Source organism: Pseudophryne corroboree, unplaced genomic scaffold (assembly GCF_028390025.1).
Source record: "Pseudophryne corroboree isolate aPseCor3 unplaced genomic scaffold, aPseCor3.hap2 scaffold_1381, whole genome shotgun sequence".
NCBI lineage: Eukaryota > Metazoa > Chordata > Amphibia > Anura > Myobatrachidae > Pseudophryne > Pseudophryne corroboree.
In genome coordinates, this window is record NW_026968008.1 from 64,633 (window position 1) to 135,681 (window position 71,049).

A 71,049-nucleotide genomic window follows, 5' to 3' on the forward strand; every position below is an offset into this window, starting at 1 on the left:
TTTCTGCCAGCATATTTTTTTTCTCTGCAACCCACTGCTAAATTGTGCTTCCTAGCTGTTTTTATAAAATCACTGAATCAAATCTAACTCTGATTACATCAGAGAAGGCCAGGTACCCTACACCATAACAGGGAGTTTGAAATTTTGACTTGTCTACTTAAAGATCACCAAAATCTGATAACAAGGTCAATTAGGTCCCTGGGTGGGATTGAACCACCAACCTTTTGGTTAATAGCCGTACATACTAACTGATTGCGCCACAGAGACACTTTGCAAAAGTCCATACTGACAAAGGCTAATAAGCATTCATCTAAAACGTTTCCTAGAAAAACTTTAAAAAGTCAATAATCTGGAGAGTTTTTGTAAGATGTTTCTTCCATCTACCAACGAAGAAACACATTGGTACTTTCCCATGATGAGTGAGTGCTTCAGGATCTCTTGCACTTACATGTGCAGTAGAGTACTGCAATGGAAGCATGCTGGGCCCATAACCCAGAGGTAGGCAGATTGAAACTATCCTCTGCTATATGCATTTTTTTTTGTTAATTAAAGTAATCCAAAACTGGGATTGATATTTTGTCTCTTTTATTTTTACTTAAAGTACAATAACTTTTACCATTTTAATTTGTTTTAATAGTATATTGACAGTATTGTTTTCTTTCAAAAATCCACTTCATTTTCTTTACCCTATTATTAAAATGGTAATTGACAAAAACAAACTACATTGTCACCAGAAGAGCAATACAAAATGTACAAGTGATATATTAAAATCATCTTTCCAGCTTGAATTTCAATGATGCATTGGGTCAACAAATTTGTGAGAAACATCTTCACCCTTAAATAAAGATTTTCTTAATTCCTTACCTGTGTGCTAATTAGATATCACCTTGTTTTCACATTAAACAGACTTCCACATGAGAAAGCAGCAAGGAAGCAGTGGCGTTAATGTTTCCTGGTGTCAACTTGTATTATTTCAGTAGACATTGAAATGAGGATGCATCTTGCTGCCTTTCCAATGAAGCAAGTTTAATTTAGTAATAGGTGAAAAAACATCCTTACAAAGGTGTTAATCAGAGACTTGGCTTTGTGGACACTTTTCAGAGAACAAATTTGTTAGCATAAAAATAAAGCCAGAAAATGAAGAGCTGTTTAATCACTCGATTGGATTTTTCTGCCAGCATATTTTTTTTCTCTGCAACCCACTGCTAAATTGTGCTTCCTAGCTGTTTTTTATAAAATCACTGAATCAAATCTAACTCTGATTACATCAGAGAAGGCCATGTACCCTACACCCTAAGAGGGGGTTTGAAATTTTGACTTGTCTACTTAAATATCACCAAAATCTGACCACAAGTTTAATTACGTCCCTGGGTGGGATTGAACCACCAACCTTTTGGTTAATAACCGAACACACTAACCGATTGCGCCACAGAGACACTTTGCAAAAAGTGCATACTGACAAAGGCTAATAAGCATACATCTAGAACGTTTCCTAGAAAAACATTAAAAAATCAATAATCTGGAGAGTTTTTGTAAGATGTTTCTTCCATCAACCAACGAATAAACACATTGGTACTTTCCCATGATGAGTGAGTGCTTCAGGATCTCTTGCACTTACATGTGCAGCAGAGTACTGCAATGGAAGCATGCTGGACCCATAACCCAGAGGTAGGCAGATTGAAACTATCCTTTGCTATATGCATTTTTTTTGTTAATTTAAGTAATCAAAACTGGGATTGATATTTTTGCTCTTTTATTTTTACTTAAAGTACAATAACTTTTACCATTTTAATTTGTTTTAATAGTATATTGACAGTATAGTTTTCTTTCAAAAATCCACTTAATTTTCTTTACCCTGTTATTAAAATGGTAATTGACAAAAAAAACTACATTGTCACCAGAAGAGCAATACAAAATGTACAAGTGATATATTAAAATCATCTTTCCAGCTTGAATTTCAATGATGCATTGGGGCAACAATTTTGTGAGAAACATCTTCACCCTTAAATAAAGATTTTTGTAATTCCTTACCTGTGTGCTAATTAGATATCACCTTGTTTTCACATTAAACAGACTTCCACATGAGAAAGCAGCAAGGATGCAGTGGCGTTAATGTTTCCTGGTGTCAACCTGTATTATTTCAGTAGACATTGAAATGAGGATGCATCTTGCTGCCTTTCCAATGAAGCAAGTTTAATTTAGTAATAGGTGAAAAACCATCCCTACAAAGGTGTTAATCAGAGACTTGGCTTTGTGGACACTTTTCAGAGAACAAATTTGTTAGCATAAAAATAAAGCAAGAAAATTAAGAGCTGTTAAATCACACAATTTGATTTTTTTGCCAGCATATTTCTTTTTCTCTGCAACCCACTGCTAAATTGTGCTTCCTAGACGTTTTTATAAAATCACTGAATCAAATCTAACTCTGATTACATCAGAGAAGGCCAGGTACCCTACACCATAACAGGGGGTATGAAATTTGACTTGTCTACTTAAAGATCACCAAAATCTGATAACAAGGTCAATTACGTCCCTGGGTGGGATTGAACCACCAACCTTTTGGTTAATAGCCGTACACACTAACTGATTGCGCCACAGAGACACTTTGCAAAAGTACATACTGACAAAGGCTAATAAGCATTCATCTAAAACGTTTCCTAGAAAAACTTAATAAAGTCAATAATCTGGAGAGTTTTTGTAAGATGTTTCTTCTATCAACCAACGAAGAAACACATTGGTACTTTCCCATGATGAGTGAGTGCTTCAGGATCTCTTGCACTTACATGTGCAGCAGAGTACAGCAATGGAAGCATGCTGGGCCCATAACCCAGAGGTAGGCAGATTGAAACTATCCTCTGCTATATGCATTTTTTTGTTTGTTAATTAAAGTAATCCAAAACTGGGATTGATATTTTGGCTCTTTTATTTTTACTTAAAGTACAATAACTTTTACCATTTTAATTTGTTTTAATAGTATATTGACAGTATTGTTTTCTTTCAAAAATCCACTTAATTTTCTTTACCCTATTATTAAAATGGTAATTGACAAAAACAAACTACATTGTCACCAGAAGAGCAATACAAAATGTACAAGTGATATATTAAAATCATCTTTCCAGCTTGAATTTCAATGATGCATTGGGGCAACGATTTTGTGAGAAACATCTTCACCCTTAAATAAAGATTTTCTTAATTCCTTACCTGTGTGCTAATTAGATATCACCTTGTTTTCGCATTAAACAGACTTCCACATGAGAAAGCAGCAAGGATGCAGTGGCGTTAATGTTTCCTGGTGTCAACCTGTATTATTTCAGTAGACATTGAAATGAGGATACATCTTGCTGCCTTTCCAATGAAGCAAGTTTAATTTAGTAATAGGTGAAAAACCATCCCTACAAAGGTGTTAATCAGAGACTTGGCTTTGTGGACACTTTTCAGAGAACAAATTTGTTAGCATAAAAATAAATCCAGAAAATGAAGAGCTGTTTAATCACGCAATTTGATTTTTTTGCCAGCATATTTCTTTTTCTCTGCAACCCACTGCTAAATTGTGCTTCCTAGATGTTTTTATAAAATCACTGAATCAAATCTAACTCTGATTACATCAGAGAAGGCCAGGTACCCTACAACATAACAGGGGGTATGAAATTTGACTTGTCTACTTAAAGATCACCAAAATCTGATAACAAGGTCAATTACGTCCCTGGGTGGGATTGAACCACCAACCTTTTGGTTAATAGCCGTACACACTAACTGATTGCGCCACAGAGACACTTTGCAAAAGTACATACTGACAAATGCTAATAAGCATTCATCTAAAACGTTTCCTAGAAAAACTTAAAAAAGTCAATAATCTGGAGCGTTTTTGTAAGATGTTTCTTCTATCAACCAACGAAGAAACACATTGGTACTTTCCCATGATGAGTGAGTGCTTCAGGATCTCTTGCACTTACATGTGCAGCAGAGTACAGCAATGGAAGCATGCTGGGCCCATAACCCAGAGGTAGGCAGATTGAAACTATCCTCTGCTATATGCATTTTTTTGTTTGTTAATTAAAGTAATCCAAAACTGGGATTGATATTTTGGCTCTTTTATTTTTACTTAAAGTACAATAACTTTTACCATTTTAATTTGTTTTAATAGTATATTGACAGTATTGTTTTCTTTCAAAAATCCACTTCATTTTCTTTACCCTATTATTAAAATGGTAATTGACAAAAACAAACTACATTGTCACCAGAAGAGCAATACAAAATGTACAAGTGATATATTAAAATCATCTTTCCAGCTTGAATTTCAATGATGCATTGGGGCAACGATTTTGTGAGAAACATCTTCACCCTTAAATAAAGATTTTCTTAATTCCTTACCTGTGTGCTAATTAGATATCACCTTGTTTTCACATTAAACAGACTTCCACATGAGAAAGCAGCAAGGATGCAGTGGCGTTAATGTTTCCTGGTGTCAACCTGTATTATTTCAGTAGACATTGAAATGAGGATGCATCTTGCTGCCTTTCCAATGAAGCAAGTTTAATTTAGTAATAGGTGAAAAACCATCCTTACAAAGGTGTTAATCAGAGACTTGGCTTTGTGGACACTTTTCAGAGAACAAATTTGTTAGCATAAAAATAAAGCCAGAAAATGAAGAGCTGTTTAATCACTCAATTGGATTTTTTTTGCCAGCATATTTTTTTTCTCTGCAACCCACTGCTAAATTGTGCTTCCTAGCTGTTTTTTTATAAAATCACTGAATCAAATCTAACTCTGATTACATCAGAGAAGGCCAGGTACCCTACACAATAAGAGGGGGTTTGAAATTTTGACTTGTCTACTTAAATATCACCAAAATCTGATCACAAGGTCAAATACGTTCCTGGGTGGGATTGAACCACCAACCTTTTGGTTAATAGCCTTACACACTAACCAATTGCACCACAGAGACACTTTGCAAAAAGTACATACTGACAAAGGCTAATAAGCATTCATCAAGAACGTTTCCTAGAAAAACTTTAAAAAGTCAATAATCTGGAGAGTTTTTGTAAGATGTTTCTTCCATCAACCAACGAAGAAACACATTGGTACTTTCCCATGATGAGTGAGTGCTTCAGGATCTCTTGCACTTACATGTGCAGCAGAGTACTGCAATGGAAGCATGCTGGGCCCATAACCCAGAGGTAGGCAGATTGAAACTATCCTCTGCTATATGCATTTTTTTTTGTTAATTAAAGTAATCCAAAACTGGGATTGATATTTTGTCTCTTTTATTTTTACTTAAAGTACAATAACTTTTACCATTTTAATTTGTTTTAATAGTATATTGACAGTATTGTTTTCTTTCAAAAATCCACTTCATTTTCTTTACCCTATTATTAAAATGGTAATTGACAAAAACAAACTACATTGTCACCAGAAGAGCAATACAAAATGTACAAGTGATATATTAAAATCATCTTTCCAGCTTGAATTTCAATGATGCATTGGGTCAACAAATTTGTGAGAAACATCTTCACCCTTAAATAAAGATTTTCTTAATTCCTTACCTGTGTGCTAATTAGATATCACCTTGTTTTCACATTAAACAGACTTCCACATGAGAAAGCAGCAAGGATGCAGTGGCGTTAATGTTTCCTGGTGTCAACCTGTATTATTTCAGTAGACATTGAAATGAGGATGCATCTTGCTGCCTTTCCAATGAAGCAAGTTTAATTTAGTAATAGGTGAAAAACCATCCCTACAAAGGTGTTAATCAGAGACTTGGCTTTGTGGACACTTTTCAGAGAACAAATTTGTTAGCATAAAAATAAAGCAAGAAAATTAAGAGCTGTTAAATCACACAATTTGATTTTTTTGCCAGCATATTTCTTTTTCTCTGCAACCCACTGCTAAATTGTGCTTCCTAGACGTTTTTATAAAATCACTGAATCAAATCTAACTCTGATTACATCAGAGAAGGCCAGGTACCCTACACCATAACAGGGGGTATGAAATTTGACTTGTCTACTTAAAGATCACCAAAATCTGATAACAAGGTCAATTACGTCCCTGGGTGGGATTGAACCACCAACCTTTTGGTTAATAGCCGTACACACTAACTGATTGCGCCACAGAGACACTTTGCAAAAGTACATACTGACAAAGGCTAATAAGCATTCATCTAAAACGTTTCCAAGAAAAACTTAATAAAGTCAATAATCTGGAGAGTTTTTGTAAGATGTTTCTTCTATCAACCAACGAAGAAACACATTGGTACTTTCCCATGATGAGTGAGTGCTTCAGGATCTCTTGCACTTACATGTGCAGCAGAGTACAGCAATGGAAGCATGCTGGGCCCATAACCCAGAGGTAGGCAGATTGAAACTATCCTCTGCTATATGCATTTTTTTGTTTGTTAATTAAAGTAATCCAAAACTGGGATTGATATTTTGTCTCTTTTATTTTTACTTAAAGTACAATAACTTTTACCATTTTAATTTGTTTTAATAGTATATTGACAGTATTGTTTTCTTTCAAAAATCCACTTCATTTTCTTTACCCTATTATTAAAATGGTAATTGACAAAAACAAACTACATTGTCACCAGAAGAGCAATACAAAATGTACAAGTGATATATTAAAATCATCTTTCCAGCTTGAATTTCAATGATGCATTGGGGCAACGATTTTGTGAGAAACATCTTCACCCTTAAATAAAGATTTTCTTAATTCCTTACCTGTGTGCTAATTAGATATCACCTTGTTTTCACATTAAACAGACTTCCACATGAGAAAGCAGCAAGGATGCAGTGGCGTTAATGTTTCCTGGTGTCAACCTGTATAATTTCAGTAGACATTGAAATGAGGATGCATCTTGCTGCCTTTCCAATGAAGCAAGTTTAATTTAGTAATAGGTGAAAAACCATCCTTACAAAGGTGTTAATCAGAGACTTGGCTTTGTGGACACCTTTCAGAGAACAAATTTGTTAGCATAAAAATAAAGCCAGAAAATAAAGAGCTGTTTAATCACTCAATTGGATTTTTCTGCCAGCATATTTTTTTTCTCTGCAACCCACTGCTAAATTGTGCTTCCTAGCTGTTTTTATAAAATCACTGAATCAAATCTAACTCTGATTACATCAGAGAAGGCCAGGTACCCTACACCATAACAGGGGGTTTGAAATTTTGACTTGTCTACTTAAAGATCACCAAAATCTGATAACAAGGTCAATTAGGTCCCTGGGTGGGATTGAACCACCAACCTTTTGGTTAATAGCCGTACATACTAACTGATTGCGCCACAGAGACACTTTGCAAAAGTACATACTGACAAAGGCTAATAAGCATTCATCTAAAACGTTTCCTAGAAAAAATTAATAAAGTCAATAATCTGGAGAGTTTTTGTAAGATGTTTCTTCTATCAACCAACGAAGAAACACATTGGTACTTTCCCATGATGAGTGAGTGCTTCAGGATCTCTTGCACTTACATGTGCAGCAGAGTACAGCAATGGAAGCATGCTGGGCCCATAACCCAGAGGTAGGCAGATTGAAACTATCCTCTGCTATATGCATTTTTTTGTTTGTTAATTAAAGTAATCCAAAACTGGGATTGATATTTTGTCTCTTTTATTTTTACTTAAAGTACAATAACTTTTACCATTTTAATTTGTTTTAATAGTATATTGACAGTATTGTTTTCTTTCAAAAATCCACTTCATTTTCTTTACCCTATTATTAAAATGGTAATTGACAAAAACAAACTACATTGTCACCAGAAGAGCAATACAAAATGTACAAGTGATATATTAAATTCATCTTTCCAGCTTGAATTTCAATGATGCATTGGGTCAACAATTTTGTGAGAAACATCTTCACCCTTAAATAAAGATTTTCTTAATTCCTTACCTGTGTGCTAATTAGATATCACCTTGTTTTCACATTAAACAGACTTCCACATGAGAAAGCAGCAAGGATGCAGTGGCGTTAATGTTTCCTGGTGTCAACTTGTATTATTTCAGTAGACATTGAAATGAGGATGCATCTTGCTGCCTTTCCAATGAAGCAAGTTTAATTTAGTAATAGGTGAAAAACCATCCTTACAAAGGTGTTAATCAGAGACTTGGCTTTGTGGACACTTTTCAGAGAACAAATTTGTTAGCATAAAAATAAAGCCAGAAAATGAAGAGCTGTTTAATCACTCAATTGGATTTTTCTGCCAGCATATTTTTTTTCTCTGCAACCCACTGCTAAATTGTGCTTCCTAGCTGTTTTTAATAAAATCACTGAATCAAATCTAACTCTGATTACATCAGAGAAGGCCAGGTACCCTACACAATAAGAGGGGGCTTGAAATTTTGACTTGTCTACTTAAATATCACCAAAATCTGATCACAAGGTCAATTACGTCCCTGGGTGGGATTGAACCACCAACCTTTTGGTTAATAGCCGAACACACTAACCGATTGCGCCACAGAGACACTTTGCAAAAAGTACATACTGACAAAGGCTAATAAGCATACATCTAGAACATTTCCAAGAAAAACATTAAAAAATCAATAATCTGGAGAGTTTTTGTAAGATGTTTCTTCCATCAACCAACGAATAAACACATTGGTACTTTCCCATGATGAGTGAGTGCTTCAGGATCTCTTGCACTTACATGTGCAGCAGAGTACTGCAATGGAAGCATGCTGGACCCATAACCCAGAGGTAGGCAGATTGAAACTATCCTTTGCTATATGCATTTTTTTTTGTTAATTTAAGTAATCAAAACTGGGATTGATATTTTTGCTCTTTTATTTTTACTTAAAGTACAATAACTTTTACCATTTTAATTTGTTTTAATAGTATATTGACAGTATAGTTTTCTTTCAAAAATCCACTTAATTTTCTTTACCCTATTATTAAAATGGTAATTGACAAAAAAAACTACATTGTCACCAGAAGAGCAATACAAAATGTACAAGTGATATATTAAAATCATCTTTCCAGCTTGAATTTCAATGATGCATTGGGGCAACAATTTTGTGAGAAACATCTTCACCCTTAAATAAAGATTTTCGTAATTCCTTACCTGTGTGCTAATTAGATATCACCTTGTTTTCACATTAAACAGACTTCCACATGAGAAAGCAGCAAGGATGCAGTGGCGTTAATGTTTCCTGGTTTCAACCTGTATTATTTCAGTAGACATTGAAATGAGGATGCATCTTGCTGCCTTTCCAATGAAGCAAGTTTAATTTAGTAATAGGTGAAAAATCATCCCTACAAAGGTGTTAATCAGAGACTTGGCTTTGTGGACACTTTTCAGAGAACAAATTTGTTAGCATAAAAATAAAGCCAGAAAATGAAGAGCTGTTTAATCACGCAATTTGATTTTTTTGCCAGCATATTTCTTTTTCTCTGCAACCCACTGCTAAATTGTGCTTCCTAGATGTTTTTAGAAAATCATTGAATCAAATCTAACTCTGATTACATCAGAGAAGGCCAGGTACCCTACACAATAAGAGGGGGTATGACATTTGACTTGTCTACTTAAAGATCACCAAAATCTGATAACAAGGTCAATTACGTCCCTGGGTGGGATTGAACCACCAACCTTTTGGTTAATAGCCGTACACACTAACTGATTGCGCCACAGAGACACTTTGCAAAAGTACATACTGACAAATGCTAATAAGCATTCATCTAAAACGTTTCCTAGAAAAACTTAAAAAAGTCAATAATCTGGAGAGTTTTTGTAAGATGTTTCTTCTATCAACCAACGAAGAAACACATTGATACTTTCCCATGATGAGTGAGTGCTTCAGGATCTCTTGCACTTACATGTGCAGCAGAGTACAGCAATGGAAGCATGCTGGGCCCATAACCCAGAGGTAGGCAGATTGAAACTATCCTCTGCTATATGCATTTTTTTTTGTTAATTAAAGTAATCCAAAACTGGGATTGATATTTTGGCTCTTTTATTTTTACTTAAAGTACAATAACTTTTACCATTTTAATTTGTTTTAATAGTATATTGACAGTATTGTTTTCTTTCAAAAATCCACTTCATTTTCTTTACCCTATTATTAAAATGGTAATTGACAAAAACAAACTACATTGTCACCAGAAGAGCAATACAAAATGTACAAGTGATATATTAAAATCATCTTTCCAGCTTGAATTTCAATGATGCATTGGGGCAACGATTTTGTGAGAAACATCTTCACCCTTAAATAAAGATTTTCTTAATTCCTTACCTGTGTGCTAATTAGATATCACCTTGTTTTCACATTAAACAGACTTCCACATGAGAAAGCAGCAAGGATGCAGTGGCGTTAATGTTTCCTGGTGTCAACCTGTATTATTTCAGTAGACATTGAAATGAGGATGCATCTTGCTGCCTTTCCAATGAAGCAAGTTTAATTTAGTAATAGGTGAAAAACCATCCCTACAAAGGTGTTAATCAGAGACTTTGCTTTGTGGACACTTTTCAGAGAACAAATTTGTTAGCATAAAAATAAAGCCAGAAAATGAAGAGCTGTTTAATCACTCAATTGGATTTTTCTGCCAGCATATTTCTTTTTCTCTGCAACCCACTGCTAAATTGTGCTTCCTAGCTGTTTTTATAAAATCACTGAATCAAATCTAACTCTGATTACATCAGAGAAGGCCAGGTACCCTACACCATAACAGGGGGTTTGAAATTTTGACTTGTCTACTTAAAGATCACCAAAATCTGATAACAATGTCAATTACGTACCTGGGTGGGATTGAACCACCAACCTTTTGGTTAATAGCCGTACACACTAACTGATTGCGCCACAGAGACACATTGCAAAAGTATATACTGACAAGGGCTAATAAGCATTCATCTAAAACGTTTCCTAGAAAAACTTTAAAAAGTCAATAATCTGGAGAGTTTTTGTAAGATGTTTCTTCCATCAACCAACGAAGAAACACATTGGTACTTTCCCATGATGAGTGAGTGCTTCAGGATCTCTTACACTTACATGTGCAGCAGAGTACTGCAATGGAAGCATGCTGGGCCCATAACCCAGAGGTAGGCAGATTGAAACTATCCTCTGCTATATGCATTTTTTTTTTGTTAATTAAAGTAATCCAAAACTGGGATTGATATTTTGTCTCTTTTATTTTTACTTAAAGTACAATAACTTTTACCATTTTAATTTGTTTTAATAGTATATTGACAGTATTGTTTTCTTTCAAAAATCCACTTAATTTTCTTTACCCTATTATTAAAATGGTAATTGACAAAAACAAACTACATTGTCACCAGAAGAGCAATACAAAATGTACAAGTGATATATTAAAATCATCTTTCCAGCTTGAATTTCAATGATGCATTGGGGCAACGATTTTGTGAGAAACATCTTCACCCTTAAATAAAGATTTTCTTAATTCCTTACCTGTGTGCTAATTAGATATCACCTTGTTTTCGCATTAAACAGACTTCCACATGAGAAAGCAGCAAGGATGCAGTGGCGTTAATGTTTCCTGGTGTCAACCTGTATTATTTCAGTAGACATTGAAATGAGGATACATCTTGCTGCCTTTCCAATGAAGCAAGTTTAATTTAGTAATAGGTGAAAAACCATCCCTACAAAGGTGTTAATCAGAGACTTGGCTTTGTGGACACTTTTCAGAGAACAAATTTGTTAGCATAAAAATAAAGCCAGAAAATGAAGAGCTGTTTAATCACGCAATTTGATTTTTTTGCCAGCATATTTCTTTTTCTCTGCAACCCACTGCTAAATTGTGCTTCCTAGATGTTTTTATAAAATCACTGAATCAAATCTAACTCTGATTACATCAGAGAAGGCCAGGTACCCTACAACATAACAGGGGGTATGAAATTTGACTTGTCTACTTAAAGATCACCAAAATCTGATAACAAGGTCAATTACGTCCCTGGGTGGGATTGAACCACCAACCTTTTGGTTAATAGCCGTACACACTAACTGATTGCGCCACAGAGACACTTTGCAAAAGTACATACTGACAAATGCTAATAAGCATTCATCTAAAACGTTTCCTAGAAAAACTTAAAAAAGTCAATAATCTGGAGCGTTTTTGTAAGATGTTTCTTCTATCAACCAACGAAGAAACACATTGGTACTTTCCCATGATGAGTGAGTGCTTCAGGATCTCTTGCACTTACATGTGCAGCAGAGTACAGCAATGGAAGCATGCTGGGCCCATAACCCAGAGGTAGGCAGATTGAAACTATCCTCTGCTATATGCATTTTTTTGTTTGTTAATTAAAGTAATCCAAAACTGGGATTGATATTTTGGCTCTTTTATTTTTACTTAAAGTACAATAACTTTTACCATTTTAATTTGTTTTAATAGTATATTGACAGTATTGTTTTCTTTCAAAAATCCACTTCATTTTCTTTACCCTATTATTAAAATGGTAATTGACAAAAACAAACTACATTGTCACCAGAAGAGCAATACAAAATGTACAAGTGATATATTAAAATCATCTTTCCAGCTTGAATTTCAATGATGCATTGGGGCAACGATTTTGTGAGAAACATCTTCACCCTTAAATAAAGATTTTCTTAATTCCTTACCTGTGTGCTAATTAGATATCACCTTGTTTTCACATTAAACAGACTTCCACATGAGAAAGCAGCAAGGATGCAGTGGCGTTAATGTTTCCTGGTGTCAACCTGTATAATTTCAGTAGATATTGAAATGAGGATGCATCTTGCTGCCTTTCCAATGAAGCAAGTTTAATTTAGTAATAGGTGAAAAACCATCCTTACAAAGGTGTTAATCAGAGACTTGGCTTTGTGGACACCTTTCAGAGAACAAATTTGTTAGCATAAAAATAAAGCCAGAAAATAAAGAGCTGTTTAATCACTCAATTGGATTTTTCTGCCAGCATATTTTTTTTCTCTGCAACCCACTGCTAAATTGTGCTTCCTAGCTGTTTTTATAAAATCACTGAATCAAATCTAACTCTGATTACATCAGAGAAGGCCAGGTACCCTACACCATAACAGGGGGTTTGAAATTTTGACTTGTCTACTTAAAGATCACCAAAATCTGATAACAAGGTCAATTAGGTCCCTGGGTGGGATTGAACCACCAACCTTTTGGTTAATAGCCGTACATACTAACTGATTGCGCCACAGACACACTTTGCAAAAGTACATACTGACAAAGGCTAATAAGCATTCATCTAAAACGTTTCCTAGAAAAAATTAATAAAGTCAATAATCTGGAGAGTTTTTGTAAGATGTTTCTTCTATCAACCAACGAAGAAACACATTGGTACTTTCCCATGATGAGTGAGTGCTTCAGGATCTCTTACACTTACATGTGCAGCAGAGTACTGCAATGGAAGCATGCTGGGCCCATAACCCAGAGGTAGGCAGATTGAAACTATCCTCTGCTATATGCATTTTTTTTTTGTTAATTAAAGTAATCCAAAACTGGGATTGATATTTTGTCTCTTTTATTTTTACTTAAAGTACAATAACTTTTACCATTTTAATTTGTTTTAATAGTATATTGACAGTATTGTTTTCTTTCAAAAATCCACTTAATTTTCTTTACCCTATTATTAAAATGGTAATTGACAAAAACAAACTACATTGTCACCAGAAGAGCAATACAAAATGTACAAGTGATATATTAAAATCATCTTTCCAGCTTGAATTTCAATGATGCATTGGGGCAACGATTTTGTGAGAAACATCTTCACCCTTAAATAAAGATTTTCTTAATTCCTTACCTGTGTGCTAATTAGATATCACCTTGTTTTCGCATTAAACAGACTTCCACATGAGAAAGCAGCAAGGATGCAGTGGCGTTAATGTTTCCTGGTGTCAACCTGTATTATTTCAGTAGACATTGAAATGAGGATACATCTTGCTGCCTTTCCAATGAAGCAAGTTTAATTTAGTAATAGGTGAAAAACCATCCCTACAAAGGTGTTAATCAGAGACTTGGCTTTGTGGACACTTTTCAGAGAACAAATTTGTTAGCATAAAAATAAAGCCAGAAAATGAAGAGCTGTTTAATCACGCAATTTGATTTTTTTGCCAGCATATTTCTTTTTCTCTGCAACCCACTGCTAAATTGTGCTTCCTAGATGTTTTTATAAAATCACTGAATCAAATCTAACTCTGATTACATCAGAGAAGGCCAGGTACCCTACAACATAACAGGGGGTATGAAATTTGACTTGTCTACTTAAAGATCACCAAAATCTGATAACAAGGTCAATTACGTCCCTGGGTGGGATTGAACCACCAACCTTTTGGTTAACAGCCGTACACACTAACTGATTGCGCCACAGAGACACTTTGCAAAAGTACATACTGACAAATGCTAATAAGCATTCATCTAAAACGTTTCCTAGAAAAACTTAAAAAAGTCAATAATCTGGAGCGTTTTTGTAAGATGTTTCTTCTATCAACCAACGAAGAAACACATTGGTACTTTCCCATGATGAGTGAGTGCTTCAGGATCTCTTGCACTTACATGTGCAGCAGAGTACAGCAATGGAAGCATGCTGGGCCCATAACCCAGAGGTAGGCAGATTGAAACTATCCTCTGCTATATGCATTTTTTTGTTTGTTAATTAAAGTAATCCAAAACTGGGATTGATATTTTGGCTCTTTTATTTTTACTTAAAGTACAATAACTTTTACCATTTTAATTTGTTTTAATAGTATATTGACAGTATTGTTTTCTTTCAAAAATCCACTTCATTTTCTTTACCCTATTATTAAAATGGTAATTGACAAAAACAAACTACATTGTCACCAGAAGAGCAATACAAAATGTACAAGTGATATATTAAAATCATCTTTCCAGCTTGAATTTCAATGATGCATTGGGGCAACGATTTTGTGAGAAACATCTTCACCCTTAAATAAAGATTTTCTTAATTCCTTACCTGTGTGCTAATTAGATATCACCTTGTTTTCACATTAAACAGACTTCCACATGAGAAAGCAGCAAGGATGCAGTGGCGTTAATGTTTCCTGGTGTCAACCTGTATAATTTCAGTAGACATTGAAATGAGGATGCATCTTGCTGCCTTTCCAATGAAGCAAGTTTAATTTAGTAATAGGTGAAAAACCATCCTTACAAAGGTGTTAATCAGAGACTTGGCTTTGTGGACACCTTTCAGAGAACAAATTTGTTAGCATAAAAATAAAGCCAGAAAATAAAGAGCTGTTTAATCACTCAATTGGATTTTTCTGCCAGCATATTTTTTTTCTCTGCAACCCACTGCTAAATTGTGCTTCCTAGCTGTTTTTATAAAATCACTGAATCAAATCTAACTCTGATTACATCAGAGAAGGCCAGGTACCCTACACCATAACAGGGGGTTTGAAATTTTGACTTGTCTACTTAAAGATCACCAAAATCTGATAACAAGGTCAATTAGGTCCCTGGGTGGGATTGAACCACCAACCTTTTGGTTAATAGCCGTACATACTAACTGATTGCGCCACAGAGACACTTTGCAAAAGTACATACTGACAAAGGCTAATAAGCATTCATCTAAAACGTTTCCTAGAAAAAATTAATAAAGTCAATAATCTGGAGAGTTTTTGTAAGATGTTTCTTCTATCAACCAACGAAGAAACACATTGGTACTTTCCCATGATGAGTGAGTGCTTCAGGATCTCTTGCACTTACATGTGCAGCAGAGTACAGCAATGGAAGCATGCTGGGCCCATAACCCAGAGGTAGGCAGATTGAAACTATCCTCTGCTATATGCATTTTTTTGTTTGTTAATTAAAGTAATCCAAAACTGGGATTGATATTTTGTCTCTTTTATTTTTACTTAAAGTACAATAACTTTTACCATTTTAATTTGTTTTAATAGTATATTGACAGTATTGTTTTCTTTCAAAAATCCACTTCATTTTCTTTACCCTATTATTAAAATGGTAATTGACAAAAACAAACTACATTGTCACCAGAAGAGCAATACAAAATGTACAAGTGATATATTAAATTCATCTTTCCAGCTTGAATTTCAATGATGCATTGGGTCAACAATTTTGTGAGAAACATCTTCACCCTTAAATAAAGATTTTCTTAATTCCTTACCTGTGTGCTAATTAGATATCACCTTGTTTTCACATTAAACAGACTTCCACATGAGAAAGCAGCAAGGATGCAGTGGCGTTAATGTTTCCTGGTGTCAACTTGTATTATTTCAGTAGACATTGAAATGAGGATGCATCTTGCTGCCTTTCCAATGAAGCAAGTTTAATTTAGTAATAGGTGAAAAACCATCCTTACAAAGGTGTTAATCAGAGACTTGGCTTTGTGGACACTTTTCAGAGAACAAATTTGTTAGCATAAAAATAAAGCCAGAAAATGAAGAGCTGTTTAATCACTCAATTGGATTTTTCTGCCAGCATATTTTTTTTCTCTGCAACCCACTGCTAAATTGTGCTTCCTAGCTGTTTTTAATAAAATCACTGAATCAAATCTAACTCTGATTACATCAGAGAAGGCCAGTTACCCTACACAATAAGAGGGGGCTTGAAATTTTGACTTGTCTACTTAAATATCACCAAAATCTGATCACAAGGTCAATTACGTCCCTGGGTGGGATTGAACCACCAACCTTTTGGTTAATAGCCGAACACACTAACCGATTGCGCCACAGAGACACTTTGCAAAAAGTACATACTGACAAAGGCTAATAAGCATACATCTAGAACATTTCCAAGAAAAACATTAAAAAATCAATAATCTGGAGAGTTTTTGTAAGATGTTTCTTCCATCAACCAACGAATAAACACATTGGTACTTTCCCATGATGAGTGAGTGCTTCAGGATCTCTTGCACTTACATGTGCAGCAGAGTACTGCAATGGAAGCATGCTGGACCCATAACCCAGAGGTAGGCAGATTGAAACTATCCTTTGCTATATGCATTTTTTTTTTGTTAATTTAAGTAATCAAAACTGGGATTGATATTTTTGCTCTTTTATTTTTACTTAAAGTACAATAACTTTTACCATTTTAATTTGTTTTAATAGTATATTGACAGTATAGTTTTCTTTCAAAAATCCACTTAATTTTCTTTACCCTATTATTAAAATGGTAATTGACAAAAAAAACTACATTGTCACCAGAAGAGCAATACAAAATGTACAAGTGATATATTAAAATCATCTTTCCAGCTTGAATTTCAATGATGCATTGGGGCAACAATTTTGTGAGAAACATCTTCACCCTTAAATAAAGATTTTCGTAATTCCTTACCTGTGTGCTAATTAGATATCACCTTGTTTTCACATTAAACAGACTTCCACATGAGAAAGCAGCAAGGATGCAGTGGCGTTAATGTTTCCTGGTTTCAACCTGTATTATTTCAGTAGACATTGAAATGAGGATGCATCTTGCTGCCTTTCCAATGAAGCAAGTTTAATTTAGTAATAGGTGAAAAATCATCCCTACAAAGGTGTTAATCAGAGACTTGGCTTTGTGGACACTTTTCAGAGAACAAATTTGTTAGCATAAAAATAAAGCCAGAAAATGAAGAGCTGTTTAATCACTCAATTGGATTTTTCTGCCAGCATATTTCTTTTTCTCTGCAACCCACTGCTAAATTGTGCTTCCTAGCTGTTTTTATAAAATCACTGAATCAAATCTAACTCTGATTACATCAGAGAAGGCCAGGTACCCTACACCATAACAGGGGGTTTGAAATTTTGACTTGTCTACTTAAAGATCACCAAAATCTGATAACAATGTCAATTACGTACCTGGGTGGGATTGAACCACCAACCTTTTGGTTAATAGCCGTACACACTAACTGATTGCGCCACAGAGACACATTGCAAAAGTATATACTGACAAGGGCTAATAAGCATTCATCTAAAACGTTTCCTAGAAAAACTTTAAAAAGTCAATAATCTGGAGAGTTTTTGTAAGATGTTTCTTCCATCAACCAACGAAGAAACACATTGGTACTTTCCCATGATGAGTGAGTGCTTCAGGATCTCTTGCACTTACATGTGCAGCAGAGTACTGCAATGGAAGCATGCTGGGCCCATAACCCAGAGGTAGGCAGATTGAAACTATCCTCTGCTATATGCATTTTTTTTTTGTTAATTAAAGTAATCCAAAACTGGGATTGATATTTTGTCTCTTTTATTTTTACTTAAAGTACAATAACTTTTACCATTTTAATTTGTTTTAATAGTATATTGACAGTATTGTTTTCTTTCAAAAATCCACTTAATTTTCTTTACCCTATTATTAAAATGGTAATTGACAAAAACAAACTACATTGTCACCAGAAGAGCAATACAAAATGTACAAGTGATATATTAAAATCATCTTTCCAGCTTGAATTTCAATGATGCATTGGGGCAACGATTTTGTGAGAAACATCTTCACCCTTAAATAAAGATTTTCTTAATTCCTTACCTGTGTGCTAATTAGATATCACCTTGTTTTCGCATTAAACAGACTTCCACATGAGAAAGCAGCAAGGATGCAGTGGCGTTAATGTTTCCTGGTGTCAACTTGTATTATTTCAGTAGACATTGAAATGAGGATGCATCTTGCTGCCTTTCCAATGAAGCAAGTTTAATTTAGTAATAGGTGAAAAACCATCCCTACAAAGGTGTTAATCAGAGACTTGGCTTTGTGGACACTTTTCAGAGAACAAATTTGTTAGCATAAAAATAAAGCCAGAAAATGAAGAGCTGTTTAATCACTCAATTGGATTTTTTTTGCCAGCATATTTTTTTTCTCTGCAACCCACTGCTAAATTGTGCTTCCTAGCTGTTTTTTTATAAAATCACTGAATCAAATCTAACTCTGATTACATCAGAGAAGGCCAGGTACCCTACACAATAAGAGGGGGTTTGAAATTTTGACTTGTCTACTTAAATATCACCAAAATCTGATCACAAGGTCAAATACGTTCCTGGGTGGGATTGAACCACCAACCTTTTGGTTAATAGCCTTACACACTAACCAATTGCACCACAGAGACACTTTGCAAAAAGTACATACTGACAAAGGCTAATAAGCATTCATCAAGAACGTTTCCTAGAAAAACTTTAAAAAGTCAATAATCTGGAGAGTTTTTGTAAGATGTTTTTTCCATCAACCAATGAAGAAACACATTGGTACTTTCCCATGATGAGTGAGTGCTTCAGGATCTCTTGCACTTACATGTGCAGCAGAGTACTGCAATGGAAGCATGCTGGGCCCATAACCCAGAGATAGGCAGATTGAAACTATCCTTTGCTATATGCATTTTTTTTGTTAATTAAAGTAATCCAAAACTGGGATTGATATTTTTGCTCTTTTATTTTTACTTAAAGTACAATAACTTTTACCATTTTAATTTGTTTTAATAGTATATTGACAGTATTGTTTTCTTTCAAAAATCCACTTCATTTTCTTTACCCTATTATTAAAATGGTAATTGACAAAAACAAACTACATTGTCACCAGAAGAGCAATACAAAATGTACAAGTGATATATTAAAATCATCTTTCCAGCTTGAATTTCAATGATGCATTGGGGCAACGATTTTGTGAGAAACATCTTCACCCTTAAATAAAGATTTTCTTAATTCCTTACCTGTGTGCTAATTAGATATCACCTTGTTTTCACATTAAACAGACTTCCACATGAGAAAGCAGCAAGGATGCAGTGGCGTTAATGTTTCCTGGTGTCAACCTGTATTATTTCAGTAGACATTGAAATGAGGATGCATCTTGCTGCCTTTCCAATGAAGCAAGTTTAATTTAGTAATAGGTGAAAAACCATCCCTACAAAGGTGTTAATCAGAGACTTTGCTTTGTGGACACTTTTCAGAGAACAAATTTGTTAGCATAAAAATAAAGCCAGAAAATGAAGAGCTGTTTAATCACTCAATTGGATTTTTCTGCCAGCATATTTCTTTTTCTCTGCAACCCACTGCTAAATAGTGCTTCCTAGATGTTTTTATAAAATCACTGTATCAAATCTAACTCTGATTACATCAGAGAAGGCCAGGTACCCTACACCATAACAGGGGGTATAAAATTTGACTTGTCTACTTAAAGATCACCAAAATCTGATAACAAGGTCAATTACGTCCCTGGGTGGGATTGAACCACCAACCTTTTGGTTAATAGCCGTACACACTAACTGATTGCGCCACAGAGACACTTTGCAAAAGTACATACTGACAAAGGCTAATAAGCATTCATCTAAAACGTTTCCTAGAAAAACTTAATAAAGTCAATAATCTGGAGAGTTTTTGTAAGATGTTTCTTCTATCAACCAACGAAGAAACACATTGGTACTTTCCCATGATGAGTGAGTGCTTCAGGATCTCTTGCACTTACATGTGCAGCAGAGTACAGCAATGGAAGCATGCTGGGCCCATAACCCAGAGGTAGGCAGATTGAAACTATCCTCTGCTATATGCATTTTTTTGTTTGTTAATTAAAGTAATCCAAAACTGGGATTGATATTTTGGCTCTTTTATTTTTACTTAAAGTACAATAACTTTTACCATTTTAATTTGTTTTAATAGTATATTGACAGTATTGTTTTCTTTCAAAAATCCACTTCATTTTCTTTACCCTATTATTAAAATGGTAATTGACAAAAACAAACTACATTGTCACCAGAAGAGCAATACAAAATGTACAAGTGATATATTAAAATCATCTTTCCAGCTTGAATTTCAATGATGCATTGGGGCAACGATTTTGTGAGAAACATCTTCACCCTTAAATAAAGATTTTCTTAATTCCTTACCTGTGTGCTAATTAGATATCACCTTGTTTTCACATTAAACAGACTTCCACATGAGAAAGCAGCAAGGATGCAGTGGCGTTAATGTTTCCTGCTGTCAACCTGTATTATTTCAGTAGACATTGAAATGAGGATGCATCTTGCTGCCTTTCCAATGAAGCAAGTTTAATTTAGTAATAGGTGAAAAACCATCCTTACAAAGGTGTTAATCAGAGACTTGGCTTTGTGGACACCTTTCAGAGAACAAATTTGTTAGCATAAAAATAAAGCCAGAAAATAAAGAGCTGTTTAATCACTCAATTGGATTTTTCTGCCAGCATATTTTTTTTCTCTGCAACCCACTGCTAAATTGTGCTTCCTAGCTGTTTTTATAAAATCACTGAATCAAATCTAACTCTGATTACATCAGAGAAGGCCAGGTACCCTACACCATAACAGGGGGTTTGAAATTTTGACTTGTCTACTTAAAGATCACCAAAATCTGATAACAAGGTCAATTAGGTCCCTGGGTGGGATTGAACCACCAACCTTTTGGTTAATAGCCGTACATACTAACTGATTGCGCCACAGAGACACTTTGCAAAAGTACATACTGACAAAGGCTAATAAGCATTCATCTAAAACGTTTCCTAGAAAAAATTAATAAAGTCAATAATCTGGAGAGTTTTTGTAAGATGTTTCTTCTATCAACCAACGAAGAAACACATTGGTACTTTCCCATGATGAGTGAGTGCTTCAGGATCTCTTGCACTTACATGTGCAGCAGAGTACAGCAATGGAAGCATGCTGGGCCCATAACCCAGAGGTAGGCAGATTGAAACTATCCTCTGCTATATGCATTTTTTTGTTTGTTAATTAAAGTAATCCAAAACTGGGATTGATATTTTGGCTCTTTTATTTTTACTTAAAGTACAATAACTTTTACCATTTTAATTTGTTTTAATTGTATATTGACAGTATTGTTTTCTTTCAAAAATCCACTTCATTTTCTTTACCCTATTATTAAAATGGTAATTGACAAAAACAAACTACATTGTCACCAGAAGAGCAATACAAAATGTACAAGTGATATATTAAATTCATCTTTCCAGCTTGAATTTCAATGATGCATTGGGTCAACAATTTTGTGAGAAACATCTTCACCCTTAAATAAAGATTTTCTTAATTCCTTGCCTGTGTGCTAATTAGATATCACCTTGTTTTTTTTACATTAAACAGACTTCCACATGAGAAAGCAGCAAGGATGCAGTGGCGTTAATGTTTCCTGGTGTCAACTTGTATTATTTCAGTAGACATTGAAATGAGGATGCATCTTGCTGCCTTTCCAATGAAGCAAGTTTAATTTAGTAATAGGTGAAAAACCATCCTTACAAAGGTGTTAATCAGAGACTTGGCTTTGTGGACACTTTTCAGAGAACAAATTTGTTAGCATAAAAATAAAGCCAGAAAATGAAGAGCTGTTTAATCACTCAATTGGATTTTTCTGCCAGCATATTTTTTTTCTCTGCAACCCACTGCTAAATTGTGCTTCCTAGCTGTTTTTTATAAAATCACTGAATCAAATCTAACTCTGATTACATCAGAGAAGGCCAGGTACCCTACACAATAAGAGGGGGTTTGAAATTTTGACTTGTCTACTTAAATATCACCAAAATCTGATCACAAGGTCAATTACGTCCCTGGGTGGGATTGAACCACCAACCTTTTGGTTAATAGCCGAACACACTAACCGATTGCGCCACAGAGACACTTTGCGAAAAGTACATACTGACAAAGGCTAATAAGCATACATCTAGAACATTTCCTAGAAAAACATTAAAAAATCAATAATCTGGAGAGTTTTTGTAAGATGTTTCTTCCATCAACCAACGAATAAACACATTGGTACTTTCCCATGATGAGTGAGTGCTTCAGGATCTCTTGCACTTACATGTGCAGCAGAGTACAGCAATGGAAGCATGCTGGGCCCATAACCCAGAGGTAGGCAGATTGAAACTATCCTCTGCTATATGCATTTTTTTGTTTGTTAATTAAAGTAATCCAAAACTGGGATTGATATTTTGGCTCTTTTATTTTTACTTAAAGTACAATAACTTTTACCATTTTAATTTGTTTTAATAGTATATTGACAGTATTGTTTTCTTTCAAAAATCCACTTAATTTTCTTTACCCTATTATTAAAATGGTAATTGACAAAAACAAACTACATTGTCACCAGAAGAGCAATACAAAATGTACAAGTGATATATTAAAATCATCTTTCCAGCTTGAATTTCAATGATGCATTGGGGCAACGATTTTGTGAGAAACATCTTCACCCTTAAATAAAGATTTTCTTAATTCCTTACCTGTGTGCTAATTAGATATCACCTTGTTTTCACATTAAACAGACTTCCACATGAGAAAGCAGCAAGGATGCAGTGGCGTTAATGTTTCCTGGTGTCAACCTGTATTATTTCAGTAGACATTGAAATGAGGATGCATCTTGCTGCCTTTCCAATGAAGCAAGTTTAATTTAGTAATAGGTGAAAAACCATCCTTACAAAGGTGTTAATCAGAGACTTGGCTTTGTGGACACCTTTCAGAGAACAAATTTGTTAGCATAAAAATAAAGCCAGAAAATAAAGAGCTGTTTAATCACTCAATTGGATTTTTCTGCCAGCATATTTTTTTTCTCTGCAACCCACTGCTAAATTGTGCTTCCTAGCTGTTTTTATAAAATCACTGAATCAAATCTAACTCTGATTACATCAGAGAAGGCCAGGTACCCTACACCATAACAGGGGGTTTGAAATTTTGACTTGTCTACTTAAAGATCACCAAAATCTGATAACAAGGTCAATTAGGTCCCTGGGTGGGATTGAACCACCAACCTTTTGGTTAATAGCCGTACATACTAACTGATTGCGCCACAGAGACACTTTGCAAAAGTACATACTGACAAAGGCTAATAAGCATTCATCTAAAACGTTTCCTAGAAAAAATTAATAAAGTCAATAATCTGGAGAGTTTTTGTAAGATGTTCCTTCTATCAACCAACGAAGAAACACATTGGTACTTTCCCATGATGAGTGAGTGCTTCAGGATCTCTTGCACTTACATGTGCAGCAGAGTACAGCAATGGAAGCATGCTGGGCCCATAACCCAGAGGTAGGCAGATTGAAACTATCCTCTGCTATATGCATTTTTTTGTTTGTTAATTAAAGTAATCCAAAACTGGGATTGATATTTTGTCTCTTTTATTTTTACTTAAAGTACAATAACTTTTACCATTTTAATTTGTTTTAATAGTATATTGACAGTATTGTTTTCTTTCAAAAATCCACTTCATTTTCTTTACCCTATTATTAAAATGGTAATTGACAAAAACAAACTACATTGTCACCAGAAGAGCAATACAAAATGTACAAATGATATATTAAATTCATCTTTCCAGCTTGAATTTCAATGATGCATTGGGTCAACAATTTTGTGAGAAACATCTTCACCCTTAATTAAAGATTTTCTTAATTCCTTACCTGTGTGCTAATTAGATATCACCTTGTTTTCACATTAAACAGACTTCCACATGAGAAAGCAGCAAGGATGCAGTGGCGTTAATGTTTCCTGGTGTCAACTTGTATTATTTCAGTAGACATTGAAATGAGGATGCATCTTGCTGCCTTTCCAATGATGCAAGTTTAATTTAGTAATAGGTGAAAAACCATCCTTACAAAGGTGTTAATCAGAGACTTGGCTTTGTGGACACTTTTCAGAGAACAAATTTGTTAGCATAAAAATAAATCCAGAAAATGAAGAGCTGTTTAATCACTCAATTGGATTTTTCTGCCAGCATATTTTTTTTCTCTGCAACCCACTACTAAATTGTGCTTCCTAGCTGTTTTTTATAAAATCACTGAATCAAATCTAACTCTGATTACATCAGAGAAGGCCAGGTACCCTACACAATAAGAGGGGGTTTGAAATTTTGACTTGTCTACTTAAATATCACCAAAATCTGATCACAAGGTCAATTACGTCCCTGGGTGGGATTGAACCACCAACCTTTTGGTTAATAGCCGAACACACTAACCGATTGCGCCACAGAGACACTTTGCAAAAAGTACATACTGACAAAGGCTAATAAGCATACATCTAGAACATTTCCTAGAAAAACATTAAAAAATCAATAATCTGGAGAGTTTTTGTAAGATGTTTCTTCCATCAACCAACGAATAAACACATTGGTACTTTCCCATGATGAGTGAGTGCTTCAGGATCTCTTGCACTTACATGTGCAGCAGAGTACTGCAATGGAAGCATGCTGGACCCATAACCCAAAGGTAGGCAGATTGAAACTATCCTCTGCTATATGCATTTTTTTTTGTTAATTAAAGTAATCCAAAACTGGGATTGATATTTTGGCTCTTTTATTTTTACTTAAAGTACAATAACTTTTACCATTTTAATTTGTTTTAATAGTATATTGACAGTATTGTTTTCTTTCAAAAATCCACTTCATTTTCTTTACCCTATTATTAAAATGGTAATTGACAAAAACAAACTACATTGTCACCAGAAGAGCAATACAAAATGTACAAGTGATATATTAAAATCATCTTTCCAGCTTGAATTTCAATGATGCATTGGGGCAACGATTTTGTGAGAAACATCTTCACCCTTAAATAAAGATTTTCTTAATTCCTTACCTGTGTGCTAATTAGATATCACCTTGTTTTCACATTAAACAGACTTCCACATGAGAAAGCAGCAAGGATGCAGTGGCGTTAATGTTTCCTGGTGTCAACCTGTATTATTTCAGTAGACATTGAAATGAGGATGCATCTTGCTGCCTTTCCAATGAAGCAAGTTTAATTTAGTAATAGGTGAAAAACCATCCCTACAAAGGTGTTAATCAGAGACTTTGCTTTGTGGACACTTTTCAGAGAACAAATTTGTTAGCATAAAAATAAAGCCAGAAAATGAAGAGCTGTTTAATCACTCAATTGGATTTTTCTGCCAGCATATTTCTTTTTCTCTGCAACCCACTGCTAAATTGTGCTTCCTAGCTGTTTTTATAAAATCACTGAATCAAATCTAACTCTGATTACATCAGAGAAGGCCAGGTACCCTACACCATAACAGGGGGTTTGAAATTTTGACTTGTCTACTTAAAGATCACCAAAATCTGATAACAAGGTCAATTACGTACCTGGGTGGGATTGAACCACCAACCTTTTGGTTAATAGCCGTACACACTAACTAATTGCGCCACAGAGACACATTGCAAAAGTATATACCGACAAGGGCTAATAAGCATTCATCTAAAACGTTTCCTAGAAAAACTTTAAAAAGTCAATAATCTGGAGAGTTTTTGTAAGATGTTTCTTCCATCAACCAACGAAGAAACACATTGGTACTTTCCCATGATGAGTGAGTGCTTCAGGATCTCTTGCACTTACATGTGCAGCAGAGTACTGCAATGGAAGCATGCTGGGCCCATAACCCAGAGGTAGGCAGATTGAAACTATCCTCTGCTATATGCATTTTTTTTTTGTTAATTAAAGTAATCCAAAACTGGGATTGATATTTTGGCTCTTTTATTTTTACTTAAAGTACAATAACTTTTACCATTTTAATTTGTTTTAATAGTATATTGACAGTATTGTTTTCTTTCAAAAATCCACTTCATTTTCTTTACCCTATTATTAAAATGGTAATTGACAAAAACAAACTACATTGTCACCAGAAGAGCAATACAAAATGTACAAGTGATATATTAAAATCATCTTTCCAGCTTGAATTTCAATGATGCATTGGGGCAACGATTTTGTGAGAAACATCTTCACCCTAATATAAAGATTTTCTTAATTCCTTACCTGTGTGCTAATTAGATATCACCTTGTTTTCGCATTAAACAGACTTCCACATGAGAAAGCAGCAAGGATGCAGTGGCGTTAATGTTTCCTGGTGTCAACTTGTATTATTTCAGTAGACATTGAAATGAGGATGCATCTTGCTGCCTTTCCAATGAAGCAAGTTTAATTTAGTAATAGGTGAAAAACCATCCCTACAAAGGTGTTAATCAGAGACTTGGCTTTGTGGACACTTTTCAGAGAACAAATTTGTTAGCATAAAAATAAAGCCAGAAAATGAAGAGCTGTTTAATCACTCAATTGGATTTTTTTTGCCAGCATATTTTTTTTCTCTGCAACCCACTGCTAAATTGTGCTTCCTAGCTGTTTTTTTATAAAATCACTGAATCAAATCTAACTCTGATTACATCAGAGAAGGCCAGGTACCCTACACAATAAGAGGGGGTTTGAAATTTTGACTTGTCTACTTAAATATCACCAAAATCTGATCACAAGGTCAATTACGTTCCTGGGTGGGATTAAACCACCAACCTTTTGGTTAATAGCCTTACACACTAACCAATTGCACCACAGAGACACTTTGCAAAAAGTACATACTGACAAAGGCTAATAAGCATTCATCAAGAACGTTTCCTAGAAAAACTTTAAAAAGTCAATAATCTGGAGAGTTTTTGTAAGATGTTTCTTCCATCAACCAATGAAGAAACACATTGGTACTTTCCCATGATGAGTGAGTGCTTCAGGATCTCTTGCACTTACATGTGCAGCAGAGTACTGCAATGGAAGCATGCTGGGCCCATAACCCAGAGATAGGCAGATTGAAACTATCCTTTGCTATATGCATTTTTTTTGTTAATTAAAGTAATCCAAAACTGGGATTGATATTTTTGCTCTTTTATTTTTACTTAAAGTACAATAACTTTTACCATTTTAATTTGTTTTAATAGTATATTGACAGTATTGTTTTCTTTCAAAAATCCACTTAATTTTCTTTACCCTATTATTAAAATGGTAATTGACAAATACAAACTACATTGTCACCAGAAGAGCAATACAAAATGTACAAGTGATATATTAAAATCATCTTTCCAGCTTGAATTTCAATGATGCATTGGGGCAACGATTTTGTGAGAAACATCTTCACCCTTAAATAAAGATTTTCGTAATTCCTTACCTGTGTGCTAATTAGATATCACCTTGTTTTCACATTAAACAGACTTCCACATGAGAAAGCAGCAAGGATGCAGTGGCGTTAATGTTTCCTGGTGTCAACCTGTATTATTTCAGTAGACATTGAAATGAGGATGCATCTTGCTGCCTTTCCAATGAAGCAAGTTTAATTTAGTAATAGGTGAAAAACCATCCCTACAAAGGTGTTAATCAGAGACTTGGCTTTGTGGACACTTTTCAGAGAACAAATTTGTTAGCATAAAAATAAACCAGAAAATGAAGAGCTGTTTAATCACTCAATTGGATTTTTTTGCCAGCATATTTTTTTTCTCTGCAACCCACTGCTAAATTGTGCTTCCTAGCTGTTTTTTTATAAAATCACTGAATCAAATCTAACTCTGATAACATCAGAGAAGGCCAGGTACCCTACACAATAAGAGGGGGTTTGAAATTTTGACTTGTCTACTTAAATATCACCAAAATCTGATCACAAGGTCAATTACGTCCCTGGGTGGGATTGAACCACCAACCTTTTGGTTAATAGCCTTACACACTAACCAATTGCACCACAGAGACACTTTGCAAAAGTACATACTGACAAAGGCTAATAAGCATTCATCTAGAACGTTTCCTAGAAAAACTTTAAAAAGTCAATAATCTGGAGAGTTTTTGTAAGATGTTTCTTCCATCAACCAATGAAGAAACACATTGGTACTTTCCCATGATGAGTGAGTGCTTCAGGATCTCTTGCACTTACATGTGCAGCAGAGTACTGCAATGGAAGCATGCTGGGCCCATAACCCTGAGGTAGGCAGATTGAAACTATCCTTTGCTATATGCATTTTTTTTGTTAATTAAAGTAATCCAAAACTGGGATTGATATTTTTGCTCTTTTATTTTTACTTAAAGTACAATAACTTTTACCATTTTAATTTGTTTTGATAGTATATTGACAGTATTGTTTTCTTTCAAAAATCCACTTAATTTTCTTTACCCTATTATTAAAATGGTAATTGACAAAAACAAACTACATTGTCACCAGAAGAGCAATACAAAATGTACAAGTGATATATTAAAATCATCTTTCCAGCTTGAATTTCAATGATGCATTGGGGCAACGATTTTGTGAGAAACATCTTCACCCTTAAATAAAGATTTTCTTAATTCCTTACCTGTGTGCTAATTAGATATCACCTTGTTTTCACATTAAACAGACTTCCACATGAGAAAGCAGCAAGGATGCAGTGGCGTTAATGTTTCCTGGTGTCAACCTGTATTATTTCAGTAGACATTGAAATGAGGATGCATCTTGCTGCCTTTCCAATGAAGCAAGTTTAATTTAGTAATAGGTGAAAAACCATCCCTACAAAGGTGTTAATCAGAGACTTGGCTTTGTGGACACTTTTCAGAGAACAAATTTGTTAGCATAAAAATAAAGCCAGAAAATGAAGAGCTGTTTAATCACTCAATTGGATTTTTTTGCCAGCATATTTCTTTTTCTCTGCAACCCACTGCTAAATTGTGCTTCCTAGCTGTTTTTATAAAATCACTGAATCAAATCTAACTCTGATTACATCAGAGAAGGCCAGGTACCCTACACCATAACAGGGGGTTTGAAATTTTGACTTGTCTCCTTAAAGATCACCAAAATCTGATCACAAGGTCAATTACGTCCCTGGGTGTGATTGAATTACCAACCTTTTGGTTAGTAGCCGTACACACTAACTGATTGCGCCACAGAGACACTTTGCAGAAGTAAATACTGACAAAGGCTAATAAGCATTCATCTAAAACGTTTCCTAGAAAAACTTTAAAAAGTCAATAATCTGGAGAGTTTTTGTAAGATGTTTCTTCCATCAACCAACGAAGAAACACATTGGTACTTTCCCATGATGAGTGAGTGCTTCAGGATCTCTTGCACTTACATGTGCAGCAGAGTACAGCAATGGAAGCATGCTGGGCCCATAACCCAGAGGTAGGCAGATTGAAACTATCCTCTGCTATATGCATTTTTTTTTGTTAATTAAAGTAATCCAAAACTGGGATTGATATTTTGCCTCTTTTATTTTTACTTAAAGTACAATAACTTTTACCAATTAATTTGTTTTAATAGTATATTGACAGTATTGTTTTCTTTCAAAAATCCACTTAATTTTCTTTACCCTATTATTAAAATGGTAATTGACAAAAACAAACTACATTGTCACCAGAAGAGCAATACAAAATGTACAAGTGATACATTAAAATCATCTTTCCAGCTTGAATTTCAATGATGCATTGGGGCAACGATTTTGTGAGAAACATCTTCACCCTTACATAAAGATTTTCTTAATTCCTTGCTTGTGTGCTAATTAGATATCACCTTGTTTTCACATTAAACAGACTTCCACATGAGAAAGCAGCAAGGATGCAGTGGCGTTAATGTTTCCTGGTGTCAACTTGTATTATTTCAGTAGACATTGAAATGAGGATGCATCTTGCTGCCTTTCCAATGAAGCAAGTTTAATTTAGTAATATGTGAAAAACCATCCCTACAAAGGTGTTAAACAGAGACTTGGCTTTGTGGACACTTTTCAGAGAACAAATTTGTTAGCATAAAAATAAAGCCAGAAATGAAGAGCTGTTTAATCACTCAATTGGATTTTTTTGCCAGCATATTTCTTTTTCTCTGCAACCCACTGCTAAATTGTGCTTCCTATCTGTTTTTATAAAATCACTGAATCAAATCTAACTCTGATTACATCAGAGAAGGCCAGGTACCCACACCATAACAGGGGGTTTGAAATTTTGACTTGTCTACTTAAATATCACCAAAATCTGATCACAAGGTCAATTACATCCCTGGGTGGGATTGAACCACCTACCTTTTGGTTAATAGCCGAACACACTAACCGATTGCGCCACAGAGACACTTTGCAAAAAGTTCATACTGACAAAGGCTAATAAGCATTCATCTAGAACGTTTCCTAGAAAAACTTTAAAAAGTCAATAATCTGGAGAGTTTTTGTAAGATGTTTCTTCCATCAACCAACGAAGAAACACATTGGTACTTTCCCATGATGAGTGAGTGCTTCAGGATCTCTTGCACTTACATGTGCAGCAGAGTACTGCAATGGAAGCATGCTGGGCCGATAACCCAGAGGTAGGCAGATTGAAACTATCCTCTGCTATATGCATTTTTTTTTAATTAAAGTAATCCAAAATTGGGATTGATATTTTAGCTCTTTTATTTTTACTTAAAGTACAATAACTTTTACCATTTTAATTTGTTTAATAGTATATTGACAGTATTGTTTTCTTTCAAAAATCCACTTAATTTTCTTTACCCTATTATTAAAATGGTAATTGACAAAAACAAACTACATTGTCACCAGAAGAGCAATACAAAATGTACAAGTGATATATTAAAATCATCTTTCCAGCTTGAATTTCAATGATGCATTGGGGCAACGATTTTGTGAGAAACATCTTCACCCTTAAATAATGATTTTCTTAATTCCTTACCTGTGTGCTAATTAGATATCACCTTGTTTTCACATTAAACAGACTTCCACATGAGAAAGCAGCAAGGATGCAGTGGCGTTAATGTTTCCTGGTGTCAACCTGTATTATTTCAGTAGATATTGAAATGACGATGCATCTTGCTGCCTTTCCAATGAAGCAAGTTTAATTTAGTAATAGGTGAAAAACCATCCCTACAAAGGTGTTAAACAGAGACTTGGCTTTGTGGACACTTTTCAGAGAACAAATTTGTTAGCATAAAAATAAAGCCAGAAAATGAAGAGCTGTTTAATCACTCAATTGGATTTTTTTGCCAGCATATTTCTTTTTCTCTGCAACCCACTGCTAAATTGTGCTTCCTATCTATTTTTATAAAATCACTGAATCAAATCTAACTCTGATTACATCAGAGAAGGCCAGGTACCCACACCATAACAGGGGGTTTGAAATTTTGACTTGTCTACTTAAATATCACCAAAATCTGATCACAAGGTCAATTACATCCCTGGGTGGGATTGAACCACCTACCTTTTGGTTAATAGCCGAACACACTAACCGATTGCGCCACAGAGACACTTTGCAAAAAGTTCATACTGACAAAGGCTAATAAGCATTCATCTAGAACGTTTCCTAGAAAAACTTTAAAAAGTCAATAATCTGGAGAGTTTTTGTAAGATGTTTCTTCCATCAACCAACGAAGAAACACATTGGTACTTTCCCATGATGAGTGAGTGCTTCAGGATCTCTTGCACTTACATGTGCAGCAGAGTACTGCAATGGAAGCATGCTGGGCCGATAACCCAGAGGTAGGCAGATTGAAACTATCCTCTGCTATATGCATTTTTTTTTAATTAAAGTAATCCAAAATTGGGATTGATATTTTAGCTCTTTTATTTTTACTTAAAGTACAATAACTTTTACCATTTTAATTTGTTTAATAGTATATTGACAGTATTGTTTTCTTTCAAAAATCCACTTAATTTTCTTTACCCTATTATTAAAATGGTAATTGACAAAAACAAACTACATTGTCACCAGAAGAGCAATACAAAATGTACAAGTGATATATTAAAATCATCTTTCCAGCTTGAATTTCAATGATGCATTGGGGCAACGATTTTGTGAGAAACATCTTCACCCTTAAATAATGATTTTCTTAATTCCTTACCTGTGTGCTAATTAGATATCACCTTGTTTTCACATTAAACAGACTTCCACATGAGAAAGCAGCAAGGATGCAGTGGCGTTAATGTTTCCTGGTGTCAACCTGTATTATTTCAGTAGATATTGAAATGACGATGCATCTTGCTGCCTTTCCAATGAAGCAAGTTTAATTTAGTAATAGGTGAAAAACCATCCCTACAAAGGTGTTAATCAGATACTTGGCTTTGTGGACACTTTTCAGAGAACAAATTTGTTAGCATAAAAATAAAGCCAGAAAATGAAGAGCTGTTTAATCACTCAATTGGATTTTTTTGCCAGCATATTTCTTTTTCTCTGCAACCCACTGCTAAATTGTGCTTCCTAGCTGTTTTTTTTATAAAATCACTTAATCAAATCTAACTCTGATTACATCAGAGAAGGCCAGGTACCCTACACCACTAGAGGGGGTTTGAAATTTTGACTTGTCTACTTAAAGATCACCAAAATCTGATAACAAGGTAAATTACGTCCCTGGGTGGGATTGAACCACCAATCTTTTGGATAATAACCGAACACACTAACTGATTGCGCCACAGTGACACTTTGCAAACGTACATTCTGACAAACGCTAATAAGCATTCATCTAGAACGTTTCCTAGAAAAACTTTAAAAAGTCAATAATCTGGAGAGTTTTTGTAAGATGTTTCTTCCATCAATCAACGAAGAACATTCAAGCTGATTTCTTGCAGCAGCTGGGCACTGTAACAGCTCCAGAGCTGCTCTGTAAGGCAACTAAAAGGGTGTGGGCCCTGCAGCACTACCTGTAGTTCGCATTGTGCGTTGGAAGGCACAAAGTAAGCAGACGGGAGAAGTCAGGATAGTGCGCAAGGGCATAGAAGGGAGCGGCTCAAGAAAAGAGAAGTGGAAACAGACAGCAAACTAGGCTGGAGAAAGACCTGAGACAAAGAGATCTGAATTATACGAGAGCCGACCAGGGGAAACACAAATTATGCAGTCGAGTTTCCCACATTTGGGGAAATCGCTGGAGCAGCACACACAGAGTGCAATGGGTGAGCCTTGCCCTGGGAGAAGCACCTTCATGATCATAGTATCTCACCTGGCAGGTAAGTAGGAGTTGGGCAAGAGCTGAGGAGGGTCGCTGCTCGGGCAAACCCCTGTCAAGTGAAGGAGATCCAACTGAGGCAGCACAAGAGAACTCTCGAAAGAAGAACAAGGCTAGAGGAAGATCTGAGACACAGAAATCTGGCTTTTGCCAGAGCTGACCAGAGGAAAGCACAAACACAGTCCCCCACTACCACAAATAATGCAGTCGAGTTTCCCACATTTGGGGAAATCACAGGGGTCAGCATACCCAGAATGCAATGAATGAACCTCACCCTGGGAGAACAATCTTCATGACCATGGTATCTCCTATGCAAAATAAGTATGATTTGGGATAGGGCTGGGGAGGGCCGCTGCTCAGGCACATCTCTGTCAAGTAAAGGAGATTCAACTGAGGCAGCACAAGGGAACTCTCATCTGGGGACAACAACTGCAGGTAGAACACATATTTTCAGATGAACATGGGAGGGCAGAAGGCTGCCTAATACTGAAGCACCCCCAAACAACAAACCAAATGCAACAACTAGTACAAGCATTCCTGGGGGAAGGCCTGCAGCAGATGGATTTGCATATGGTGATGTCATCCAAGCAGTGGGTCAAAGTTGGCTTCAACCCTCATCTGCATATGAAAAGAAAAAAGGGATGTGCAGGGCATGGCATCCTTTTGTGGCGCTTGGATGACCCTTAATTCGCATTAAACATCTCCACCCTCCTTCGGTGTGGGGCTCATGTTGGCTATGCCCCAGCCCCTGAAGCATTCAAGATGATTTCTTGCAGCAGCTGGGCACTGTAACAGCTCCAGAGCTGTTCTGTAAAGCATGTAAAAGGGTGTGGGCCCTGCAGCACTACCTGTAGTATGCATTGTGCGTTGGAAGGCACAAAGTAAGCAGACGGGAGAGGTCAGGATAGTGCGCAAGGGCATAGAAGGGAGCGGCTCAAGAAAAGAGAAGTGGAAACAGACAGCAAACTAGGCTGGAGAAAGACCTGAGACAAAGAGATCTGAATTATACGAGAGCCGACCAGAGGAAACACAAATTATGCAGTCAAGTTTCCCACATTTGGGGAAATCGCAGGAGCAGCACACCCAGAGTGCAATGGGTGAGCCTTTCCCTGGGAGAAGCACCTTCCTGATCATAGTATCTCACCTGGCAGGTAAGTAGGAGTTGGGCTAGAGCTAGGGAGGGTCGCTGCTCGGGCACCCCCCTGTCAAGTGAAGGAGATCCAACTGAGGCAGCTCAAGGGAACTCTCGAAAGAAGAACAAGGCTAGAGGAAGATCTGAGACAAAGAAATCTGACTTTTACCAGAGCTGAGCAGAGGAAAGCACAAACACAGTCCCCCACTACCACAAATAATGCAGTCGAGTTTCCCACATTTGGGGAAATCACAGGGGTCAGCATACCCAGAATGCAATGAATGAACCTCACCCTGGGAGAACAATCTTCATGACCATGGTATCTCCTATGCAAAATAAGTATGATTTGGGATAGGGCTGGGGAGGGCCGCTGCTCAGGCACATCTCTGTCAAGTAAAGGAGATTCAACTGAGGCAGCACAAGGGAACTCTCATCTGGGGACAACAACTGCAGGGAGAACACATATTTTCAGATGAACATGGGAGGGCAGAAGGCTGCCTAATACTGAAGCACCCCCAAACAACAAACCAAATGCAACAACTAGTGCAAGCATTCCTGGGGGAAGGCCTGCAGCAGATTGATTTGCATATGGTAATGCCATCCAAGCAGTGGGTCAAAGTTGGCTTCAACCCTCGTCTGCATATGAAAAGAGAAAAGGGGCGTGCAGGGCATGGCGGCCTTTTGCGGCGCTTGGGTGACCCTTAGTTCGCATTAAACACCCCCACCCTCCTTCGGTGTGGGGCTCATGTTGGCAATGCCCCAGCCCCTGAAGCATTCAAGCTGATTTCTTGCAGCAGCTGGGCACTGTAACAGCTCCAGAGCTGCTCTGTGAGGCAAGTAAAAGGGTGTGGGCCCTGCAGCACTACCTGTAGTTTGCATTGTGTGTTGGAAGGCACAAAGTAAGCAGACGGGAGAAGTCAGGATAGTGCGCAAGGGCATAGAAGGGAGCGGCTCAAGAAAAGAGAAGTGGAAACAGACAGCAAACTAGGCTGGAGAGAGACCTGAGACAAAGAGATCTGAATTATACGAGAGCCGACCAGAGGAAACACAAATTATGCAGTCAAGTTTCCCACATTTGGGGAAATCACAGGGGCAGCACACCCAGAGTGCAATGGGTGAGCCTTGCCCTGGGAGAAGCACCTACATGATCATAGTATCTCACCTGGCAGGTAAGTAGGAGTTGGGCTAGAGCTGCGAAGGGTCGCTGCTCGGGTACCCCCCTGTCAAGTGAAGGAGATCCAACTGAGGCAGCACAAGGGAACTCTCGAAAGAGGAACAAGGCTAGAGGAAGATCTGAGACAAAGAAATCTGATTTTTACCAGAGTTGACCAGAAGAAAGCACAAACACAGTCCCCCACTACCACAAATAATGCAGTTGAGTTTCCCACATTTGGGGAAATCACAGGGGTCAGCATACCCAGAATGCAATGAATGAACCTCACCCTGGGAGAACAATCTTCATGACCATGGTATCTCCTATGCAAAATAAGTATGATTTGGGATAGGGCTGGGGAGGGCCGCTGCTCAGGCACATCTCTGTCAAGTAAAGGAGATTCAACTGAGGCAGCACAAGGGAACTCTCATCTGGGGACAACAACTGCAGGGAGAACACATATTTTCAGATGAACATGGGAGGGCAGAAGGCTGCCTAATACTGAAGCACCCCCAAACAACAAACCAAATGCAACAACTAGTGCAAGCATTCCTGGGGGAAGGCCTGCAGCAGATGGACTTGCATATGGTGATGTCATCCAAGCAGTGGGTCAAAGTTGGCTTCAACCCTCGTCTGCATATGAAAAGAAAAAAGGGATGTGCAGGGCATGGCGTCCTTTTGTGGCGCTTGGATGACCCCTAATTCGCATTAAACATCTCCACCCTCCTTCGGTGTGGGGCTCATGTTGGCTATGCCCCAGCCCCTGAAGCATTCAAGATGATTTCTTGCAGCAGCTGGGCACTGTAGCAGCTCCAGAGCTTCTCTGTAAAGCATGTAAAAGGGTGTGGGCCCTGCAGCACTACCTGTAGTATGCATTGTGCGTTGGAAGGCACAAAGTAAGCAGACGGGAGAGGTCAGGATAGTGCGCAAGGGCATAGAAGGGAGCGGCTCAAGAAAAGAGAAGTGGAAACAGACAGCAAACTAGGCTGGAGAAAGACCTGAGACAAAGAGATCTGAATTATATGAGAGCCGACCAGAGGAAACACAAATTATGCAGTCAAGTGTCCCACATTTGGGGAAATCGCAGGAGCAGCACACCCAGAGTGCAATGGGTGAGCCTTGCCCTGGGAGAAGCACCTTCCTGATCATAGTATCTCACCTGGCAGGTAAATAGGAGTTGGGCTAGAGCTGGGGAGGGTCGCTGCTCGTGCACCCCACTGTCAAGTGAAGGAGATCCAACTGAGGCAGCACAAGGGAACTCTCGAAAGAAGAACAAGGCTAGAGGAAGATCTGAGACAAAGAAATCTGACTTTTACCAGAGCTGACCAGAGGAAAGCACAAACACAGTCCCCCACTACCACAAATTATGCAGTTGAGTTTCCCACATTTGGGGAAATCACAGGGGTCAGCATACCCAGAATGCAATGAATGAACCTCACCCTGGGAGAACAATCTTCATGACCATGGTATCTCCTATGCAAAATAAGTATGATGTGGGATAGGGCTGGGGAGGGCCGCTGCTCAGACACATCTCTGTCAAGTAAAGGAGATTCAACTGAGGCAGCACAAGGGAACTCTCATCTGGGGACAACAACTGCAGGGAGAACACATATTTTCAGATGAACATGGGAGGGCAGAAGGCTGCCTAATACTGAAGCACCCCCAAACAACAAACCAAATGCAACAACTAGTGCAAGCAATCCTGGGGGAAGGCCTGCAGCAGATTGATTTGCATATGGTAATGCCATCCAAGCAGTGGGTCAAAGTTGGCTTCAACCCTCGTCTGCATATCAAAAAAGAGAAAAGGGGCGTGCAGGGCATGGCGGCCTTTTGCGGCGCTTGGATGACCCCTAGTTTGCATTAAACACCTCCACCCTCCTTCGGTGTGGGGCTCATGTTGGCTATGCCCCAGCCCCTGAAGCATTCAAGCTGATTTCTTGCAGCAGCTGGGCACTGTAACAGCTCAAGAGCTGCTCTGTAAGGCAAGTAAAAGGGTGTGGGCCCTGCAGCACTACCTGTAGTTTGCATTGTGCATTGGAAGGCACAAAGTAAGCAGACGGGAGAAGTCAGGATAGTGCGCAAGGGCATAGAAGGGAGCGGCTCAAGAAAAGAGAAGTGGAAACAGACAGCAAACTAGGCTGGAGAGAGACCTGAGACAAAGAGATCTGAATTATACGAGAGCCGACCAGGGGAAACACAAATTATGCAGTCAAGTGTCCCACATTTGGGGAAATTGCAGGAGCAGCACACCCAGAGTGCAATGGGTGAGCCTTGCCCTGGGAGTAGCACCTTCATGATCATAGTATCTCACCTGGCAGGTAAGTAGGAGTTGGGCTAGAGCTGGGGAGGGTCGCTGCTCGGGCACCCCCCTGTCAAGTGAAGGAGATCCAACTGAGGCAGCACAAGGGAACTCTTGAAAGAGGAACAAGGCTAGAGGAAGATCTGAGACAAAGAAATCTGACTTTTATCAGAGCTGACCAGAGGAAAGCACAAACACAGTCCCCCTCTACCACAAATAATGCAGTCGAGTTTCCCACATTTGGGGAAATCACAGGGGTCAGCATACCCAGAATGCAATGAATGAACCTCACCCTGGGAGAACAATCTTCATGACCATGGTATCTCCTATGCAAAATAAGTATGATTTGGGATAGGGCTGGGGAGGGCCGCTGCTCAGGCACATCTCTGTCAAGTAAAGGAGATTCAACTGAGGCAGCACAAGGGAACTCTCATCTGGGGACAACAACTGCAGGGAGAACACATATTTTCAGATGAACATGGGAGGGCAGAAGGCTGCCTAATACTGAAGCACCCCCAAACAACAAACCAAATGCAACAACTAGTACAAGCATTCCTGGGGGAAGGCCTGCAGCAGATGGATTTGTATAGGGTGATGTCATCCAAGCAGTGGGTCAAAGTTGGCTTCAACCCTCATCTGCATATGAAAAGAGAAAAGGGGCGTGCAGGGCATGGCGGCCTTTTGCGGCGCTTGGATGACCCCTAGTTCGCATTAAACACCTCCACCCTCATTCGGTGTGGGGCTCATGTTGGCTATGCCCCAGCCCCTGAAGCATTCAAGCTGATTTCTTGCAGCAGCTGGGCACTGTAACAGCTCCAGAGCTGCTCTGTAAGGCAAGTAAAAGGGTGTGGGCCCTGCAGCACTACCTGTAGTTCGCATTGTGCGTTGGAAGGCACAAAGTAAGCAGACGGGAGAAGTCAGGATAGTGCGCAAGGGCATAGAAGGGAGCGGCTCAAGAAAAGAGAAGTGGAAACAGACAGCAAACTAGGCTGGAGAGAGACCTGAGACAAAGAGATCTGAATTATATGAGAGCCGACCAAGGGAAACACAAATTATGCAGTCAAGTTTCCCACATTTGGGGAAATCAAAGGGGCAGCACACCCAGAGTGCAATAGGTGAGCCTTGCCCTGGGAGAAGCACCTACATGATCATAGTATCTCACCTGGCAGGTAAGTAGGAGTTGAGCTAGAGCTGGGGAGGGTCGCTGCTCGGGCACCCCCCTGTCAAGTGAAGGAGATCCAACTGAGGCAGCACAAGGGAACTCTCGAAAGAAGAACAAGGCTAGAGGAAGATCTGAGACAAAGAAATCTGACTTTTGCCAGAGCTGACCAGAGGAAAGCACAAACACAGTCCCCCTCTACCACAAATAATGCAGTCGAGTTTCCCACATTTGGGGAAATCACAGGGGTCATCATACCCAGAATGCAATGAATGAACCTCACCCTGGGAGAACAATCTTCATGACCATGATATCTCCTATGCAAAATAAGTATGATTTGGGATAGGGCTGGGGAGGGCCGCTGCTCAGGCACATCTCTGTCAAGTAAAGGCGATTCAACTGAGGCAGCACAAGGGAACTCTCATCTGGGGACAACAACTGCAGGGAGAACACATATTTTCAGATGAACATGGGAGGGCAGAAGGCTGCCTAATACTGAAGCACCCCCAAACAACAAACCAAATGCAACAACTAGTACAAGCATTCCTGGGGGAAGGCCTGCAGCAGATGGATTTGCATATGGTGATGTCATCCAAGCAGTGGGTCAAAGTTGGCTTCAACCCTCGTCTGCATATGAAAAGAAAAAAGGGATGTGCAGGGCATGGCGGCCTTTTGCGGCGCTTGCATGACCCCTAATTCGCATTAAACACCTCCACCCTCCTTCGGTGTGGGGCTCATGTTGGCTATGCCCCAGTACCTGAAGCATTCAAGCTGATTTCTTGCAGCAGCTGGGCACTGTAACAGCTCCAGAGCTGCTCTGTAAGGCATCTAAAAGGGTGTGGGCCCTGCAGCACTACCTGTAGTTCGCATTGTGCGTTGGAAGGCACAAAGTAAGCAGACGGGAGAAGTCAGGATAGTGCGCAAGGGCATAGAAGGGAGCGGTTCAAGAAAAGAGAAGTGGAAACAGACAGCAAACTAGGCTGGAGAGAGACCTGAGACAAAGAGATCTGAATTATACGAGAGCCGACCAGAGGAAACACAAATTATGCAGTCAAGTGTCCCACATTTGGGGAAATCGCAGGAGCAGCACACCCAGAGTGCAATGGGTGAGCCTTGCCCTGGGAGAAGCACCTTCCTGATCATAGTATCTCACCTGGCAGGTAAGTAGGAGTTGAGCTAGAGCTGGGGAGGGTCGCTGCTCGGGCACCCCCCTGTCAAGTGAAGGAGATCCAACTGAGGCAGCACAAGGGAACTCTCGAAAGAAGAACAAGGCTAGAGGAAGATCTGAGACAAAGAAATCTGACTTTTACCAGAGCTGACCAGAGGAAAGCACAAACACAGTCCCCCTCTACCACAAATAATGCAGTCGAGTTTCCCACATTTGGGGAAATCACAGGGGTCATCATACCCAGAATGCAATGAATGAACCTCACCCTGGGAGAACAATCTTCATGACCATGATATCTCCTATGCAAAATAAGTATGATTTGGGATAGGGCTGGGGAGGGCCGCTGCTCAGGCACATCTCTGTCAAGTAAAGGCGATTCAACTGAGGCAGCACAAGGGAACTCTCATCTGGGGACAACAACTGCAGGGAGAACACATATTTTCAGATGAACATGGGAGGGCAGAAGGCTGCCTAATACTGAAGCACCCCCAAACAACAAACCAAATGCAACAACTAGTACAAGCATTCCTGGGGGAAGGCCTGCAGCAGATGGATTTGCATATGGTGATGTCATCCAAGCAGTGGGTCAAAGTTGGCTTCAACCCTCGTCTGCATATGAAAAGAAAAAAGGGATGTGCAGGGCATGGCGTCCTTTTGTGGCGCTTGGATGACCCTTAATTCGCATTAAACATCTCCACCCTCCATCGGTGTGGGGCTCATGTTGGCTATGCCCCAGCCTCTGAAGCATTCAAGATGATTTCTTGCAGCAGCTGGGCACTGTAACAGCTCCAGAGCTGTTCTGTAAAGCATGTAAAAGGGTGTAGGCCCTGCAGCACTACCTGTAGTATGCATTGTGCGTTGGAAGGCACAAAGTAAGCAGACGGGAGAGGTCAGGATAGTGCGCAAGGGCATAGAAGGGAGCGGCTCAAGAAAAGAGAAGTGGAAACAGACAGCAAACTAGGCTGGAGAAAGACCTGAGACAAAGAGATCTGAATTATACGAGAGCCGACCAGAGGAAACACAAATTATGCAGTCAAGTTTCCCACATTTGGGGAAATCGCAGGAGCAGCACACCCAGAGTGCAATGGGTGAGCCTTGCCCTGGGAGAAGCACCTACATGATCATAGTATCTCACCTGGCAGGTAAGTAGGAGTTGGGCTAGAGCTGGGGAGGGTCGCTGCTCGGGCACCCCCCTGTCAAGTGAAGGAGATCCAACTGAGGCAGCACAAGGGAACTCTCGAAAGAAGAACAAGGCTAGAGGAAGATCTGAGACAAAGAAATCTGACTTTTACCAGAGCTGAGCAGAGGAAAGCACAAACACAGTCCCCCACTACCACAAATAATGCAGTCGAGTTTCCCACATTTGGGGAAATCACAGGGGTCAGCATACCCAGAATGCAATGAATGAACCTCACCCTGGGAGAACAATCTTCATGACCATGGTATCTCCTATGCAAAATAAGTATGATTTGGGATAGGGCTGGGGAGGGCCGCTGCTCAGGCACATCTCTGTCAAGTAAAGGAGATTCAACTCAGGCAGCACAAGGGAACTCTCATCTGGGGACAACAACTGCAGGGAGAACACATATTTTCAGATGAACATGGGAGGGCAGAAGGCTGCCTAATACTGAAGCACCCCCAAACAACAAACCAAATGCAACAACTAGTGCAAGCATTCCTGGGGGAAGGCCTGCAGCAGATTGATTTGCATATGGTAATGCCATCCAAGCAGTGGGTCAAAGTTGGCTTCAACCCTCGTCTGCATATGAAAAGAGAAAAGGGGCGTGCAGGGCATGGCGGCCTTTTGCGGCGCTTGGGTGACCCTTAGTTCGCATTAAACACCCCCACCCTCCTTCGGTGTGGGGCTCATGTTGGCAATGCCCCAGCCCCTGAAGCATTCAAGCTGATTTCTTGCAGCAGCTGGGTACTGTAACAGCTCCAGAGCTGCTCTGTAAGGCAAGTAAAAGGGTGTGGGCCCTGCAGCACTACCTGTAGTTTGCATTGTGTGTTGGAAGGCACAAAGTAAGCAGACGGGAGAAGTCAGGATAGTGCGCAAGGGCATAGAAGGGAGCGGCTCAAGAAAAGAGAAGTGGAAACAGACAGCAAACTAGGCTGGAGAGAGACCTGAGACAAAGAGATCTGAATTATACGAGAGACGACCAGGGGAAACACAAATTATGCAGTCAAGTTTCCCACATTTGGGGAAATCACAGGGGCAGCACACCCAGAGTGCAATGGGTGAGCCTTGCCCTGGGAGAAGCACCTACATGATCATAGTATCTCACCTGGCAGGTAAGTAGGAGTTGGGCTAGAGCTGGGGAGGGTCGCTGCTCGGGTACCCCCCTGTCAAGTGAAGGAGATCCAACTGAGGCAGCACAAGGGAACTCTCGAAAGAGGAACAAGGCTAGAGGAAGATCTGAGACAAAGAAATCTGATTTTTACCAGAGTTGACCAGAAGAAAGCACAAACACAGTCCCCCACTACCACAAATAATGCAGTCGAGTTTCCCACATTTGGGGAAATCACAGGGGTCAGCATACCCAGAATGCAATGAATGAACCTCACCCTGGGAGAACAATCTTCATGACCATGGTATCTCCTATGCAAAATAAGTATGATTTGGGATAGGGCTGGGGAGGGCCGCTGCTCAGGCACATCTCTGTCAAGTAAAGGAGAGTCAACTGAGGCAGCACAAGGGAACTCTCATCTGGGGACAACAACTGCAGGGAGAACACATATTTTCAGATGAACATGGGAGGGCAGAAGGCTGCCTAATACTGAAGCACCCCCAAACAACAAACCAAATGCAACAACTAGTGCAAGTATTCCTGGGGGAAGGCCTGCAGCAGATGGATTTGTATATGGTGATGTCATCCAAGCAGTGGGTCAAAGTTGGCTTCAACCCTCGTCTGCATATGAAAAGAAAAAAGGGATGTGCAGGGCATGGTGTCCTTTTGTGGCGCTTGGATGACCCCTCCTTCGGTGTGGGGCTCATGTTGGCTATGCCCCAGCCCCTGAAGCATTCAAGATGATTTCTTGCAGCAGCTGGGAACTGTAACAGCTCCAGAGTTGCTCTGTAAAGCATGTAAAAGGGTGTGGGCCCTGCAGCACTACCTGTAGTATGCATTGTGCGTTGGAAGGCACAAAGTAAGCAGACGGGAGAGGTCAGGATAGTGCGCAACTGCATAGAAGGGAGCGGCTCAAGAAAAGAGAAGTGGAAACAGACAGCAAACTAGGCTGGAGAAAGACCTGAGACAAAGAGATCTGAATTATATGAGAGACGACCAGAGGAAACACAAATTATGCAGTCAAGTGTCCCACATTTGGGGAAATCGCAGGAGCAGCACACCCAGAGTGCAATGGGTGAACCTTGCCCTGGGAGAAGCACCTTCCTGATCATAGTATCTCACCTGGCAGGTAAATAGGAGTTGGGCTAGAGCTGGGGAGGGTCGCTGCTCGTGCACCCCCCTGTCAAGTGAAGGAGATCCAACTGAGGCAGCACAAGGGAACTCTCGAAAGAAGAACAAGGTTAGAGGAAGATCTGAGACAAAGAAATCTGACTTTTACCAGAGCTGACCAGAGGAAAGCACAAACACAGTCCCCCACTACCACAAATAATGCAGTCGAGTTTCCCACATTTGGGGAAATCACAGGGGTCAGCATACCCAGAATGCAATGAATGAACCTCACCCTGGGAGAACAATCTTCATGACCATAGTATCTCCTATGCAAAATAAGTATGATTTGAGATAGGGCTGGGGAGGGCCGCTGCTCAGGCACATCTCTGTCAAGTAAAGGAGATTCAACTGAGGCAGCACAAGGGAACTCTCATCTGGGGACAACAACTGCAGGGAGAACACATATTTTCAGATGAACATGGGAGGGCAGAAGGCTGCCTAATACTGAAGCACCCCCAAACAACAAACCAAATGCAACAACTAGTACAAGCATTCCTGGGGGAAGGCCTGCAGCAGATTGATTTGCATATGGTAATGCCATCCAAGCAGTGGGTCAAAGTTGGCTTCAACCCTCGTCTGCATATGAAAAGAGAAAAGGGGCGTGCAGGGCATGGCGGCCTTTTGCGGCGCTTGGATGACCCCTAGTTCGCATTAAACACCTCCACCCTCCTTCGGTGTGGGGCTCATGTTGGCTATGCCCCAGCCCCTGAAGCATTCAAGCTGATTTCTTGCAGCAGCTGGGCACTGTAACAGCCCCAGAGCTGCTCTGTAAGGCAAGTAAAAGGGTGTGGGCCCTGCAGTACTACCTGTAGTTTGCATTGTGCATTGGAAAGCACAAAGTAAGCAGACGGGAGAAGTCAGGATAGTGCGCAAGGGCATAGAAGGGAGCGGCTCAAGAAAAGAGAAGTGGAAACAGACAGCAAACTAGGCTGGAGAGAGACCTGAGACAAAGAGATCTGAATTATACGAGAGCCGACCAGGGGAAACACAAATTATGCAGTCAAGTTTCCCACATTTGGGGAAATCGCAGGAGCAGCACACCCAGAGTGCAATGGGTGAGCCTTGCCCTGGGAGAAGCACCTTCATGATCATAGTATCTCACCTGGCAGGTAAGTAGGAGTTGGGCTAGAGCTGGGGAGGGTTGCTGCTCGGGTACCCCCCTGTCAAGTGAAGGAGATCCAACTGAGGCAGCACAAGGGAACTCTCATCTGGGGACAACAACTGCAGGGAGAACACATATTTTCAGATGAACATGGGAGGGCAGAAGGCTGCCTAATACTGAAGCACCCCCAAACAACAAACCAAATGCAACAACTAGTGCAAGCATTCCTGGGGGAAGGCCTGCAGCAGATGGATTTGCATATGGTGATGTCATCACATCAACCCTCGTCTGCATATGAAAAGAGAAAAGGGGCGTGCAGGGCATGGCGGCCTTTTGCGGCGCTTGGATGACCCCTAGTTCGCATTAAACACCTCCACCCTCCTTCGGTGTGGGGCTCATGTTGGCTATGCCCCAGCCGCTTAAGCATTCAAGCTGATTTCTTGCAGCAGCCGGGCACTGTAACAGCTCCAGAGCTGCTCTATAAGGCAAGTAAAAGGGTCTATGTGGCGCAATCAGTTAGTATGTACGGCTATTAACCAAAAGGTTGGTGGTTCAATCCCACCCAGGGACCTAATTGACCTTGTTATCAGATTTTGGTGATCTTTAAGTAGACAAGTCAAATTTCATACCCCCTGTTATGGTGTAGGGTACCTGGCCTTCTCTGATGTAATCAGAGTTAGATTTGATTCAGTGATTTTATAAAAACAAGTAGGAAGCACTATTTAGCAGTGGGTTGCAGAGAAAAAGAAATATGCTGGCAAAAAAATCAAATTGCGTGATTAAACAGCTCTTCATTTTCTGGCTTTATTTTTATGCTAACAAATTTGTTCTCTGAAAAGTGTCCACAAAGCCAAGTCTCTGATTAACACCTTTGTAGGGATGGTTTTTCACCTATTACTAAATTAAACTTGCTTCATTGGAAAGGCAGCAAGATGCATCCTCATTTCAATGTCTACTGAAATAATACAGGTTGACACCAGGAAACATTAACGCCACTGCATCCTTGCTGCTTTCTCATGTGGAAGTCTGTTTAATGTGAAAACAAGGTGATATCTAATTAGCACACAGGTAAGAAATTACGAAAATCTTTATTTAAGGGTGAAGAGGTTTCTCACAAAATTGTTGCCCCAATGCATCATTGAAATTCAAGCTGGAAAGATGATTTTAATATATCACTTGTACATTTTGTATTGCTCTTCTGGTGACAATGTAGTTTTTTTTGTCAATTACCATTTTAATAATAGGGTAAAGAAAATTAAGTGGATTTTTGAAAGAAAAGTATACTGTCAATATACTATTAAAACAAATTAAAATGGTAAAAGTTGTTGTACTTTAAGTAAAAATAAAAGAGCAAAAATATCAATCCCAGTTTTGATTACTTAAATTAACAAAAAAAAATGCATATAGCAAAGGATAGTTTCAATCTGCCTACCTCTGGGTTATGGGTCCAGCATGCTTCCATTGCAGTACTCTGCTGCACATGTAAGTGCAAGAGATCCTGAAGCACTCACTCATCATAGGAAAGTACCAATGTGTTTATTCATTGGTTGATGGAAGAAACATCTTACAAAAACTCTCCAGATTATTGATTTTTTAATGTTTTTCTAGGAAACGTTCTAGATGTATGCTTATTAGCCTTTGTCAGTATGTACTGTTTGCAAAGTGTCTCTGTGGCGCAATCGGTTAGTGTGTTCGGCTATTAACCAAAAGGTTGGTGGTTCAATCCCACCCAGGGACGTAATTGACCTTGTGATCAGATTTTGGTGATATTTAAGTAGACAAGTCAAAATTTCAAACCCCCTCTTATTGTGTAGGGTACCTGGCCTTCTCTGATGTAATCAGAGTTAGATTTGATTCAGTGATTTTATAAAAAACAGCTAGGAAGCACAATTTAGCAGTGGGTTGCAGAGAAAAAAAATATGCTGGCAGAAAAATCCAATTGAGTGATTAAACAGCTCTTCATTTTCTGGCTTTATTTTTATGCTAACAAATTTGTTCTCTGAAAAGTGTCCACAAAGCCAAGTCTCTGATTAACACCTTTGTAAGGATGGTTTTTCACCTATTACTAAATTAAACTTGCTTCATTGGAAAGGCAGCAAGATGCATCCTCATTTCAATGTGTACTGAAATAATACAAGTTGACACCAGGAAACATTAACGCCACTGCATCCTTGCTGCTTTCTCATGTGGAAGTCTGTTTAATGTGAAAACAAGGTGATATCTAATTAGCACACAGGTAAGGAATTAAGAAAATCTTTATTTAAGGGTGAAGATGTTTCTCACAAAATTGTTGACCCAATGCATCATTGAAATTCAAGCTGGAAAGATGAATTTAATATATCACTTGTACATTTTGTATTGCTCTTCTGGTGACAATGTAGTTTGTTTTTGTCAATTACCATTTTAATAATAGGGTAAAGAAAATGAAGTGGATTTTTGAAAGAAAACAATACTGTCAATATACTATTAAAACAAATTAAAATGGTAAACGTTATTGTACTTTAAGTAAAAATAAAAGAGACAAAATATCAATCCCAGTTTTGGATTACTTTAATTAACAAAAAAAAATGCATATAGCAGAGGATAGTTTCAATCTGCCTACCTCTGGTTTATGGGCCCAGCATGCTTCCATTGCAGTACTCTGCTGCACATGTAAGTGCAAGAGATCCTGAAGCACTCACTCATCATGGGAAAGTACCAATGTGTTTCTTCGTTGGTTGATGGAAGAAACATCTTACAAAAACTCTCCCGTTTATTGACTTTTTAAAGTTTTGCTAGGAAACGTTTTAGATGAATGCTTATTAGCCTTTGTCAGTATGGACTTTTGCAAAGTGTCTCTGTGGCGCAATCAGTTAGTATGTACGGCTATTAACCAAAAGGTTGGTGGTTCAATCCCACCCAGGGACCTAATTGACCTTGTTATCAGATTTTGGTGATCTTTAAGTAGACAAGTCAAAATTTCAAACCCCCTGTTATGGTGTAGGGTACTTGGCCTTCTCTGATGGAGTTAGATTTGATTCAGTGATTTTATAAAAACAGCTAGGAAGCACAATTTAGCAGTGGGTTGCAGAGAAAAAAAATATGCTGGCAGAAAAATCCAATTGAGTGATTAAACAGCTCTTTATTTTCTGGCTTTATTTTTATGCTAACAAAATTGTTCTCTGAAAAGTGTCCACAAAGCCAAGTCTCTGATTAACACCTTTGTAAGGATGGTTTTTCACCTATTACTAAATTAAACTTGCTTCATTGGAAAGGCAGCAAGATGCATCCTCATTTCAATGTGTACTGAAATAATACAGGTTGACACCAGGAAACATTAACGCCACTGCATCCTTGCTGCTTTCTCATGTGGAAGTCTGTTTAATATGAAAACAAGGTGATATCTAATTAGCACACAGGTAAGGAATTAAGAAAATCTTTATTTAAGGGTGAAGATGTTTCTCACAAAATCGTTGCCCCAATGCATCATTGAAATTCAAGCTGGAAAGATGATTTTAATATATCACTTGTACATTTTGTATTGCTCTTCTGGTGACAATGTAGTTTGTTTTTGTCAATTACCATTTTAATAATAGGGTAAAGAAAATGAAGTGGATTTTTGAAAGAAAACAATACTGTCAATATACTATTAAAACAAATTAAAATGGTAAAAGTTATTGTACTTTAAGAAAAAATAAAAGAGCCAAAATATCAATCCCAGTTTTGGATTACTTTAATTAACAAAAAAAAATGCATATAGCAGAGGATAGTTTCAATCTGCCTACCTCTGGGTTATGGGCCCAGCATGCTTCCATTGCAGTACTCTGCTGCACATGTAAGTGCAAGAGATCCTGAAGCACTCACTCATCATGGGAAAGTACCAATGTGTTTCTTCGTTGGTTGATGGAAGAAACATCTTACAAAAACTCTCCAGATTATTGACTTTTTAAAGTTTTTCTAGGAAACGTTTTAGATGAATGCTTATTAGCATTTGTCAGTATGTACTTTTGCAAAGTGTCTCTGTGGCGCAATCAGTTAGCGTGTACGGCTATTAACCAAAAGGTTGGTGGTTCAATCCCACCCAGGGACCTAATTGACCTTGTTATCAGATTTTGGTGATCTTTAAGTAGACAAGTCAAATTTCATACCCCCTGTTATGGTGTAGGGTACCTGGCCTTCTCTGATGTAATCAGAGTTAGATTTGATTCAGTGATTTTATAAAAACATATAGGAAGCACAATTTAGCAGTGGCTTGCAGAGAAAAAGAAATATGCTGGCAAAAAAATCAAATTGCGTGATTAAACAGCTCTTAATTTTCTGGCTTTATTTTTATGCTAACAAATTTGTTCTCTGAAAAGTGTCCACAAAGCCAAGTCTCTGATTAACACCTTTGTAGGGATGGTTTTTCACCTATTACTAAATTAAACTTGCTTCATTGGAAAGGCAGCAAGATGCATCCTCATTTCAATGTCTACTGAAATAATACAGGTTGACACCAGGAAACATTAACGCCACTGCATCCTTGCTGCTTTCTCATGTGGAAGTCTGTTTAATGTGAAAACAAGGTGATATCTAATTAGCACACAGGTAAGAAATTACGAAAATCTTTATTTAAGGGTGAAGATGTTTCTCACAAAATTGTTGCCCCAATGCATCATTGAAATTCAAGCTGGAAAGATGATTTTAATATATCACTTGTACATTTTGTATTGCTCTTCTGGTGACAATGTAGTTTTTTTTGTCAATTACCATTTTAATAATAGGGTAAAGAAAATTAAGTGGATTTTTGAAAGAAAACTATACTGTCAATATACTATTAAAACAAATTAAAATGGTAAAAGTTATTGTACTTTAAGTAAAAATAAAAGAGCAAAAATATCAATCCCAGTTTTGATTACTTAAATTAACAAAAAAAATGCATATAGCAAAGGATAGTTTCAATCTGCCTACCTCTGGGTTATGGGTCCAGCATGCTTCCATTGCAGTACTCTGCTGCACATGTAAGTGCAAGAGATCCTGAAGCACTCACTCATCATGGGAAAGTACCAATGTGTTTATTCGTTGGTTGATGGAAGAAACATCTTACAAAAACTCTCCAGATTATTGATTTTTTAATGTTTTTCTAGGAAACGTTCTAGATGTATGCTTATTAGCCTTTGTCAGTATGTACTTTTTCGCAAAGTGTCTCTGTGGCGCAATCGGTTAGTGTGTTTGGCTATTAACCAAAAGGTTGGTGGTTCAATCCCACCCAGGGACGTAATTAACCTTGTGATCAGATTTTGGTGATATTTAAGTAGACAAGTCAAAATTTCAAACCTCCTCTTATGGTGTAGGGTACATGGCCGTCTCTGATGTAATCAGAGTTAGATTTGATTCAGTGATTTTATAAAAAACAGCTAGGAAGCACAATTTAGCAGTGGGTTGCAGAGAAAAAAAATATGCTGGCAGAAAAATCCAATCGAGTGATTAAACAGCTCTTCATTTTCTGGCTTTATTTTTATGCTAACAAATTTGTTCTCTGAAAAGTGTCCACAAAGCCAAGTCTCTGATTAACACCTTTGTAAGGATGGTTTTTCACCTATTACTAAATTAAACTTGCTTCATTGGAAAGGCAGCAAGATGCATCCTCATTTCAATGTCTACTGAAATAATACAAGTTGACACCAGGAAACATAAACGCCACTGCATCCTTGCTGCTTTCTCATGTGGAAGTCTGTTTAATGTGAAAACAAGGTGATATCTAATTAGCACACAGGTAAGGAATTAAGAAAATCTTTATTTAAGGGTGAAGATGTTTCTCACAAAATTGTTGACCCAATGCATCATTGAAATTCAAGCTGGAAAGATGATTTTAATATATCACTTGTACATTTTGTATTGCTCTTCTGGTGACAATGTAGTTTGTTTTTGTCAATTACCATTTTAATAATAGGGTAAAGAAAATGAAGTGGATTTTTGAAAGAAAACAATACTGTCAATATACTATTAAAACAAATTAAAATGGTAACAGTTATTGTACTTTAAGTAAAAATAAAAGAGACAAAATATCAATCCCAGTTTTGGATTACTTTAATTAACAAAAAAAAAATGCATATAGCAGAGGATAGTTTCAATCTGCCTACCTCTGGGTTATGGGCCCAGCATGCTTCCATTGCAGTACTCTGCTGCACATGTAAGTTCAAGAGATCCTGAAGCACTCACTCATTATGGGAAAGTACCAATGTGTTTCTTCGTTGGTTGATGGAAGAAACATCTTACAAAAACTCTCCAGATTATTGACTTTTTAAAGTTTTTCTAGGAAACGTTTTAGATGAATGCTTATTAGCCTTTGTTAGTATGGACTTTTGCAAAGTGTCTCTGTGGCGCAATCAGTTAGTATGTATGACTATTAACCAAAAGGTTGGTGGTTCAATCCCACCCAGGGACCTAATTGACCTTGTTATCAGATTTTGGTGATCTTTAAGTAGACAAGTCAAAATTTCAAACCCCCTGTTATGGTGTAGGGTACCTGGCCTTCTCTGATGTAATCAGAGTTAGATTTGATTCAGTGATTTTATAAAAACAGCTAGGAAGCACAATTTAGCAGTGGGTTGCAGAGAAAAAAAATATGCTGGCAGAAAAATCCAATTGAGTGATTAAACAGCTCTTTATTTTCTGGCTTTATTTTTATGCTAACAAATTTGTTCTCTGAAAAGTGTCCACAAAGCCAAGTCTCTGATTAACACCTTTGTAAGGATGGTTTTTCACCTATTACTAAATTAAACTTGCTTCATTGGAAAGGCAGCAAGATGCATCCTCATTTCAATGTCTACTGAAATAATACAGGTTGACACCAGGAAACATTAACGCCACTGCATCCTTGCTGCTTTCTCATGTGGAAGTCTGTTTAATGTGAAAACAAGGTGATATCTAATTAGCACACAGGTAAGGAATTAAGAAAATCTTTATTTAAGGGTGAAGATGTTTCTCACAAAATCGTTGCCCCAATGCATCATTGAAATTCAAGCTGGAAAGATGATTTTAATATATCACTTGTACATTTTGTATTGCTCTTCTGGTGACAATGTAGTTTGTTTTTGTCAATTACCATTTTAATAATAGGGTAAAGAAATTTAAGTGGATTTTTGAAAGAAAACAATACTGTCAATATACTATTAAAACAAATTAAAATGGTAAAAGTTATTGTACTTTAAGTAAAAATAAAAGAGCCAAAATATCAATCCCAGTTTTGGATTACTTTAATTAACAAACAAAAAAATGCATATAGCAGAGGATAGTTTCAATCTGCCTACCTCTGGGTTATGGGCCCAGCATGCTTCCATTGCTGTACTCTGCTGCACATGTAAGTGCAAGAGATCCTGAAGCACTCACTCATCATGGGAAAGTACCAATGTGTTTCTTCGTTGGTTGATGGAAGAAACATCTTACAAAAACTCTCCAGATTATTGACTTTTTAAAGTTTTTCTAGGAAACGTTTTAGATGAATGCTTATTAGCCTTTGTCAGTATGAACTTTGGCAAAGTGTCTCTGTGGTGCAATCAGTTAGTATGTATGGCTATTAACCAAAAGGTTGGTGGTTTAATCCCACCCAGGGACCTAATTGACCTTGTTATCAGATTTTGGTGATCTTTAAGTAGACAAGTCAAATTTCATACCCCCTGTTATGGTGTAGGGTACCTGGCCTTCTCTGATGTAATCAGAGTTAGATTTGATTCAGTGATTTTATAAAAACATCTAGGAAGCACAATTTAGCAGTGGGTTGCAGAGAAAAAGAAATATGCTGGCAAAAAAATCAAATTGCGTGATTAAACAGCTCTTCATTTTCTGGCATTGTTTTTATGCTAACAAATTTGTTCTCTGAAAAGTGTCCACAAAGCCAAGTCTCTGATTAACACCTTTGTAGGGATGGTTTTTCACCTATTACTAAATTAAACTTGCTTCATTGGAAAGGCAGCAAGATGCATCCTCATTTCAATGTCTACTGAAATAATACAGGTTGACACCAGGAAACATTAACGCCACTGCATCCTTGCTGCTTTCTCATGTGGAAGTCTGTTTAATGTGAAAACAAGGTGATATCTAATTAGCACACAGGTAAGGAATTAAGAAAATCTTTATTTAAGGGTGAAGATGTTTCTCACAAAATCGTTGACCCAATGCATCATTGAAATTCAAGCTGGAAAGATGATTTTAATATATCACTTGTACATTTTGTATTGCTCTTCTGGTGACAATGTAGTTTGTTTTTGTCAATTACCATTTTAATAATAGGGTAAAGAAAATGAAGTGGATTTTTGAAAGAAAACAATACTGTCAATATACTATTAAAACAAATTAAAATGGTAAAAGTTATTGTACTTTAAGTAAAAATAAAAGAGACAAAATATCAATCCCAGTTTTGGATTACTTTAATTAACAAAAAAAAAATGCATATAGCAGAGGATAGTTTCAATCTGCCTACCTCTGGGTTATGGGCCCAGCATGCTTCCATTGCAGTACTCTGCTGCACATGTAAGTGCAAGAGATCCTGAAGCACTCACTCATCATGGGAAAGTACCAATGTGTTTCTTCGTTGGTTGATGGAAGAAACATCTTTCAAAAACTCTCCAGATTATTGACTTTTTAAAGTTTTTCTAGGAAACGTTTTAGATGAATGCTTATTAGCCTTTGTCAGTATGGACTTTTGCAAAGTGTCTCTGTGGCGCAATCAGTTAGTATGTATGGCTATTAACCAAAAGGTTGGTGGTTCAATCCCACCCAGGGACCTAATTGACCTTGTTATCAGATTTTGGTGATCTTTAAGTAGACAAGTCAAAATTTCAAACCTCCTGTTATGGTGTAGGGTACCTGGCCGTCTCTGATGTAATCAGAGTTAGATTTGATTCAGTGATTTTATAAAAACAGCTAGGAAGCACAATTTAGCAGTGGGTTGCAGAGAAAAAAAATATGCTGGCAGAAAAATCCAATTGAGTGATCAAACAGCTCTTTATTTTCTGGCTTTATTTTTATGCTAACAAATTTGTTCTCTGAAAAGTGTCCACAAAGCCAAGTCTCTGATTAACACCTTTGTAAGGATGGTTTTTCACCTATTACTAAATTAAACTTGCTTCATTGGAAAGGCAGCAAGATGCATCCTCATTTCAATGTCTACTGAAATAATACAGGTTGACACCAGGAAACATTAACGCCACTGCATCCTTGCTGCTTTCTCATGTGGAAGTCTGTTTAATGTGAAAACAAGGTGATATCTATTTAGCACACAGGTAAGGAATTAAGAAAATCTTTATTTAAGGGTGAAGATGTTTCTCACAAAATCGTTGCCCCAATGCATCATTGAAATTCAAGCTGGAAAGATGATTTTAATATATCACTTGTACATTTTGTATTGCTCTTCTGGTGACAATGTAGTTTGTTTTTGTCAATTACCATTTTAATAATAGGGTAAAGAAAATTAAGTGGATTTTTGAAAGAAAACAATACTGTCAATATACTATTAAAACAAATTAAAATGGTAAAAGTTATTGTACTTTAAGTAAAAATAAAAGAGCCAAAATATCAATCCCAGTTTTGGATTACTTTAATTAACAAACAAAAAAATGCATATAGCAGAGGATAGTTTCAATCTGCCTACCTCTGGGTTATGGGCCCAGCATGCTTCCATTGCTGTACTCTGCTGCACATGTAAGTGCAAGAGATCCTGAAGCACTCACTCATCATGGGAAAGTACCAATGTGTTTCTTCGTTGGTTGATAGAAGAAACATCTTACAAAAACTCTCCAGATTATTGATTTTTTAAGTTTTTCTAGGAAACGTTTTAGATGAATGCTTATTAGCCTTTGTCAGTATGAACTTTTGCAAAGTGTCTCTGTGGCGCAATCAGTTAGTATGTACGGCTATTAACCAAAAGGTTGGTGGTTCAATCCCACCCAGGGACCAAATTGACCTTGTTATCAGATTTTGGTGATCTTTAAGTAGACAAGTCAAATTTCATACCCCCTGTTATGGTGTAGGGTACCTGGCCTTCTCTGATGTAATTAGATTTGATTCAGTGATTTTATAAAAACATCTAGGAAGCACAATTTAGCAGTGGGTTGCAGAGAAAAAGAAATATGCTGGCAAAAAAATCAAATTGCGTGATTAAACAGCTCTTCATTTTCTGGCTTTATTTTTATGCTAACAAATTTGTTCTCTGAAAAGTGTCCACAAAGCCAAGTCTCTGATTAACACCTTTGTAGGGATGGTTTTTCACCTATTACTAAATTAAACTTGCTTCATTGGAAAGGCAGCAAGATGCATCCTCTTTTCAATGTCTACTGAAATAATACAGGTTGACACCAGGAAACATTAACGCCACTGCATCCTTGCTGCTTTCTCATGTGGAAGTCTGTTTAATGTGAAAACAAGGTGATATCTAATTAGCACACAGGTAAGGAATTAAGAAAATCTTTATTTAAGGGTGAAGATGTTTCTCACAAAATTGTTGCCCCAATGCATCATTGAAATTCAAGCTGGAAAGATGATTTTAATATATCACTTGTACATTTTGTATTGCTCTTCTGGTGACAATGTAGTTTTTTTTGTGAATTACCATTTTAATAATAGGGTAAAGAAAATTAAGTGGATTTTTGAAAGAAAACTATACTGTCAATATACTATTAAAACAAATTAAAATGGTAAAAGTTATTGTACTTTAAGTAAAAATAAAAGAGCAAAAATATCAATCCCAGTTTTGATTACTTAAATTAACAAAAAAAATGCATATAGCAAAGGATAGTTTCAATCTGCCTACCTCTGGGTTAAGGGTCCAGCATGCTTCCATTGCAGTACTCTGCTGCACATGTAAGTGCAAGAGATCCTGAAGCACTCACTCATCATGGGAAAATACCAATGTGTTTATTCATTGGTTGATGGAAGAAACATCTTACAAAAACTCTCCAGATTATTGATTTTTTAATGTTTTTCTAGGAAACGTTCTAGATGTATGCTTATTAGCCTTTGTCAGTATGTACTGTTTGCAAAGTGTCTCGGTGGCGCAATCGGTTAGTGTGTTCAGCTATTAACCAAAAGTTTGGTGGTTCAATCCCACCCAGGGACGTAATTGACCTTGTGATCAGATTTTGGTGATCTTTAAGTAGACAAGTCAAATTTCATACCCCCTGTTATGGTGTAGGGTACCTGGCCTTCTCTGATGTAATCAGAGTTAGATATGATTCAGTGATTTTATAAAAACATCTAGGAAGCACAATTTAGCAGTGGGTTGCAGAGAAAAAGAAATATGCTGGCAAAAAAACCAAATTGCGTGATTAAACAGCTCTTCATTTTCTAGCTTTATTTTTATGCTAACAAATTTGTTCTCTGAAAAGTGTCCACAAAGCCAAGTCTCTGATTAACACCTTTGTAGGGATGGTTTTTCACCTATTACTAAATTAAACTTGCTTCATTGGAAAGGCAGCAAGATGCATCCTCATTTCAATGTCTACTGAAATAATACAGGTTGACACCAGGAAACATTAACGCCACTGCATCCTTGCTGCTTTCTCATGTGGAAGTCTGTTTAATGTGAAAACAAGGTGATATCTAATTAGCACACAGGTAAGGAATTAAGAAAATCTTTATTTAAGGGTGAAGATGTTTCTCACAAAATCGTTGCCCCAATGCATCATTGAAATTCAAGCTGGAAAGATGATTTTAATATATCACTTGTACATTTTGTATTGCTCTTCTGGTGACAATGTAGTTTGTTTTTGTCAATTACCATTTTAATAATAGGGTAAAGAAAATTAAGTGGATTTTTGAAAGAAAACAATACTGTCAATATACTATTAAAACAAATTAAAATGGTAAAAGTTATTGTACTTTAAGTAAAAATAAAAGAGCCAAAATATCAATCCCAGTTTTGGATTACTTTAATTAACAAACAAAAAAATGCATATAGCAGAGGATAGTTTCAATCTGCCTACCTCTGGGTTATGGGCCCAGCATGCTTCCATTGCTGTACTCTTCTGCACATGTAAGTGCAAGAGATCCTGAAGCACTCACTCATCATGGGAAAGTACCAATGTGTTTCTTCGTTGGTTGATAGAAGAAACATCTTACAAAAACTCTCCAGATTATTGATTTTTTTAAGTTTTTCTAGGAAACGTTTTAGATGAATGCTTATTAGCATTTGTCAGTATGTACTTTTGCAAAGTGTCTCTGTGGCGCAATCAGTTAGCGTGTACGGCTATTAACCAAAAGGTTGGTGGTTCAATCCCACCCAGGGACGTAATTGACCTTGTTATCAGATTTTGGTGATCTTTAAGTAGACAAGTCAAATTTCATACCCCCTGTTATGGTGTAGGGTACCTGGCCTTCTCTGATGTAATCAGAGTTAGATTTGAATCAGTGATTTTATAAAAACATCTAGGAAGCACAATTTAGCAGTGGGTTGCAGAGAAAAAGAAATATGCTGGCAAAAAAATCAAATTGCGTGATTAAACAGCTCTTCATTTTCTGGCTTTATTTTTATGCTAACAAATTTGTTCTCTGAAAAGTGTCCACAAAGCCAAGTCTCTGATTAACACCTTTGTAGGGATGGTTTTTCACCTATTACTAAATTAAACTTGCTTCATTGGAAAGGCAGCAAGATGTATCCTCATTTCAATGTCTACTGAAATAATACAGGTTGACACCAGGAAACATTAACGCCACTGCATCCTTGCTGCTTTCTCATGTGGAAGTCTGTTTAATGTGAAAACAAGGTGATATCTAATTAGCACACAGGTAAGGAATTAAGAAAATCTTTATTTAAGGGTGAAGATGTTTCTCACAAAATTGTTGACCCAATGCATCATTGAAATTCAAGCTGGAAAGATGATTTTAATATATCACTTGTACATTTTGTATTGCTCTTCTGGTGACAATGTAGTTTGTTTTTGTCAATTACCATTTTAATAATAGGGTAAAGAAAATGAAGTGGATTTTTGAAAGAAAACAATACTGTCAATATACTATTAAAACAAATTAAAATGGTAAAAGTTATTGTACTTTAAGTAAAAATAAAAGAGACACAATATCAATCCCAGTTTTGGATTACTTTAATTAACAAAAAAAATGCATATAGCAGAGGATAGTTTCAATCTGCCTACCTCTGGGTTATGGGCCCAGCATGCTTCCATTGCAGTACTCTGCTGCACATGTAAGTGCAAGAGATCCTGAAGCACTCACTCATCATGGGAAAGTACCAATGTGTTTCTTCGTTGGTTGATGGAAGAAACATCTTACAAAAACTCTCCAGATTATTGACTTTTTAAAGTTTTTCTAGGAAACGTTTTAGATGAATGCTTATTAGCCTTTGTCAGTATGGACTTTTGCAAAGTGTCTCTGTGGCGCAATCGGTTAGTGTGTTTGGCTATTAACCAAAAGGTTGGTGGTTCAATCCCACCCAGGGATGTAATTAACCTTGTGATCAGATTTTGGTGATATTTAAGGAGACAAGTCAAAATTTCAAACCTCCTCTTATGGTGTAGGGTACATGGCCTTCTCTGATGTAATCAGAGTTAGATTTGATTCAGTGATTTTATAAAAAACAGCTAGGAAGCACAATTTAGCAGTGGGTTGCAGAGAAATAAAATATGCTGGCAGAAAAATCCAATCGAGTGATTAAACAGCTCTTCATTTTCTGGCTTTATTTTTATGCTAACAAATTTGTTCTCTGAAAAGTGTCCACAAAGCCAAGTCTCTGATTAACACCTTTGTAAGGATTGTTTTTCACCTATTACTAAATTAAACTTGATTCATTGGAAAGGCAGCAAGATGCATCCTCATTTCAATGTGTACTGAAATAATACAAGTTGACACCAGGAAACATTAACGCCACTGCATCCTTGCTGCTTTCTCATGTGGAAGTCTGTTTAATGTGAAAACAAGGTGATATCTAATTAGCACACAGGTAAGGAATTAAGAAAATCTTTATTTAAGGGTGAAGATGTTTCTCACAAAATTGTTGACCCAATGCAACATTGAAATTCAAGCTGGAAAGATGATTTTAATATATCACTTGTACATTTTGTATTGCTCTTCTGGTGACAATGTAGTTTGTTTTTGTCAATTACCATTTTAATAATAGGGTAAAGAAAATGAAGTGGATTTTTGAAAGAAAACAATACTGTCAATATACTATTAAAACAAATTAAAATGGTAAACGTTATTGTACTTTAAGTAAAAATAAAAGAGACAAAATATCAATCCCAGTTTTGGATTACTTTAACAAAAAAAAATGCATATAGCAGAGGATAGTTTCAATCTGCCTACCTCTCGGTTATGAGCCCAGCATGCTTCCATTGCAGTACTCTGCTGCACATGTAAGTTCAAGAGATCCTGAAGCACTCACTCATCATGGGAAAGTACCAATGTGTTTCTTCGTTGGTTGATGGAAGAAACATCTTACAAAAACTCTCCAGATTATTGACTTTTTAAAGTTTTTCTAGGAAACGTTTTAGATGAATGCTTATTAGCCTTTGTCAGTATGGACTTTTGCAAAGTGTCTCTGTGGTGCAATCAGCTAGCGTGTACGGCTATTAACCAAAAGGTTGGTGGTTCAATCCCACCCAGGGACCTAATTGACCTTGTTATCAGATTTTGGTGATCTTTAAGTAGACAAGTCAAATTTCATACCCCCTGTTATGGTGTAGGGTACCTGGCCTTCTCTGATGTAATCAGAGTTAGATTTGATTCAGTGATTTTATAAAAACATCTAGGAAGCACAATTTAGCAGTGGGTTGCAGAGAAAAAGAAATATGCTGGCAAAAAAATCAAATTGCGTGATTAAACAGCTCTTCATTTTCTGGCTTTATTTTTATGCTAACAAATTTGTTCTCTGAAAAGTGTCCACAAAGCCAAGTCTCTGATTAACACCTTTGTAGGGATGGTTTTTCACCTATTACTAAATTAAACTTGCTTCATTGGAAAGGCAGCAAGATGTATCCTCATTTCAATGTCTACTGAAATAATACAGGTTGACACCAGGAAACATTAACGCCACTGCATCCTTGCTGCTTTCTCATGTGGAAGTCTGTTTAATGTGAAAACAAGGTGATATCTAATTAGCACACAGGTAAGGAATTAAGAAAATCTTTATTTAAGGGTGAAGATGTTTCTCACAAAATTGTTGACCCAATGCATCATTGAAATTCAAGCTGGAAAGATGATTTTAATATATCACTTGTACATTTTGTATTGCTCTTCTGGTGACAATGTAGTTTGTTTTTGTCAATTACCATTTTAATAATAGGGTAAAGAAAATGAAGTGGATTTTTGAAAGAAAACAATACTGTCAATATACTATTAAAACAAATTAAAATGGTAAAAGTTATTGTACTTTAAGTAAAAATAAAAGAGACACAATATCAATCCCAGTTTTGGATTACTTTAATTAACAAAAAAAATGCATATAGCAGAGGATAGTTTCAATCTGCCTACCTCTGGGTTATGGGCCCAGCATGCTTCCATTGCAGTACTCTGCTGCACATGTAAGTGCAAGAGATCCTGAAGCACTCACTCATCATGGGAAAGTACCAATGTGTTTCTTCGTTGGTTGATGGAAGAAACATCTTACAAAAACTCTCCAGATTATTGACTTTTTAAAGTTTTTCTAGGAAACGTTTTAGATGAATGCTTATTAGCCTTTGTCAGTATGGACTTTTGCAAAGTGTCTCTGTGGCGCAATCGGTTAGTGTGTTTGGCTATTAATCAAAAGGTTGGTGGTTCAATCCCACCCAGGTAAATCTGTCAGAGGGACACAGAGGATTTTTCAGCTCACAATCCAGCGCCAAAAGTACACAGTCTGGGAAATAATAAACTCTATAGTGATAGACTTGTAATGCTCTAAAGATGTTCTGGTGAGGTGAGGAAGAAGCCCCGCCGCTGTAATGGCGCGTATCTGTCCCGCTCAGAAATAATTAATTACGCTAGCGGGGTAAGGACAGTGCCCAGGCACTAATGTCCACTTTTGCCAGCCTTTTGTGAGGAATTTATGCTGCCCAGGGTGCCCCCCCCCCACCCACCCACATGCCCTGCACCCTGCAGTGCCTGTGTTTGTGTGGAAGCATGGCGCACAGCATTCCGCTCGCTGCGTGGAACCTCAGAATGCCGTCACTGGAGAAGAAGTCTTCTGTTCTTCTGCTACTCGCCTGTCTTCTGACTTCTGGCTCTGTAAGGGGGTGATGGCAGGCTACGGGAGTGGGCATCTAGGCGTACCCAGCGATCAGCACCCTCAGGAGCTAATGGTGTCCTGTCAGCCAGAAGCAGAGCCATTGAACTCACTAGAAGTTGGTCATACTTCTCTCCCCTAAGTTCCACGAAGCAGGGAGACTGTTGCCAGCAGCCTCCCTGAAAATAAGAAAAACTAACATAAGTCTTTTCAGAGAAACTCAGTAGAGCTCCCCTGTAGTGCATCCAGTCTCACTGGGCACAATTCTAAAACTGGAGTCTGGAGGAGGGGCATAGAGGGAGGAGACAGTTCACACCCTTTGAAAGTCTTAAAGTGCCCATGTCTCCTGCGGATCCCGTCTATACCCCATGGTTCTTAATGTGATCCCAGCATCCTCTAGGACGTATGAGAAAACAAATAACGCACACACGAGGAGGAGAGAACAAAGGAAGCTATAAGGAGGGGAGGGGAGGGGGGGGGGGGGTAAGGTAGTAAAGGGATATTGGATAAACTACAACCTTATACATATTCATTAATGTACCAGTAGTTAGAAGTAGAAGAGCTCTAACAGAAACCACAAAGCTTATCTAAAGCCACACCACGCTGGATATGCCCAATCTCATTTGATCTTTGAAGCAAAGCAGTATTGGACTTTGTTACTACCAAGCAGTCTCCCATCCATGTATTATCAGATTATTTAGGTGTTTTTAAACTACCAACACCCTTTTCTTGGTACTGTACATTTAATTTTTACACATATTCTTTTATGTACCAGAAGTTAGAAGTAGAAGAGCTCTAACAGAAACCACGAGGTCATCTACAGCCACAGCACACTGGATTTGCCCAATCTCTCCTGATCATGGAAGCTGAGCAGTGTTGGTCCTGGTTTTAGTACTTGGATGGGAGACCACCAGGAAATACCAGGAGCTGTGTGTATTTTTACAATACCAACACCGTTCTCTTGATGCATTCCATTTTGAAACATTGGGGCAGATCTATTAAGCCTGGTGAACTGATAAAGTGCAAGGTGATAAAGTACCAGCCAGTCAGCTCCTAACTGTCATTTTTCAAACCCAGCCTGTGACATGGCAATTAGGAGCTGATTGGCTGGTACTTTATCACCATGCAAATTATCATTTCACCAGGTTTAATAAATCAAAACAAAAGAAGTACAGATAGCGCTTGCAGATTTATTATTATAAATTTATTAATTAACTATTATCTCAATGATAATTCTTCACTAGTACTATTATAGTACCAAGGATATAGATTAATAAAAAAAAAAAATATCTTTCCCTTGCCTTGACAACAAATTTACATATATAAAAAAACTAAAACCACATTGACATCAATTAATAATATATAAGAAAATGCTCTGCTCCACAAATTGGTTTAGCTAGCCCTCTTAGTACAGAAAGAGATACAATAGTTTCAATGAGTCCCAGTGTTTCACTTAACTGCTACAACTGCAACAGCTGAGTCCAATGTCTGGTTACTTAGTTTCATTTAGTTTACTGCTGTTTCCTTTCTTTGGTGATGGTAATCTTAGGATAGATGTTATAACGTTAGATAATGTATGATATATGGAATAGGGCTTGCTTTCAATCATATATAGTACGTATAGTATTTAGCAGCTTTTTTGTCCACTTTAAATGACGCTGATCAGATTAACAGCAATTTCATCGTGAAGCAGTAGGATTAATGGATATAGTCACAGTTTTTATAAGACATGGCCATGTTAAGTTTTAATTACCACTCCGCCTCAGGTTTCCGTCTTTGTAACCCTCCCGGCTCTGGTGCTAATTTACCGTTCCAAACGAGCCTTATCCGGAGATACGTCCAAAGTCCTCCTGATGCTCGGCGTGAGTGGTAGATTAGGTTGTCACTGGCAGGTGCAAATACAGTAGGTGTTTCTCAGGTTTAATAAATCGTCCGCTTATTCATTTATGTACGAGTAGTTAGAAGTAGAAGAACTCTAACAGAAACCACTAAGCTCATCTACAGCCACACCACACTGTATATGCCCAATATCACCTGATCTTAGGCCTGGTTTGTTCTTGGATGTGAGACCACCTGGGAATACCAGGTGCTGTAGGTAGTTTTATACTACCAACACCGTTCTCTTGATGCATTCTATTTTGAAACTTATTCATTGATGTAGAAGTTAGAAACAGCAAAAATCATCTACAGCCGCATCACACTGGATATGTCCAATCCAGTGGCGTAACTAGAAATTTTTCTCCCCCAAGCCAAAAAATTCTTCGGCGCCCCCCCCCCCCCCCCTTCATGCTCCATAATTGGGAGCAAGAAAGGGATAAATATGCGCGCGCCTAAGGCGCGCGCGGCAAAAAAAGGGGCGTGGTTTTGTTGGAGTGGGCGTGATTTCGCATAAAGGGGCGTGGCATTGCAGGAAAAGACTACCTTATACCCCAGTTTTGCAACCTGCACGCCCATACGTTGGCCACCACAGGAAAGAAAAATAATCCTGATTCATGCCCCTTACATTATTTGTCATTTTTCCTCCTTATAGTAATGCCCAGTATACATTATGCCACATACTGCAATGGCCCTTAGACATTATGCCGCACACAATAATGCACGACACAATATGCACACACTGTAATGCCCCCGACACATTATGCCACACACCGTAATGTCTGTGACACATTATGCCACACACCGTAATGCCTGTGACACATTATGACAGGAATCGCAATGCCCGTTATACATTATGCTACACACTGCAATGCCCCTGATACATTATAGCACATACAATGTCTGTGACACATTATGACACACACCGCAATGTCCGTGATACATTATGCCACACACTGCAATGCCCGATACATTATAGCACATACAATGCCTGTGACACATTATGCCACACACTGCAATGACCTTGAGACATTATACCACAATGCCCGTGATATAGTATACCATACACCGTAATGCCTGTGACACATACCGCAATGCCCTGCCCGTTATACCCTATGCCACACATCGCAATGCCCGTTATGTATTATGCCACACTGCAATGACCCTGAGACATTATACCACATACCACAATGCCGTGATATACTATACCACACACCGTAATGCCTGACACATTATGACACACACCGCAATGTCCGTGATACATTATGCCACACACTGCAATGACCCTGAGACATTATACCACATATCACAATGCCCGCGATATAGTATACCATACACCGTAATGCCTGCGACACATTATGACACACACCGCAATGTCCGTGATACATTATGCCACACACCGTAATGCCCATTACACATTAAGTCTACAGTAAGGCTTCTAATTACTTTTCAATTACCTGCTCGTTGTCAGGGGTTTCATGCACTGGGTGTCATGCTCGTTGCCAGGGGTTTCATGCTCTTGGTTCCATGCACGGTGCCAGGGGTTTTCATGCTCAGGGTGTCATGCTCGTTGCCAGGGGTTTCATGCACTGGGTGTCATGCTCGTTGCCAGGTGTTTCATGCACTGGGTGTCATGCTCGTTGCCAGATGTTTCATGCACTGGGTGTCATGCTCGTTGCTAGGAGGTAGTCTTTGTTGCTAGGGCAGTGCTCCCAGTGCCACATATGTCCCCAGTGCCAGATATTCCCCCACGGTGCCAGGTACTTACATGCCCCAGTGCCAAATATAGTCGTCCCCCCCATGTGCCAGGTACACATGTGCCCCCAGTGCCAGATATTCCCCCCCAGTGCCATATATGCCCCCAGTGCCAGATATTCCCCCCAGTGCCATATATGCCCCCCGTGCCATATATGCCCCCAGTGCCAGATACCCCCCCCCAGTGCCATATATGCCCCCAGTGCCAGATATTCCCCCCCAGTGCCATATATGCCCCAGTGCCAGATATCCCCCCCAGTGCCAGATATGCCCCCAGTGCCAGATATTCCCCCCAGTGCCAGAAATGCCCCAGTGCCAGATATTCCTCCCCCCCGTGCCATATATGCCCCCAGTGCCAGATATTTACCCCCCCCCCCGCCGTCGCTTTTTGGAGGGACACGGAGGGCACAGCTCGTCTCTCCTGTGTCCCTCCTGCTGCATCATCTCCGGCGGCCGCGGGTCTAATAGGGGGAAGTGCCGGTTCGTGAGCCAATTAGAGCTCACGGACGGCACTTCCCCCTATTAGACCCGCGGCCGCCGGAGATGATGCAGCAGGAGGGACACAGGGAGGCACGCTGTGTGCCCTCCGTGTCCCTCCAAAAAGCGGCGGAGGGAAGGAGACTGCAGACTGACATGCGGACGCTCGTCCGCATGTCAGTCTGCTGTAAATCAGTGGCGCCCCCGCAGCCCCTCGCCCCCAAGCCACCGCGAGGACTGCGGGGGCAGTAGTTACGCCACTGGTCCAATCTCATCTGATGATGGAAGCTAAGCAGTGTTGTGCCTGGTTTGTTTTTGGATTTCAAGTCCTGCCTTCTGGTTTGGCCACGGCACCTCGGATATTCACCAAGGTCATGGCCGTGATGACGACCCTTCACCATCAGAGAATCAGGATCCTGACAAATCTGGACGACTTGCTGATCCTGGTGAACTCCCAAGAGGTTCTCCACAGTTATCTGGAACTGGCGGTCCAATTCCTAAAAGTCCACGGGTGGCTATTCAACTGCAAAAAGTCCTCGCTGGTCCCTGCTCGGAACATTGTGCACCTAGGGGCACTGCTGGACACACACAGCCAACAATTGTTTCTGTCTCCAGAGAAAGTCCTGAAAATTCAGGACAGTATCGTCCTCTCTCGCCCAAGAGTGTTGATACACACGGCGATGCAAGTACTAGACCTCATGGTGTCGGCTTTCGATATGGTAGAGTACGCTCAATTTCATTACCGCCCTCTGCAGAGGTTAATCCTCTCCAAGTGGGACGGCCTGCCTCATCAGATGATGTCTCAAATGATCTCCTTGACTCCGGAGGTTCGTCTGACACTGAGCTGGTGGCTACAGGACCAACAGTTGAGCAGGGGCCATCCCTTCTGGATCTCCAACTGTGTCCTCCTGACAATGGATGCCAGTCTTTTGGGCTGGGCCATGGTGTTGGAGCAACACTTTCTCCAGGGTCGGTGGACCAGGGAGGAATCTCTCCTCCTGATATACATTCTGGAATTGCAGGCAGTGTTCAATTAATTGACACTGGCCCTGCCTCTAGTACAGAACAGGGCTGTTCAAGTACAATCTGACAACGCCACCACGGTAGTGTACACAAATCATCAAGGCGGCACTCGAAACTGCATGGCAAAGCTGGAAGTATCAAAAATCCTCCGTTGGGTAGAAAGTCATCTGACAGCAATATCGGCAGTGTTCATTCCAGGAGTCCTCAACTAGGAAGCGGATTTCCTCAGTCGTCAGGACGTTCACGCTGGAGAGTGGAGAGGCCGCAGCAGAAATGTCTGCACTGGTGTCAGTAGGTGACTGAGGCAGGGATGACTGGGAGATAGTGGGTGACTGAAGCATGTATGAGTGGGAGATAGTGGGTGACTGAGGCCGGGGTGACTGGGAGATAGTGGGTGACAGGGAGATAGTGGGTTACTGAGGGAGGGGTGATAGGAAGGGGTTGGGTAAGTATGGGAAGAAAGTGGGTGACAGGTATAATAAATGACTAAGGCAGGGGTGATAGGGAGATAGTGGATGACTGTGGCAGGGGTGACAGGGACAGTAAGAGACTGAGGCAGGGGTGACAGGGATAGTGGCTGACTGAGGCAGGGGTGACTGGGAGATAGTGGGTGACTGAGGCAGGGTTGACAGGGATAGTGGGTGACTGAAGCAGGGGTGATAGGGTGACAGTGGGTGACTAAAGCAGGGGTGACTGGTATAGTGGGTGACTGAGGCAGGGATCGCAGATATAGTGGTTGACTGAGGCAGCGGTGACTGGGAGATAGTGGGTAACTGAGGCAGGGGTGACAGGGAAAGTGTGTGACTCAGGCAGGGGTGATAGGGAGATAGTGGGCTGCATATCTCTGCCTCACTGCAGCAGCACATTCCTGCTTCAATGACAGCAGCACATCCCTACCTCACTTATAGCAGCACATCCCTGCCTCGCTGACAGCAGCACATCCCTGCCTCGCTGACAGCAGCACATCCCTGCCTCGCTGACAGCAGCACATCCCTGCTTCGCTGACAGCAGCACATCCCTGCTTCGCTGACAGCAGCACATCCCTGCTTCGCTGACAGCAGCACATCCCTGCCTCGCTGACAGCAGCACATCCCTGTCTCGCTGACAGCAGCACAGCACTGCTTCGCTGACAGCAGCACATCACTGCTTCACTACCAGCAGCACATCCCTGCCTCACTGGCAGCAGCACATCCCTGCCTTACTGACAGCTGTATATAGGGCCTAATTCAGACCTGATCCCTGCTGTGCATATTCACACAACAGGAGATCAGGTCTGAAGTGCGTGTGTGCTGGTGCCGCAGTGCACCGGCACATGCCAGAGATGCGATCAGCATCTCTGCCCAGTGAGCGCCTCTGCCTGATTGACAGGCAGAGGCGGTCACTGGGCAGGAGGAGTCGGGCCAGCGGCGTTGTGCCGCCATTTTGGGGGCACAGTCAGGACAACGCAGACATGACCGGACCGTATGGGGGCGGGCCGTGACGGCTGCGTGACCCGGACAGCAACGGGCCTTATTTACTAAAATCTCAGATAAATTTTATGGCATTTATGTGCAGTCTAGTTTGCACAGTTGATAGAGTGTTGATCTTGGACTATCAATGTAAGCCTCACATAGGTTTGATACACATGTAAGTTTGTTTTTATTTTACTACATTGTGGTTTGTGGCTCTATACCATGTAATGCATGTCTTTTAACAGTAGTCAAGTCTTCCAATGTGCTTGTTAGTGAAACCCAATAGATAGCTTTATTTTATTTTGTTTCTTCAAATATTGAATGCATATGTCTTATAACTTTTTTTTTTTTTTCAATATACAGGTTGAGTATCTGTATATACATTTTTATTATAAGATTTTCAATGACACAAGTACATCCAAGTTGCAGATTATGGATTGTGAAGGACAAATCAACCATATAAACAATTTAAGCAATTTAAATTGCATGCAGGTAGTAGAATATCAAACTCCTTGGATGAGAGTTGGTCGTAATAAACTAGGATAGAAAAGAATAAAGTAGAAAATAAGATTTTAAACCTACCGGTAAATCTTTTTCTCGTAGTCCGTAGAGGATGCTGGGGACTCCGTAAGGACCATGGGGATAGACGGGCTCCACAGGAGACATGGGCACTTTAAGAAAGACTTTAGTTCTGGGTGTGCACTGGCTCCTCCCTCTATGCCACAGTTAGAGAAACTGTGCCCAGAGGAGACGGACAGTATGAGGAAAGGATTTTGTTAATCCAGGGCAAGATTCATACCAGCCACACCAATCACACCGTATAACTTGTGATAAACTACCCAGTTATCAGTATGAAAAAACAACATAGCATCAGTGCAGGACCGATGCAACTATAACATAACCCTTATTGAAGCAATAACTATATACAAGTATTGCAGAAGTAGTCCGCACTTGGGACGGGCGCCCAGCATCCTCTACGGACTACGAGAAAAAGATTTACCAGTAGGTTTAAAATCTTATTTTCTCTAACGTCCTAGAGGATGCTGGGGACTCCGTAAGGACCATGGGGATTATACCAATGCTCCAAAACGGGCGGGAGAGTGCGGATGACTCTGCAGCACCGATTGAGCAAACATGAGTTCCTCCTCAGCCAGGGTATCAAACTTATAGTATTTTGCAAAGGTGTGTGAACCCGACCAAGTAGCAGCTTGACACAGCTGTAGTGCCGAGACCCCTCGGGCAGCCGCCCAAGAAGAGCCCACTTTCCTCGTGGAATGGGCCTTGACCGATTTCAGTAACTGCAATCCAGCCATAGAATGCGCTTGCTGAATCGTGTTACAAATCCGGCGAGCAATAGCCTGCTTTGAAGCAGGGGCACCAATCTTGTTGGTTGCATACAGGACAAACAGCGCTTCAGTTTTCCTGACTCTAGCCGTCCTGGCCACGTAAATTTTCAAAGCCCTAACCACATCAAGTAACTCGGAATCCTCCAAGTCACGCGTAGCCACAGGCACCACAATAGGTTGGTTCATATGAAAAGATGAGACCACTTTTGGTAGGAATTGAGGACGGGTCTGCAATTCCGCTCTATCCACATGGAATACCAAATATGGGCTTTTATGTGACAAAGCCGCTAATTCCGACACTCGCCTAGCCGAAGCCAAGGCTAATAACATGACCACCTTCCATGTGAGATATTTTAACTCCACTGTTTTAAGTGGTTCAAACCAGTGTAATTTTAGAAAACTTAACACCACGTTAAGGTCCTAAGGTGCCACCGGAGGCACAAAAGGAGGCTGAATATGCAGCACTCCTTTTACAAAAGTCTGAACTTCTGGAAGAGAAGCCAATTCTTTTTGAAAGAAAATGGATAAGGCCGAAATCTGGACCTTAATAGAGCCTAATTTTAGGCCCAAATTCACTCCAGTTTGTAGGAAGTGAAGGAAACGGCCCAGATGGAATTCTTCCGTAGGAGCATTCCTGGCCTCACACCAAGAAACATAATTTCGCCATATACGGTGTAATGTTTTAACGTTACATCCTTCCTAGCCTTTATCAGCGTAGGGATGACCTCAACCGGAATGCTAGGATCCGGCATTCAACCGCCATGCCGTCAAACGCAGCCGCGGTAAGTCTTGGAACAGACAGGGCCCCTGATGCAACAGGTCCTGTCTTAGAGGGAGAGGCCACAGATCTTCTGTGAGCATTTCCTGCAGATCCGGATACCTGGTCCTCCGTGGCCAATCTGGAACAATGAGGATTGTTCTCACTCCTCTTTGTCTTATTATCCTCAACACCTTGGGTATGAGAGGAAGAGGAGGAAATACATAGACCGACCGGAACACCCACGGTGTCACTAGGGCGTCTACAGCTACTGCCTGAGGGTCTCTTGACCTTGCGCAATACCTCTGTAGCTTTTTGTTGAGCCGGGACGGCATCATGTCTATCTGTGGCAGTTCCCACCGACTTGTAATCTGTGCAAAGACTTCCTGATGAAGTCCCCACTCTCCCGGATGTAGGTCGTGTCTGCTGAGGATGTCTGCTTCCCAGTTGTCCACTCCCGGAATGAACACTGCTGACAGTGCGCTTGCGTGATTCTCCACCCAGCGAAGAATTCTGGTGGCTTGTGCCATCGCCACTCTGCTTCTTGTGCCGCCTTGGCGGTTTACATGAGCCACTGCGGTGACGTTGTCTGACTGGATCAGAACCGGTTGGTCGCAAAGTAAGGTCTCCGCTTGACGTAGGGCATTGTATATGGCCCTTAGTTCCAGGATGTTGATGTGAAGACAAGTCTCTTGACTTGACCAAAGACCTTGGAAATTTCTTCCCTGTGTGACTGCTCCCCAACCTTGGAGGCTTGCGTCTGTGGTCACCAGGATCCAGCCCTGAATGCTGAATCTGCGTCCCTCGAGAAGGTGAGCACTCTGCAGCCACCACAAGAGTGATACCCTGACCCTGGGGGACAGGGTGATCAACCAGTGCATCTGTAAATGTGACCCGGACCACTTGTCCAGTAGGTCCCATTGGAAAGTCCTCGCATGGAACCTGCCGATTGGAATGGCCTCGTATGATGCCACCATCTTTCCCAGGACTCGAGTGCAGTGATGCACTGACACCTGTTTTGGTTTCAATAGGTTCCTGACAAGAGTCATGAGTTCCTGGGCCTTTTCTATCAGGAGATAAACCCTCTTCTGGTCTGTGTCCAGAATCATGCCCAAGAAAGACAGACGAGTAGTAGGAATCAACTGCGACTTCGGGATATTGAGAATCCAGCCGTGTTGCTGTAACACAT

At 39.4% G+C, this 71,049-nt stretch overlaps 22 non-coding genes and 1 pseudogene across 22 annotated transcripts; 2 read left to right on the forward strand and 21 right to left on the reverse strand.

The window, feature by feature from the left end:
• Positions 1-33,383: 33,383 nt before the first annotated feature.
• Positions 33,384-33,546, reverse strand: LOC134995312 (U1 spliceosomal RNA). The gene has a single exon (XR_010198116.1). It is a non-coding gene; the product is annotated as a U1 spliceosomal RNA (small nuclear RNA).
• A 152-nt stretch (positions 33,547-33,698) lies between these two features.
• LOC134995297 (U1 spliceosomal RNA) lies at positions 33,699-33,862 on the reverse strand. The gene has a single exon (XR_010198102.1). It is a non-coding gene; the product is annotated as a U1 spliceosomal RNA (small nuclear RNA).
• Positions 33,863-34,533: 671 nt separating this feature from the next.
• On the reverse strand, positions 34,534-34,696 carry LOC134995306 (U1 spliceosomal RNA). Its single transcript, XR_010198110.1, has one exon. It is a non-coding gene; the product is annotated as a U1 spliceosomal RNA (small nuclear RNA).
• A 152-nt stretch (positions 34,697-34,848) lies between these two features.
• LOC134995298 (U1 spliceosomal RNA) lies at positions 34,849-35,012 on the reverse strand. Its single transcript, XR_010198103.1, has one exon. It is a non-coding gene; the product is annotated as a U1 spliceosomal RNA (small nuclear RNA).
• A 671-nt stretch (positions 35,013-35,683) lies between these two features.
• LOC134995310 (U1 spliceosomal RNA) lies at positions 35,684-35,846 on the reverse strand. Its single transcript, XR_010198114.1, has one exon. It is a non-coding gene; the product is annotated as a U1 spliceosomal RNA (small nuclear RNA).
• Positions 35,847-35,998: 152 nt separating this feature from the next.
• LOC134995301 (U1 spliceosomal RNA) lies at positions 35,999-36,162 on the reverse strand. The gene has a single exon (XR_010198106.1). It is a non-coding gene; the product is annotated as a U1 spliceosomal RNA (small nuclear RNA).
• Positions 36,163-36,833: 671 nt separating this feature from the next.
• On the reverse strand, positions 36,834-36,996 carry LOC134995313 (U1 spliceosomal RNA). Its single transcript, XR_010198117.1, has one exon. It is a non-coding gene; the product is annotated as a U1 spliceosomal RNA (small nuclear RNA).
• A 152-nt stretch (positions 36,997-37,148) lies between these two features.
• On the reverse strand, positions 37,149-37,312 carry LOC134995295 (U1 spliceosomal RNA). The gene has a single exon (XR_010198100.1). It is a non-coding gene; the product is annotated as a U1 spliceosomal RNA (small nuclear RNA).
• Positions 37,313-37,985: 673 nt separating this feature from the next.
• On the reverse strand, positions 37,986-38,148 carry LOC134995311 (U1 spliceosomal RNA). The gene has a single exon (XR_010198115.1). It is a non-coding gene; the product is annotated as a U1 spliceosomal RNA (small nuclear RNA).
• A 152-nt stretch (positions 38,149-38,300) lies between these two features.
• On the reverse strand, positions 38,301-38,464 carry LOC134995300 (U1 spliceosomal RNA). Its single transcript, XR_010198105.1, has one exon. It is a non-coding gene; the product is annotated as a U1 spliceosomal RNA (small nuclear RNA).
• Positions 38,465-39,162: 698 nt separating this feature from the next.
• LOC134995316 (U1 spliceosomal RNA) lies at positions 39,163-39,298 on the reverse strand (annotated as a pseudogene).
• A 152-nt stretch (positions 39,299-39,450) lies between these two features.
• Positions 39,451-39,614, reverse strand: LOC134995303 (U1 spliceosomal RNA). The gene has a single exon (XR_010198108.1). It is a non-coding gene; the product is annotated as a U1 spliceosomal RNA (small nuclear RNA).
• A 671-nt stretch (positions 39,615-40,285) lies between these two features.
• LOC134995308 (U1 spliceosomal RNA) lies at positions 40,286-40,448 on the reverse strand. The gene has a single exon (XR_010198112.1). It is a non-coding gene; the product is annotated as a U1 spliceosomal RNA (small nuclear RNA).
• A 152-nt stretch (positions 40,449-40,600) lies between these two features.
• On the reverse strand, positions 40,601-40,764 carry LOC134995304 (U1 spliceosomal RNA). Its single transcript, XR_010198109.1, has one exon. It is a non-coding gene; the product is annotated as a U1 spliceosomal RNA (small nuclear RNA).
• A 671-nt stretch (positions 40,765-41,435) lies between these two features.
• LOC134995309 (U1 spliceosomal RNA) lies at positions 41,436-41,598 on the reverse strand. Its single transcript, XR_010198113.1, has one exon. It is a non-coding gene; the product is annotated as a U1 spliceosomal RNA (small nuclear RNA).
• A 152-nt stretch (positions 41,599-41,750) lies between these two features.
• LOC134995299 (U1 spliceosomal RNA) lies at positions 41,751-41,914 on the reverse strand. The gene has a single exon (XR_010198104.1). It is a non-coding gene; the product is annotated as a U1 spliceosomal RNA (small nuclear RNA).
• Positions 41,915-42,585: 671 nt separating this feature from the next.
• On the reverse strand, positions 42,586-42,748 carry LOC134995314 (U1 spliceosomal RNA). Its single transcript, XR_010198118.1, has one exon. It is a non-coding gene; the product is annotated as a U1 spliceosomal RNA (small nuclear RNA).
• A 152-nt stretch (positions 42,749-42,900) lies between these two features.
• LOC134995302 (U1 spliceosomal RNA) lies at positions 42,901-43,064 on the reverse strand. The gene has a single exon (XR_010198107.1). It is a non-coding gene; the product is annotated as a U1 spliceosomal RNA (small nuclear RNA).
• A 646-nt stretch (positions 43,065-43,710) lies between these two features.
• Positions 43,711-43,873, reverse strand: LOC134995315 (U1 spliceosomal RNA). The gene has a single exon (XR_010198119.1). It is a non-coding gene; the product is annotated as a U1 spliceosomal RNA (small nuclear RNA).
• Positions 43,874-44,025: 152 nt separating this feature from the next.
• On the reverse strand, positions 44,026-44,189 carry LOC134995296 (U1 spliceosomal RNA). The gene has a single exon (XR_010198101.1). It is a non-coding gene; the product is annotated as a U1 spliceosomal RNA (small nuclear RNA).
• Positions 44,190-44,860: 671 nt separating this feature from the next.
• On the reverse strand, positions 44,861-45,023 carry LOC134995307 (U1 spliceosomal RNA). Its single transcript, XR_010198111.1, has one exon. It is a non-coding gene; the product is annotated as a U1 spliceosomal RNA (small nuclear RNA).
• A 5,147-nt stretch (positions 45,024-50,170) lies between these two features.
• Positions 50,171-50,244, forward strand: TRNAN-AUU (transfer RNA asparagine (anticodon AUU)). The gene has a single exon. It is a non-coding gene; the product is annotated as a tRNA-Asn (tRNA).
• An 8,101-nt stretch (positions 50,245-58,345) lies between these two features.
• Positions 58,346-58,419, forward strand: TRNAN-AUU (transfer RNA asparagine (anticodon AUU)). Its single transcript has one exon. It is a non-coding gene; the product is annotated as a tRNA-Asn (tRNA).
• The last annotated feature ends 12,630 nt before the right edge of the window (positions 58,420-71,049 follow it).